This window comes from Rhineura floridana, chromosome 1, assembly GCF_030035675.1.
Source record: "Rhineura floridana isolate rRhiFlo1 chromosome 1, rRhiFlo1.hap2, whole genome shotgun sequence".
NCBI classification, from domain to species: domain Eukaryota; kingdom Metazoa; phylum Chordata; class Lepidosauria; order Squamata; family Rhineuridae; genus Rhineura; species Rhineura floridana.
In genome coordinates, this window is record NC_084480.1 from 301379276 (window position 1) to 301451364 (window position 72089).

The 72089-nt window shown below is 43.7% G+C and overlaps 1 long non-coding RNA gene across 1 annotated transcript; it reads left to right on the top strand.

Annotated features, from left to right (window-relative positions):
- Positions 1-23820: 23820 nt before the first annotated feature.
- On the top strand, positions 23821-50627 carry LOC133375897 (uncharacterized). The gene is made up of 3 exons (XR_009760334.1): positions 23821-23901; positions 25170-25235; positions 50506-50627. It is a non-coding gene; the product is annotated as an uncharacterized LOC133375897 (long non-coding RNA).
- The last annotated feature ends 21462 nt before the right edge of the window (positions 50628-72089 follow it).

Sequence of the window (72089 nt, forward strand, 5' to 3'; positions counted from 1 at the left end):
GCATTTGTATTTTTAGCTGCCATGGAAACCTTTGGTGAAAGCTGGGATAGAATTTTTTGAAGCTACCCACTCCCTAAGATATTCATCAGAGGCCACCTTCACAGATGGAGCAGGTGGTGACTGAAGTTAAGACCCAGAAACACTTGGCTAGTGCCTGCTTTGCTACCTTTTACTAGCAGATCAGGGGTAGCCAACCTGTTGCCATCCACATGTTGTTGGACTACAACTCCCATCAGCCCCAGTCAGCATGGCCAATGTTCAGGGATGATGGGAGTTGTAGTACAACAGTATTTTGAATGGCACCAGGCTGGCTATTCCAATGCATCACTGATTTTATTCCTGCTTGCTTTTTGCTTCTTCTTTTAACTGTTGTTTTATTTTGTGATTTTTAAAAATATTTTATTATATATTACATTTGTATGGCTAGCCTACTTGGAAACTTTTGCTAAAAGGTGGGATATAATATTTTAAATAAATACATACATATTTTTAAAATAACAGCAAGGTAGTTTGCTTAGATAAGCAAAATTAGAGATTAATTTTAAGGGCCACCTGGTATAAAGTCAACAGAAGCCAAATTGGGTAGTGATACCTAGTGGTTGGAAGATGTTGCTTTCCAAGTAAATATCCTCAGGGCTTCTCCCTTAGTTGTGGTCTTGCAGTTTGTGGTATAGTTCCAAAGCACCCCTTACTGTGGAGCACGATGCCTTTGCCTCCTATAGAACATCTGGTGTTCTTCAGTGCAATTAGATTTAAGAGTTTGGGCAGGCCCAGACCAACACAAACATTTTGACATTAGCAAAGATCCCACTGAGGTAATATAAAATAGCAAGAATTGTTTTGACTAGATTTCTCTAATGAGCAGAGGGAACCGAACACATTTTAAAATAAGAATGTTTGGGAAATGTCTACCCCGTTTCTATTCAATTCTAAACAGGAGGAACCCAACAATGGCCAATGTGGTTTAGGTACAGATGTAAAGAGTAAGAGAGGTTTAAGATAATGTAAACAATTCAGTAAGGAGGCACTTTGGGAAATCTATCAAAATAAGCCAAAAGGAAGCTAAAAGGATATTGTATTTAGAGAAGCACAGAGAAATAGTCGGCACTGATTTTTACTGGATATCTCCAGCAGCTGCAGTGGATTCGTTATATACATATACAGTATAATCTGTGCAGTGGTCCAGAGGGAACAAAGAGAAAATTGCTCCATTAAAGAAATAAAACAAAACAAAACAAAACAATGGCAGCAGGAAATCGAACCTCTGAGAAAAGGAGAGGAAATGAATTATCCATTTTGCTTCTTTCTGTTCAAGAGTGTGAAAGAAAAAAATAATTCAAACAACCATTCATATAAATTGGAATAATTAGCAGTCAGTGGTGCTGGAAGGGGAAAAAATGGAGTGTGTAGATTCTGAAGAGGACATATTAAACCAGAAGAGCTCACACTGAACCTTCCCAACCAGAAGCATCTTTATATTTCTCATCAACACACCAGTCCTAAGTATGTTGCATTTGAGAATGTTTAGGAGTATTGAGGCCCTAACTAAACTTTTAATGTGCTGGGGAGGGTTTGGTTTCCTTTGGATTAAGAGATCCCTCGAGGCTTATGGTGTTTTTGCCATATTTGCATTTATTTACAAACATACCTGTTGAGCATAGTCGGAGATAAGTAGCTTAAACATCTCTACCAGCATCTCCCAACCCATGTCAGGTCCCCCAGAGACGCATCCCAAAAGATGCTTTTAGCTTACCAGAGTTCAAAAATTCATTTTCACACACATACCACACAGGCTGCAATCCAATGGCCTTTGGCAGGGGATCCCTGCATCCATAGAATTAGAGCCAGGTCTCACTCTCTGAGGTGGGGGAAGATGGAGATTCAATATTAGCTTTCCCTCCCCATCAGCGTCCACAGCCCTGGCTTTACTGATGTCAGAGCTCCAACAGTGGTAGGGCCAGAAGGATGTGTGTCGGACAAGGTGTAGAGGCATGTTGGGGAAGGACCGTGGTAAGGTGCTGGATTTGATCCACGTCTGTGCTAGCACGGGGCTGATGGGAGTTGCAAGTCCAAAACATCTGCAGGGCACCAGATTGGCAAAAGCTGAAATACACACACAACATCATATATTTTCACCTGTAAGGTTAAATTGTCCTGTAAGGGACACATCCATATCTTGGTTCTTCTGCATTTGTACCTTTGAATTTCCTGGGAGAGTTAAGGGCTCTCAAACGTCCTACCTCAGAAAGTCACAGCTAGAATAGGGGAAGAAGACAGACCCTGGAATCTTAGCTTGGAATATTGTTGCCTTGGCAGAAGGTGAAACTTTCTCTCTCCACCTCTGTTGCCTCAAACACATCCACACTTTTTCCTCTGCTCAGGCAGAATGTATCAAACTGCTCAGGGAGGAAGTGGTTTGGCTCCTTTGCTGATTCATCGAGTCCATTCTGCCTGAGCACTGCCTGGAGGAAGCCATCTTGAGTCGCCTGGCTGGAACTGAGGCAGAACAATCTGGAAAGAAGGCGATTCTTCCACAGTCCTGAGTTCAAGCTAGCAGCCAATATAAGCAGTGTGTCTGGGAATTTCAGTCTGCCGTTAACCTCTGCCAGCTGGGGGGCAGTAGTGGTGATGGGAAAATTGGCAGTACACTTTTTTGGGTGGGCTTTTGGTTATTCCTTGCCTTCTGCTGCCCCAGTGGCCTATGTTAGTACTCTGTTAAATGTAGAAATGAATTTAGATAACCTTTTAGTCAAATGTGAGGGTCAGTGTGGTGTAGTGGTTAAGGTGTTACACTACGACCTGGGAGACCAGGGTTTGAATCCCCACATAGCCATGAAGCTCACTGGGTGACCTTGGGCCAGTCACTGCCTCTCAGCCTCATGAAAACCCCGTTCATAGGGTCGCCATAAGTCGGAATCGACTTGAAGGCAGTATATTTACATTTTTAGTCAAATGTTCAGAATTTTCTCATTTTATTTTAAAATTTGTTTGCTTTCTTGAAACGATGTATGACATATTGATTTTTTATTTTAAAAGATTTCCTAAATCTCAGACAAGTGCCACCTCTGTTGTCTTTTTGGTGCCTGTTGAAGACCTTCTTTTTTCAACATGCCTTTTAAGTGGCAATTCTTATCCCATCACACAATCCCAACCCAAGATCCACTTGGATGAGAATAGGTGGATCTTGGCTGTTCCAGCTGAGCTAGAGTCCAGAGCTCAGCCAGGGCTATGCTGATGTGACTCCCCCAGCCAGGGATTTGCTAGCACAGGTCTCTCAGCCTGGATGAGCTGGGCTATGCCGGCTCAGCCCAGGCTCAGCCAGCAGAACTTAAGCTGGCGGAACCTACACTGAGGTAAATCTAAAAAAGGCGGCGTTCCCGGGACAGGGTGGAGCAAAGAGAGACTTAAGCCACATTCACACTATATACTTAAAGCACTATTAGTCCACTTTAAATAGTGATGGCTTCCCTCAAAGTTCCCTGGGAAATGGGATTGTTAAATCCCTCTGAGAACTGTAGCTCTGTGAGGAGAATAGGTGTCGCCTAACAACTCTCAGCACCCTTAACAAACTACACTTCCCAACATTCTTTGGGGGAAGCCATGACTGTTTAAAGTTGAATAAATGCATGATGTGAATGTTGCCCCTGAGTGGTTTTTCCAGTCAATCCCTCTTCTCAAGGAACTCTGAGAACTTTTAGCTTTACAAGGGGAATAGGGTTCTCCTAACAGCTCTCAGCATCCTTTACACTTCCCAGCACTCTTTGGGGGAAGCCATGACAGTTTAAAATGGAATAATAGTGCTTTAAATGTATGCTGTGATTGTGACCTTACATCTGTTTTCAAAACCTCTTTCAGCTCAGTGACCTGACCTGGCAACATACACTTGCAAAAACGGTGTTGTAAGTCAAACTCTATTTTTCAAAGGCTTGGTTTTCATCCGCCAGACTTGGGCCAGTTCAGCCAGGAATAGCCCTGCTCTGAACAGAGTCTGGAAGAGGGACAACCTAAACTGATGTAAGTTCCACCAGCTTCTTATACTTAGGATTGTTCTGCCAGTATGTACCTGTATTTATTAGATGTGAAATGGTTTTTATATATGTTTTTGTTTATGATGGTTTTATAGAATCATAGAATAGTAGAGTTGGAACAGGCCTATAAGGCCATCAAGTCCAACCCCCTGCTCAATGCAGGAATCCTTATCAAAGCATTCCCGACAGATGGTTGTCCAGTTGCCCCTTGAATGCCTCCAGTGTCGGAGAGCCCACTACCTCTCTGAGTTGAAATCTGGCTTCCTGCAACTCAAGCCCATTATTCCGTGTCCTGCACTCTGGGACGATCGAGAAGAGATCCTGGCCCTCCTCTGTGTGGCAACCTTTCATGTACTTGAAGAGTGCTATCATATTTCCCCTCAGTCTTCTCTTCTTCAGGCTAAACATGCCCAGTTCTTTCAGTCTCTCCTCATAGGGCTTTGTTTCCAATCCCCTGATCATCTTTGTTGCCCTCCTCTGAACCTGTTCCAGTTTGTCTGCATCCTCCTTGAAGTGCGGAGACCAGAACTGGATGCAGTATTCAAGATGAGGCCTAACCAGTGCTGAATAGAGGGGAACTAGTACTTCACGTGATTTGGAAATGATACTTCTGTTAATACAGCCTAATATAGCATTTGCCTTTTTTGCAGCCACATCACACTGTTGGCTCATATTCAGCTTGTGATCAACAACAATTCCAAGATCCTTCTCACATGTCGTATTGCTGAGTCAAATATCCCCCATCTTATAACTGTGCATTTGGTTTCTTTTTCCTAAGTGTAGAACTTTGCATTTATCCCTGTTGAATTGCATTCTGTTGTTTTCAGCCCAATGCTCCAGCCTATCAAGGTCCCTTTGAATTTTGTTTCTGTCTTCCACGGTATTAGCTATGCCCCCCAACTTTGTATCATCTGCAAATTTGATAAGCATGCCAAGTCGTTATTGTCCATCACTTTGGGATGTTTCATGGGAAGTGATTTATAAATGAAACAAATAAACAAATGATTTGTAAAGCACATTATAAAATATCAGAGTGGTGTACAGCCCCCACTCCACCCCCCAAAATAATTATAAAATATGCACCAGAAATAATACAGTTAAAATAACAGTACCATACCAGAAGATGATCCACTGATAATTAAAACATTCAGTCAGGGGAAGTTTAGGTAATTGTTTCTTAAAAAGTCTTCAGCACGCAACTGAAAGCGTAGATTGTTGGAACAGGCCCTATTTCAGATGGCGTTGAATTCCACATTAAAGGGGCCAGAACACTGAAAGCCCTGGTGGATGCAAGGCAAATAAAAGGAACTCTGTACCACCAGGAGGTCCTCTGGAACCCAGTGGTGTAAGGGAAGAGGTAGTCTGTGAAGCAGCCTGGTCCAAATTGTTTACTGCTTTGTAAGCAAGTAACAACACTTTGAACCTGGCCCGATTGCATATAGACAGCTGAGCGCAACTGCTTCAGCAAAAGAGTAATATGCTGATGATGGTTAGCTTTAGAGCACAACCTTGCAGCAACATTTTCTGCTAACAGCAGGTTCTGGACCATCCTCAAGGGCAGTCCCATGTAGAATGCATGGCAGTAATCAAGACTTGAGGTTACCAATGTGTGGACCAGATTATCCCTTTATTAACTCCTGCGTGTTAATAAAGAGACTGTGCAAAGATATCCAGGTATTAACAGCTGGGAAGACATACAGGCCTTATTTGAGTTGCATTAGTTTTAGGGAGGCAGAACCCCTCTTCAGGAGTTCATTTCTCCATGCAATGAGCATTGTGTGGAGGAGGAAACAGGGATGAGCACTCATCCCTCCGCCCCCTATTAGCCATCCACAGTTCAGAGGGTGACTGCAACAAAAAGCCTGGTAAACTCCTGTAGGTGCCCTGCAAATTTTGGAACCCTGATTTTTCAGGGTTCTAAAATGCACATGGAGCTTGCTTCTGCAGCAGACTGTCAGGCAGTCACCCTACCACTCCCAGAGAGTGATGGAGGGGGTGAGCATGTGGAGAAAGGAATGCCTGAAGAAGGCTTCAGCTTACTAGATATATCTGAAAATGGAAAATAGTATTACCCTTCTGTCAATAACAACAGAAGCTCCTCTCATTCAAAATTCTGAACTGCAGGGAGTGCTTCAGCAGCAGAGAGCAAGCCAAGCCACATGGAATGGTAATAGGTTTGCCAGGTTCAGGGCCTGAGAATGATCCTGTACCTTAGGAGAAGAGAACGTCAGCCAAGTGCATGTGTTCTTGCAACTCTGTAATGGGAAAAACCACAAGGTGGAATTCTCCCTTCCCCCTGCACAACTTTTAAAGATACAGAAGACCTCTTGGTTGCCAGGCCCAGAGTTGCAAAGCTACAGGATCAGTTTCAGGCCCGGAACCTGGCAACCCTGTCAGGCCCAGGATGTGACTCAGGAACCAGACCAGCGGTTGTAGTTAATTCGTGTTTTATTAGGGTAATGTCCAAACAAAGACTGCGTTTTCTCATGAAGCAATACAGGGATACAGGTCCTGCGGCATTGGGAGAAAGTTGACAGAGCAAGGGACTTCTTCCCGCCTGTTCTTTAAGAAGGGGCCAAACGGGCGCGCAATCTTTCGCTCCTCCTTAACTGCCCCTCAGGTACTGCCCGCCTTCCCCCCTTCTCTCCTGTCTTTTCAGCTGTCTGCGTGTGCGCGGTGAGGGGGGAAGCATCACCCCCTCCTCTTCTGAAGTTTCCGATTCCAGGATGGGGATAGGGGAGGGGCTGATGGTAAACTGCCTCCCCGCTTTTCGGCTGTGAGCAGCCCTCCCTCTTCCCCCTCTTGCTCTGAGCCTGAAAGAGGGGGAGGCGTGAGAATGTCCAGGGAGGGCTCAGGCTCCCCGTTGCTAAGCGACCTTATCACTGGCAGTTCCTCTGTTTCGTCTTCGCTCCAAAGGGGGGAAGTTCCTCCCCCTTCCCTCTGCCATCCATCCAAATACTCTTCTCCCAACTCTCCAGGATCCAGCTCCCCGGGATTGGGACCCCAGCTCTGCCTTCTGACACCATCCCCCCTCCCAGGCTGTGCCCCCCTCCCCTTGTCTGGCTTGGGACGGTGGGGAAAACGTTGATGGAAAAGTTTTACCAATTCTGGAGCATGCACATCAGCTGCATCTTCCCATGATCTGTCAGCCACCCCATAGCCTTTCCAGTGAATCAAGTACTGCAGCTTGTGGCGTCTGATCCTGGAATCTAAGATCTCCTCAACTTCAAACTCAAGCTGCTCATTTACCAGGAGTGGAGCTCCGGGAGGTTCCTCCGGCCGTAACTCACTGGGAGGGGCGGCTTTCGTTAAGAGGGATCGATGGAACACAGGATGTATTTTAAACGTGTCAGGCAGCTTCAGTCGGTACGCCACGGGATTGATTTGAGTTTCTATTTCGAAAGGACCCACCCTCTTGTCTTGTAATTTTCTACATTTGCCCAGCATCTGGAGGAAGCGGGTGGACAGCCATACCTGGTCTCCCGGTTGAAGGGGGGCCCTCCTTCCTGTGCAGGTCAGCAACTCGCTTGTACTCCGTTTTGGCTTCGTTTAACTGCTGTTTCAGTGTCTGTTGCGCCGCTTGCAATTCCTTAAGGAAGTTCTCAGCTGCCGGTACCAGCATTCCTTCTGAGCTGCTTGGAAAGACTTTAGGATGGAATCCATAATTAGCGAAGAACGGGGTTTGTTGAGTGCTGGAGTGCAGAGAATTGTTGTAGGCGAACTCTGCAAAATGCAAATATGATACCCAGTCAGTCTGTTGATAGGACACATAACTTCGTAAATATCTTTCCAAAACGGCGTTCAAGCGTTCCGTCTGCCCAACTGTCTGGGGGTGATGGGCGGAGGAGAGTTTTAATTCCGTCTGCAACTGTTTCCACATTGCTCTCCAAAATTTGGCTGTGAACTGAGTTCCTCGGTCTGAGACTACGCTGTTTGGCAATCCATGCAGCCGGTAGACTTCTTTTATGAATAACTTGGCCGTTTCTTTAGCCTCTAAGGCCCCTGCACAAGGAAGAAAGTGTGCCATTTTGGTAAGTAGATCCACCATTACTAAGATGGCTGTCATTCCTTGGGACTTGGGTAGATCAGTTATAAAATCCATGGAGAGGTCCTTCCAGGGTTCGTGTGGGACAGGCAACGGTTGTAACAGTCCTGCTGGTGTCCCTGTTTGTGTTTTTGTCCGCAGACAGACAGAGCAGGACTTTACATAACTCTCAATATCCCGACGCATTTTAGGCCACCAGAAGTCCTTGGCCACTTTCTGAATGGTCTTGTAAATCCCAAAGTGTCCCGCTGTGATGGAATCATGACACTGGCGTAGGATTCTGAGCCTTAATTCCGCTTCTGGCACATATCTGGCAGTTTTGAACCATAACAGTCCATTTCTCCAGTGAAAGGTTACTTCTGAGTCTTGACCTTGTCCCGTCTCCGGCTGATATTTTAGCATGTCTGCATCTTCTTGTTGTGCCTTTTTGAGTTCCTCTTCCCATGAAGGCTGGCATACTCCCAACGTTAATTTCTCTGGCGGGATTACGTACTGAGGCTGGTCCTCGGATTCACTTTCTTTGTATTGTGGCTGTCTGGATAAGGCATCCGCTCTCTGGTTTTTGGCTTGGGCATGGTAAGTAATCTGGAAGTTAAACCTAGTGAAGAACTGGGACCATCTTATCTGTCTCTGGTTCAGCTTTCTGGCTGTTTGGAGGCTTTCAAGATTCTTGTGGTCGGAGCGCACTTCAATTTGATGAGAGGCCCCCTCTAGGTATTGTCTCCAGTTTTCAAAAGAGTCCTTGATGGCCAGCAGCTCCTTCTCCCAAACTGTGTAGTTCTTCTCTGCAGGCTTTAACTTCCGAGAGAAGTACGCACAGGGGTGCAGCTCCTTCCCTTCTTGGTCTAATTGTAGCAGGACCCCCCCGATGGCAAAATCTGAAGCATCTGCTTCCACTACGAAAGGGCGGTTCGGATCAGCAAAGCGCAGAATGGGCTCAGTAGCAAACCTTCTCTTCAGCTCCTCAAAGGCCTCAGTGGCGTTCTCTGTCCATTGAAACTTCTTCTTCCCCCTTAAACAGTCAGTTAGAGGAGCTGTTAATTTGGAAAACCCTGGAATGAACTTTCTGTAATAATTGGCAAACCCCAAAAACCGTTGTACATCCTTTTTGGTGACAGGTTGGCCCCAGTCCAATATGCAGCTTACTTTCCCTGGGTCCATCTCCACGCCTTCCACTGAGATTCGATATCCAAGGAAGTCTAGAGACTTGAGGTCAAATCCACATTTCTCTAATTTAGCATACAGGTGATTTTCTCTCAGTCTCTTCAACACCGTCTTCACATGCTGGTCGTGGTCTTCCTGGTTCTTTGAGAACACCAGGATATCATCTAAGTAACAGATTACATACGTGTCCAACAAGTCTCTAAACACGTCGTTCATGAATTTTTGAAAAATTCCTGGCCTTCCACAAAGCCCGAACGGCATGACCAGGTATTCATACTGTCCGTAAGCGGTCAAGAATCCTGTTTTCCATTCATCTCCCTCCTTCATTCTGATCAGATTGTACGCTCCTCTCAAATCCAACTTCGTGAAGATTTTTGCAGAGCGCAGTTGGTCCAGCAACTCTGAGATCAGGGGCAGCGGGTAGCTGTTGGAGATGGTGATCTGGTTCAATGCGCGATAGTCGTTACAGGGTCTGAGTCCCCCCCCTTCTTTTTCACAAACAATAGTGGCGCTCCAGCAGGGGATTGTGAGGGGCGTATGAATCCTCACCTCAGGTTTTTATCCAGGAATTCCTTCAGGGCCTCCCTCTCATTCTCTGTGAGAGAGTAGATTCTCCCTGATGGGATGCTGGCTCCTGGCACTAGATCAATCGCACAGTCGTAAGGGCGGTGGGGGGGGTAAAGTCTCTGCCTCTTTTTCATCAAACACATCTTTGAATTCTTCATACTTTGGCGGCAGGGTCACTTGCTCGATTGCTTGCACTGCCCCCGCTAAGGTGTTCTTGATTCCTTCAGGTTGACAGTTCTCCTGGCAATACTGTGAGGTGAACCACACCACCGCCTCCTTCCAACTTATTTTGGGTTCATGCTTTGCTAGCCAGGGCATTCCCAGAATCACCTCAAAGTTTGAGAGATCTGACACGTATAGCGAAATGAACTCTTCGTGCCCAGGGATTTGAAGTTTCACTTCCTCCGTGGCTTGTGTCACCCCTCCTGACTTCAGGGGTCTCCTATCGATAGTCTCCACAGCTAGGGGAGCGTCCAGTTTCCACCAGGAAATTCCATGACGCTTGACTAACTTTGCATCAATAAAATTTGTGGAGGCTCCACTGTCAATTAAGGCCGTGGAATTAAACACCACTCCTCTGGAAGTTGTAATCCGAATAGGCAAGACCAACACCCCCTTTGAGGGAGGTTGGATCATTGGGGGGCCTTTATACAACGCTGCCCCCAGTCCACCGGCCTGCACGTGGACTGGGTGTTCTAGTTTCCCGACGGCTCAGCTTTCCCCCCTTTCAGTCCACAGTCTCTGGCCACGTGGCCCGGCTTTGAACAATAAAAGCATAAACGTTCCCGACGGCGTCTTTCCTTTTTTTCTTCCGACAGTCTTGGCCTAGCCCCTCCCTGTCCCTCAGTTGCATTACCTGCCATCCCTGCAGAGGGAAGGATCTTGCTGCGGGATGCCGAGTATCTCGGGACCTCCTGCTTCCTTTCCAGGCGCCTTCCTTCCATCCGGTGATCTATCTGTAGGCATAGCCGGATGAGCCCTGGTAGGTCAGCGGGGGGGGGGAGGTCCTGGCCAACTCATCCAGGATTTCAGCATTTAATCCACTCCGGTACATAAACATCAGGGCGGCGTCATTGTAACCAGTTTCCTGGGACAGAATTTTAAAAGCATTAGTGTACTCGGAAACAGTCTCTTTAGCTTGCTTCAGAGCGCCTAGTTGCCGCGCTACTGTTTCAGCTCTTTGCGGGTCTTGGAACATCTCGGTCATCTCCTGTATAAATCCTCTGTACCTTCTTAAGACAGTATCCTTTCTCACGAGATACGGAGTCACCCATTTTGCAGCTTCTCCCTCCAGGAGGCTAATCACGAAGGCCACTTTAGCCCCATCATCTGGAAATTCCGTGTGCCTGACATCCAGATATAACTCACATTGAGCCACGAAAGTTGCCAACTGATCACTTTGTCCCGCATATTTTGGGAGCAATCCAATGGGAACTTTTACTACGGCAGCTGGAGGGGCTGTTCGCATCTGGTCTATCGTGGCCTTCAAGGTTTGATTATCCGTCTTCAGCACCTTGACTGCTGCTAGCAGGGCTTGAACATCCGTCTGCAAATCAGCTACCTTAGTCCTCAAGAGTTTCACTTCTTCCGTCTCAGAAGTGGGGTTCATCCCCCCCGCTGCTCCCTTTGACATCTTGTCCCAGTCAAGTGAAGAGAGCGTTGAGGGTGATTTAGGTGGCTCTGTCAAGCTGTCAGGCCCAGGATGTGACTCAGGAACCAGACCAGCGGTTGTAGTTAATTCGTGTTTTATTAGGGTAATGTCCAAACAAAGACTGCGTTTTCTCATGAAGCAATACAGGGATACAGGTCCTGCGGCATTGGGAGAAAGTTGACAGAGCAAGGGACTTCTTCCCGCCTGTTCTTTAAGAAGGGGCCAAACGGGCGCGCAATCTTTCGCTCCTCCTTAACTGCCCCTCAGGTACTGCCCGCCTTCCCCCCCTTCTCTCCTGTCTTTTCAGCTGTCTGCGTGTGCGCGGTGAGGGGGGAAGCATCACCCCCTCCTCTTCTGAAGTTTCCGATTCCAGGATGGGGGATAAGGGAGGGGCTGATGGTAAACTGCCTCCCCGCTTTTCGGCTGTGAGCAGCCCTCCCTCTTCCCCCTCTTGCTCTGAGCCTGAAAGAGGGGGAGGCGTGAGAATGTCCAGGGAGGGCTCAGGCTCCCCGTTGCTAAGCGACCTTATCACTGGCAGTTCCTCTGTTTCGTCTTCGCTTCAAAGGGGGGAAGTTCCTCCCCCTTCCCTCTGCCATCCATCCGAATACTCTTCTCCCAACTCTCCGGGATCCAGCTCCCCGGGATTGGGACCCCAGCTCTGCCTTCCGACACAACCCTAAATGGTGATGTGTTGAAGGTTCCCCTCATACACAATGGGTTGTGTTCAGTGTAGCACCAAGTAACCATCCAGTCAGCACAAAGATTTACTCTTGTGCAACAGGACTTTCCCCCCACTCCTCCCTCTAATTCTGTTCTGGGGGTTACTCCAATCCTCCGAGCCAATGTAACAACCTTCAGTTAGAAGGGATTCCCAGGGGCTGTCAACAATTATCTATAGCTTTACAGCAGGGATGGGGAACCAGTTGCCCTTCATATGTCGTTGGGCTACAGTTTCTACCATCCCTGACCATTAGCCATGCTCCCTGGGGCAGATGGGAGTCGGAGTCCAACAACATCTGCAGGGCCACAGACGCCCCATCCCTGCTTTACAGAATGCAATCTGCATTTACGCTCCCCACCAATACATCTTATCAGCATTTAGAGTGCCTGTGTTATTTTATGTTTTGGGGTGTGTGTGTGGGCAGGCCATGCAAAATGATAGCAAAAAGAAACAAGAGGGTGAAATACCAGACATCTAATCATATTTTAATGCATCATTCATGATGGCAAACTTAAAAATAAATAAATCTGTATGTAAAATTTTGGATTTTAAAAAAGGCGAGCTCAGACATTGTGTAGTTGGGCCAAAGATAATCACTGACCATTTTTAATAAACATTGGGACAGAATAAAAGATTAGATTTCTTACAGCTGAGAAAACTACATAAGCCTGTTAAACCTTTCAAGAAATGTAACATTTCCAGTTAGCTTACAAGTGTCTCTCATCTCTTTTTTTGATTGGGTCACTAGCTTAGTAGATGGTGGAAATGCTGTAGATGTCATCTATCTAGATTTCAGCAAGGCGTTTGACAAAGTTCCCCACGACCTTTTGATTAGCAAACTAGTCAAATGCGGACTACATGGAAATACTGTCAGGTGGATTCACAACTGGTTGGAAAACCGTACTCAAAGAGTGGTCGTCGGTGGCTCTGCTTCGGACTGGAAGGAGGTCTCGAGTGGAGTGCCACAGGGTTCTGTCCTGGGGCCGATACTCTTCAACATTTTTATCAATGACTTAGATGATGGGGTGGAGGGAAGCCTTATGAAGTTTGCAGATGATACGAAACTGGGAGGGATAGCTAACACAATGGAAGACAGGAATAAAATCCAAAGGGACCTGGATAGACTAGAAAATTGGGCTGAAATTAATAAAATGACATTCAATAAAGACAAATGCAGGATTCTGCATTTAGGCCACAAAAACAAAATGCACGGGTACAGGATGGGAAATACCCGGCTTAGCAGTAGTGCGTGTGAGAAGGACCTTGGAATTGTAGTGGATCGTAAGTTGAACATGACCCAGCAGTGTGATGCTGCGGCAAAAAAGGCGAACACGGTTTTGGGCTGCATAAACAGAGCTATAGTTTCCAGGTCGAGGGAAGTAATAGTCCCACTATATTCTGCATTAGTCAGGCCTCATCTGGAATACTGCGTTCAGTTCTGGGCGCCTCATTTAAAGAAAGATATAGACAAGTTGGAGCGGGTTCAGAAGAGGGCGACGAGGATGATAGCCGGTATGGAGAACAAGTCTTATGAGGAAAGGTTGAAGGAACTTGGCATGTTCAGTCTGGTGAAGAGAAGGCTGAGGGGTGACACGATTGCACTCTTTAAGTACCTGAAGGGCTGTCACATAGAGGAGGGTACAGATTTGTTCTCTGCTGCCCCAGAGGGTAGGACTAGGTCTAATGGTTTTAAGTTGCAGGAGCGTAGATTCAGATTGGACATTAGAAGGAACTTCTTGACAGTAAGGGCAGTTCGGCAATGGAACCGACTGCCTAGGGAGGTGGTGGGATCCCCTTCGCTGGATGTCTTCAAGCAGAGGCTGGACAGCTATCTGCGGGAGATGCTCTAGCTGTGGATTTCCTGCTGTGAGCAGGGGGTTGGACTTGATGGCCTACAAGGCCCCTTCCAACTCTATGATTCTATTATTCTATTCTATGATTCTACAAGCATGTCTAGGCCAACAGCTGCACTAGCAGAATATATCCAATAATGTAAAGATGTCTGTTGCCATTGTTGAATGTTAATATTTTGCATTTCTGACTTTTATTCTTTCTGTGGCAGGAAGACAAACGCATTTGCTATTTTGCCTGTGTTCCATATAGTAACATTTATATACACAGTATATAGTGCAGTATTTTAACACAGAAAATCTAATCATTGCTCATGAGCTGGTCTTCATTGTCCACTGGCCTCTAGGTCAGGCTTGTCAATAGCCACCTGCCTAATAGCTTGTGGCAAGTAAGAACTACACAATTATTAATGGATTTCAAGTCCTCCTTTGCCTTTAATCACTCTTTCTCTAACCTTCTCCTTCTCTTCAGAAAGAAAGCCAAACAAAAAGAAAAGTAAAGAAAATAAAATAAAAAATAGTGGTCTAACAGACCTTAGATTGGATGTAAACTACTTGTGGGTTGCAAGTTACTCACCAGTTGATGCTCAGTGCATGAAACCAGGTTTAGTGCTTGGTCTATTGGAGCCAAGTGTTACTCAGAGGAGACCCATAAAAATTAATGAACCTAAGTTAGTCATGTCCATCAGCTTCAATGGGTCTACTCTGAGTAGGATTAGCACTGAATACCAGCCAATGGCTACAGCCTGAACTGTTTGCTGGTAGGAATGATTGAACAGGTAGTTTGCTAGTAAGGAGTGATTAAAGTAGGATGGGATTGGGATATAATCTCATTTCTTTTCAGGCATATTTGTAATCATCCTGCTCCCTTCCCCCTCCCCCCCCAAACAGGTCCCAGTCACATCACACATTTAAAGCACATCCCCCCACCCCTGAAAAGGTATTCTGGAAACTTTACTTTTTTAAAAACTGTGCTGGGAATTGTAGCTCTGGGAAAAGTAAAGAAGGATGCTTGGGGGGAAGCCTTGTGCTTAAAATGATGGTGCGGATGTGACCTCAGATAAGGTGCTCCTCCAGACCACCTGCTTATTCAGCATTCATCCTGATCTGTTTTCACAAAGGTTGTGAGTAGACTATATCCAGTCTGTATTGAGCATGTGTTTTGATTTGTTTGCAGGAAGGATATATGACAATGAGCATTCATTCTACATTCATCCTGATTTGGTTCTGGGGTGTTTACACATCTTCCTGTTAATAATTCATTCATTTCACATTTTTCAGTGCATTTCCCTGTTGCTTTCCAAACCACAAAAGGTTGGGTTTTTTTAAAAAAAAACAACAAACCATAAAACTGATTTTGTTGTGCTAGGGAGACAGAGCACTTTAACTGCACAAACCTGAAGTACTGGTATGTGCTTGAATCTGTTCCATAAAACACTGACAGTCTGGAGACATCCAAGATTAAACCAAAGCAAGTTCAGGACCATAGCTGTGGTGGAGCATCTTTCTTGTATGAAGAAGGTCCCACGTTCAATCTCCAGAATCTCCCGATAAGGCTGGAAGACTCCTGCCTGAAACCATGGACAACTGCTGGACAATACTGGGCTCAATGGACCAGTGGTCTGACTCAGCATAAGGCAGCTACCTATGTTCCCTTGATGATTCTCCTTGATTACAAATTTGGATGGAAAGTAAATGTAATTTCATATATATATTCAGAGCTTGGAAAAGTTACTTTTTTGAACTACAACGCCCATCAGCCCAATCCAGTGGCCATGCTGGCTGGGGCTGATGGGAGTTGTAGTTCAAAAAAGTAACTTTTCCAAGCTCTGTTATTCATATGAAAAATGGAACTGGACTGCCTTCAAGCTGATCCCGACTTATGGTGACCCTATGAATAGGGTTTTCATGGTAAGTGGTATTCAGAAGGGGTTTACCATTGCCTTCCTCTGAGGCTGAGAGGCAGTGACTGGCCCAAGGTCACCCAGTGAGCTTCATGGCTGTGTGGGGATTCATATTCTGGTTTCCCAGGTCGTAGTCCAGCACCTTAACCACTACATCACACTGGCTCTCACATATATTCATATACATACATTTAAATAATTATTTTTTTAAAAAGAGAGGTACTTTAATCAAAGTTGCAAAATAATATTGTTGCAAAAAAAATCATCTGTATATGTCGAGCTGAGGAATAAAATGAAAACCGCTGTGAATAAAATAAAATTAACTGTACCCAGCTTTTTCCTGATCACCACCTCAGTGATTCCCATTTTATAGATGAGAAACCAAGTCCAAGAAAAATTACCTGGCCAAGTACATTGTTACAATGATGGCTGCTGAATTCCTGGCATCTCCAGGTAGGGCTGGACAAGAATCCTGACTGAAACCCTGGAAAACCACTGCCAGTCAGTGTAGACAATATTGAGCTACATAGACCAATGGTTCAATTCAGTATAGGGTAGCTTCCCTATATGTAAGACAGTAATTTAACACACTGATTGTGAAGATATTCTTAGAAAAACAGCAACACTAATTTTCAAACAGTTTGAACAGTTAACCAGAAGGGCAAACTAAAGACACATAGGAAGACATTTTTAACTAAATCTAAGTCATATTTGGGGATTCACTGCACTTGAATGCAAGCAATCACACGAGGGGGAGTGCCCCCACCCCTTTTGACACATCATCTTTATTCCATGTGGAGCCCTCTACAATTTTAAGGGCAAAGGTCTGCATCCTGAAGGATCCCCATGCAGTCTAGAACCTTGATTGTTCAGGGTTTTAAATCTTCGGGAAGCTGAAGAATTTTCACGAGGATTCTTTTTTTTTAAAAAAAATTGCAAATTGCTGCAGCAATGCGGACAGCTGAACTTAAGATTAGAGACATGAGAAGCTAAGAGAGCCAAACTGACAGATCATTCCATCCCCGGTGACCGTCGATAGTCTTATCCTCCCTGAATTTGTCTAATCCTCTTTTAAAGCCATCTGAGTTGGTGGCCATTGCTGCCTCCTCTGGGAGTGAGTGCCAGAGTTGAACTGTGTGCTGCGTGAGGAAGGACTTTCTTTTGTCTGCCCGGAATCTTCCAACTTTCGGCTTCATTGGTTGTTTCTGACTTCTAGTATTATGGGAGAGAGAGAGAGAGTGAAAACATTACCTTTTTCCCCCTCCCCTCCTGGTTTCAACAGGTACTGGACATAAGAAATTATCGGTGGCCAAAATTTTCAGAGTGACCAGAACTGCAATATTTACAACAACTTGAACCCTTGCTCTTAATGCTGTGCAAAATCCTAGGAAGCAATCTTGTACCACTTCAGACCATTTGTCCGTCTATTTATTTATCTATTTATTTAAAAAAAACTATGCTGCCAATGTTAAGACAAACTATCATGGCGGTGAATAGCATAAGCTCAACAATAAAATTACATTTATAAAATGAATACATATCATTAGATTAGCTTACTACATCAAACATAGCTGAATCACCTCTCAGGGAAGCCCTGGTTGAATAGAAGGGTTTTAAACAGGCGCCTAAATGCCTGCTGGCTCCTGTCTGATGTTCTTTCGGAGTGCATTCCAAAGGGCAGAGGCCACCACACTTAAGGACCTAGTCTTAGTGGATGCAAGATGAGAGCACATGGCACAACTAAGAGTGCCTCTTCCAAGGACTGAACTGATCGGGCAGGGACATACAAGCAGAGCTTGGAAAAGTTACTTTTTTAAACTACAGCTCCCATCAGCCCCTGCCAGCATGGCCACTGGATTGGGCTGATGGGAGTTGTAGTTCAAAAAAGTAACTTTTCCAAGTTCTGCATACAAGGTAAGGCATCCTGAGTGGTAGCCTGATCCCAAGTTGTTGAGGGCTTTATATGCCAATCTCTGATTAGCAGCAGCACCCCACAGACTCAGTAAGAGGTCGTCTGCATTTCTTGTTACCTGGAGAAGCCAGGGATTGAACCTTATATTTGCAAGGCAGGAGCTTACCACTGACCTATGGTCCCAACGTGTGTAGGAAGAGACAGGCTCCTCTGGTAGCCTAAGCCCTCAGTGCACCATTGCAAGACAGAAGATTTCTATTACAATCAGAAAAGGCAGTTTTACTGATTTGACTGCATGGACATGTATTTTATGTGCAATTTTAATTGTAAGCTACTTTGAGCTTCAGTTGTAGGAGGGGGAAATAAGTTATAAATTTCATAAATAAATATTCTACCCAAATTCCAGTTTGAACGAAACTTGGCAGCCCATCTAGATAAAAGCAGAGTCTTCTCCCTTTGGCCAAAGCTTAGTAAGAGAATAGAGCATGTTATCGTTTTGCCAGAGTCAACTTTTCCCAGCCAGGGATTCAAGCTGAAAAAGTTACTAGGAAAGGATGATTCTGGCAAAGTGGCCAACTATGTAAACCTGTCAGTTTTTTCCAACATGGTCAAAACAGGAGCGTGCGCCAACCTTCCAGTTGCTCTAGCTCATCCCACCCCACCGCCCTCCTCCTATTTCAGAGACTGCTACTCAGTCTCCAGGAGACTATAACAGTCATCAGGAAATGTGCTCATTCTGATGTCTGAATAATTTCATTTTTGAGATATATGATGCTGGCATCACCTGTACGCAACGAGTTTTCTTTCTTTACTTAGGTGTAATAATAATAATAATAATAATTATTATTATTATTTATTACATTGATATACCACCCCAGAGCTGAAGCTCTCTGGGCAGTTTACAGCAGTTAAAACAATAAAAACAAATATACAAATTTTAAAACACAAAAAACAATTTAAAACACAATTTAAAAAATTAAAAACAATTTAAAAACACATGCTAAAATACCTGGGAGAAGAGGAAACTCTTGATCTGGCACCGAAAAGATAACAGTGTTGGTGCCAGACGCACCTCATCAGGGAGATCATTCCATAATTTGGGGGAGACCACTGAGAAGGCCCTCTCCCTTGGTGCCAGACTCCCAGCTTCCCTCAGAGGAGGCACCTGGAGGAGGGACTTAGATGCTGAGCGTAGCGTACGGGTGGTTTCATGTCGGGAGAGGTGGTCCATCAGGTATTGTGGTCCCAAGCCATGTAAGGCTTTATAGGTCAAAACCAGCACCTTGAATCGAGCTCGGAAACATACAGGCAGCCAATGCAAGTGGGCCAGAATTGGTTATATATGTTCAGACCGTCTGGTCCCTGTCACCAATCTGGCTGCTACATTTTGCACAAGCTGCAGTTTCCAAACCATCTTCAAAGGCAGCCCCACGTAGAGTGCATTGCAGTAATCTAGCTTGGAGGTTACCAGAGCATGGACAACTGAAGCCAGGTTATCCCTGTCCAGATAGGGGCATAGCTGGGCTACCAACCGAAGTTGGTAGAAGGCACTCCATGCCACCGAGGCTACCTGAGCCTCAAGTGACAGAGATGGTTCTAGGAGAACCCCCAAGCTACAAACCTGCTCCTTCAGGGGGAGTGCAACCCCATCCAGGACAGGTTGGACATCCACCATCCAGTCAGAAGAACCACCCACTAGCAGCATCTCAGTCTTGTCTGGATTGAGCCTCAGTTTATTAGCCCTCATCCAGTCCATTGTCGCAGCCAGTCACTGGTTCAGCACATTGATAGCCTCGCCTGAAGAAGATGAAAAGGAGAAATACAGCTGCGTGTCATCAGCATACTGATGGCAACGCACTCCAAAGCTCCGGATGACCGCACCCAACGGTTTCATGTAGATGTTGAACAGCATGGGGGACTGACCCCTGTGGAACCCCATACTGGAGAGTCCAGGGTGCCGAGCAATGTTCCCCAAGCACCACCTTCTGGAGCCGACCCGCCAAGTAGGAGAGGAACCACCGCCATGCAGTCCCTCCCACTCCCAACTCAGCCAGTCTCCCCAGAAGGATACCATGGTCGGTGGTATCGAAAGCCACTGAGAGATCAAGGAGAATCAACAGAGTCACACTCCCCCTGTCTCTCTCCCGACAGAGGTCATCATACAGGGCAACCAAGGCTGTTTCCATGCCAGAACAAGGCCTGAAACCCAACTGAAATGGATCCAGATAATCGGTCTCATCCAAGAGTGTCTGGAGCTGGCCCGCAACCACTCGTTCAAGCACTTTGCCCAGGAATGGAACATTTGCTACCGGCCTATAGTTATTAAGATTTTCTGGGTCCAGGGAGGGTCTCTTCAGGAGTGGTCTCACTACTGCCTCTTTCACGCAGCCAGGGACCACCCCCTCTCGCAGAGAGGCATTAATCACCTCCCTGGCCCAGCCGGCTGTTCCATCCCTGCTAGCTTTTATTAGCCAAGAAGGGCAAGGATCCAGCACAGAAGTGGTTGCACGAACCTGTTCAAGCACCTTGTCAACGTCCTCAGGCTGTACCAACTGAAACTCATCCAAGAAATTGGGACAAAGCTGTGCTCTGGATACCTCACTTGATTCACCTGCTATAACACTGGAGTCTGAGTCCTGGCAGATGCTAAAGATTTTATCCTGGAAGTGCCTAGCAAATTCATTATAACGGGCCTCAGATGGTTTTACCATGTCCTTGGAGCCCGCGTGTAATGGCTCCTGGACAATTCTGAAGAGCTCCGCCTGGCCTGGCAACCAAGAGGTCTTCTGTATCTTTAAAAGTTGTGCAGCAGGAAGGGAGAATTCCACCTTGTGGTTTTTCCCATTACAATGTTGCAAGAAAACCTGCACTTGGCTGAATTTTCTTTTCTCTTAAAGATACAGAATCATTCTCAGGCCCTAAGCCTGGCAACCCTAACTGCCTTATACTGAACCAAACCATTTGTCCATCTAACTCAGCATTGTCCACACTGACTTGCAGCAGTTGTCCAGGGTTCCTGGCAGGGTTCTTTCCCAGCCCTACTTGAAGATGCCAGGCTTGAGCCTAGGACCTTCTGTGTGCAAGGCAAATGCTCTACCACTGAGCTAGAAAACATACATCTTAGATACCACAAATCTAGTCATTTATAGGATATTCTACAAATCCGGCTTCCAAATATTATAATTTTCACAATTTCAGAACTGTGTATGCTAGCTATGATAAAGAAATGGTTTTTGCCTAGACCTGAGCTATTTATAGATTCAAAACTGGCCCCATGATTTTCATGCAAGCTGGCTGATGAATAGCTTTCCAGGAAACAGCCGTAGCCTAAGAACTGTCGCAAGGACAAATTAGTTCCATATCTGTGATCACGTGCATGGCTTTTATTCAGATTAGGAGCACAGAGTGACTGATCCAGACTGGGACCATAGTGTGGGGTAGGAATGGGTGAGAAATTTGGTCTAGTTCATATTTCAAGCTGAATCTATCAAATTTGCACTTTCTGACACAATATGAGAACTGAAACACAGCCATCCTTTGAAATGTGCACTTATTCAACATGGCCAATGGTCAGGGTGCATCCATTCTCTGGAATACCCTGCCATGCGCTGTTTGCAAGGCAGAAACAATGGCACGTTTTACTTACCTCCTGAAGACCCATCTATTTAAACAGGCTTTCCTTGGCTCCTATGATTAATCACACTGCTGTTTTATTATTTATTGATATCTAACAATGTTTTATTGATGGATTCTCTGACCTATTTCTTTGTATAATGTTATATGTATATTCTTGATGGATTCTCTGTTTTTACTGACATATTCCCCTTTATAATTTCGTGTGTATATTCATTTTTATGACAATGTGATATTTTATGTAAACCTCTGAGGGATATTGCATATTAAACGGTATGTAATTATTATTAATGATAATTATAACGATTATTCAAATTTTGCAATGTAGTTTGCCAACCAACCAATGTTTACAAAAATGCTTATGTTAGGGGAAAGTGTGCATAAAAATGAATATATATGTGAATATAACATACAACAATGCATTATACGATGAGGAATTGCTTGTAAAGATCTGTACATTTGTCAAAACTGGATACAAAAATGTGTTTTTAAGGAGAAATTGGCACTAAAATGCTGGAGAATTTTCATGAGGATTTTTTAAACTAAAATTTGCAAATTGCTGCAGAAATGTGGGGAACTGAATTTAAGACTGGAAAAATGAGAAACTGAGAATTGAAAATGACAGATCTTTCTATCCCTGGTGTGGATAGATGGAGGGAAAGGAGGCTGTACCCATTGCCAGCTGCTATCGACACAATTTGGATCGAGCCCTTTGGTGCCAACAATGGACATAGGGAGGAACACCTTCTACTCACTCTATGGAAACTTTAGTCCCTATGCAAATTACCAGAGTGGGGTACCCAGTCCAAATCCAGACTACTGTGAAGGGCAAAGGATTAAAGCCTCCCCATCTCCCCACACCAGGGTCCTGATCAGCATCCCATACTGGCATTTTGAGTACAAATGTCCTGCACTTGAGGCAGCATATCCAGAGCTAATTATACAGCCAGCTCAGAGGCACATGTTACAAAATTCTTCCCAGCTCCACAGGAAGTGGATTGGACTGTGAAAGATCAACCCAAATTGTCTTTGAATTTTGGCAAATTTGTAGGGCAGTCCAATATCTCAGAGAGGAGGTCAGATCTCCTGCTCCCCTGGTGCATTCACTATAGCTCCCCAATTTCCCTGCTTTTTAAAGTGTGACATAAATATCTGTGGACTATAGGTACATTCTTAAACCAAGGTTTTTTTGCCTATTGGTGAATATATAATCAAATTTAGCCCTCATAGTCACTCTCCCTTCAGTACTAACACACATCCTTACAGAGGGCTAAGTAGTACCAGTAGGTGGTGATCTTATGAACGAATAGTTTATTACGGTCGGTGACCAGAAAGATATATCATACAAGCATAGACAGTACAAAACAGGGTTAACAATGCAGTATCCCCTAAAAGTATGTATATACAAACTATTTAGACAGATGTTGCAAAGTGCAGCAGTCCCTGGGTTATAAGCACTTTACGTAAATCAATTGCTGCAGCAAAAAAGTTTGCAACCTTATATGTAATACGGGGGTCTGCGTCTGCAAAGAAGTAATGCATATAAAAAGTTACATCCCTGCCCGGCAAATTCTGGAGAAAAGGGGTGATAAACCGTCTGCGGAGATCATTATAAAATATACATTCTAATAGGACATGATTTGCGGTCTCAATAGCACCAATATCACATGGGCAATATCGTTCAGCAAAGGGAATTTTGCGGAACCTTCCCTCTAAAAGAGCAGATGGCAGAACACTATATTTGGCCAATGTGAATGCCTTTCTGAGCCTAGAAGTGTGGAGGGAGATTAAATACTGCGCCGGGGAGAAAGGCTTTGAAAGTGGATTAAAGGTGATGATCTTAAGGAACATTTCTGTCCTGAGTTTTGCTTTAAAAGCCCTTAATATCACTCATCGTGATTAGTCTTATGTTCAGTTTTCCACGTTTTCACTTCCGTGTTTTAAAATGCCCTCATGAAAATTCATTAGTGCACATTTCTGCTAACATACACATTTTTGTGTGCAATTTCCCCTAATATACAATTTCCCCTAATATACACACTTTTACAAAGCAATTTTCAGTAATATGATGCAATTTTGTATGTTGTTTTCACTAATATATACATTTTTATTCACACTTTGCCCCGGTATATGCATTTTTGCACATATTACTTGGCTGGAGAACTGCACTGCAAAATTTAGAGAAGGGTGAATTTCAAAGGATGGCTGTGTTTTGGGTTGTGTGATTCAGAAAGTACAAATCAGGTCTGTTCACCTTTAAAGGTGAACTCAATCGAATTTCTCCCCCATCCTTAAATCCTGATCCAGAGATTCTCAGCAGGATGTATTGGCGTGAAGCATGCTGTGGTATGTGATCCTTCAAACACGCATCCCCCAAACAGATGGTTGGTGCAGAGTTGGGTGAGGGACAGTCCTCAAAAGACCCAGTAAGTTTAGAAAGGAGTTTGGGGCAAGTTTGAAAAGTGAATGCTAAAGAGGCATTAACTACTGGAGATATAAGTACAGTCCTTATCTAATGAGGCTGACCTGTTTGAAAGCTGTACATTTTCCAAGGAGGAGTCAGCCACATCAAAGAAGAATGAAAGTGTCAGGCCGCCAGTCTCTTCTTCCCTCCTTACATGAAGCGACTGGTTTCTCTAAACTAAGCTGGTGGCTTTATGGTTCTTTCCATAATTCTTTTAATGTCATGACCTTTATGTCAAAGTGAGAGGCTCAATGTGGATTTTTCTTGTCCTTGAAAGCTATACTTTCTCCTGAGACAAAGAGCCCCTTTTACATCAGTGTTAGGGCCTGCCATGAGGTGGGAGCAGCAAACTGTGCAAGTTTGGGCAGTGTGTGTGCTGACATTTTTCATTCCTCATGTCCCACAAGTATTTCTCTTTTCAACGGGCCTTCTGTCTGAAACGGGTGGGGGGAGGAAGGAACTTTTTTGTTAGGTCTAGTACATTTGAAAATTCTGACTAGGTTCCCAATTTCTCTACTGCTTTGGTCATACACAGTGGTAGCTGGGGCCCATGTGGGACTGGCAGGGCGGAAGGCAGAGGGATCAACCGTAGGAAGCACTGGAGCCAATGAGACCTAGAGGCAACTAATTTTAGTTTTGCCCCCATCCACCTCCCTGTTGAGATCTACAAGGGCAACCCCTGGACTGGATATAAGGGAGAAGGCAGGCAATGGGGTTGGCTAAGGGCAGACAGGTTGGTGGGGCAGTGTCCCACTTGCACTAATGGGCCAACCTCCACTACAGAAATATTGTTCAAATATACTTCTTTTATTTCTTTCGTTTAAAAACAAAACACAAAGCAGTAGAAAATATGTATTGTTCTTCTCTGTCTACCAGCAAATAGGGCCATAAGAATGCATTTCCCCTTCCAGAGATGGCTGCCTAAGCTATTTTTTCCACAAGAGACCACTTATCGCTGTTCACCTCAGCAATGCTCAAGTGGGCAGATCTGGTCCCTGAAAACGAAGCATTTCACCACCACCCCTTTCTAACCACTAATGACCTATTCATAAAGAGAAGGGCAACAATTTTGCACAAAAGGAACATTCAGATGCAGAGCAGGCTGCCAAAGTCAGCAGGAGAAGCAACGTAAATCATTTTGAGAGGAAATCAAAAGACATTTTGAGGAAATAAGAACATTCTTAGCAACAATCTGGAGACTAATTTTGTTATTTATGGTTTTATAAAAAGGCATCCCTGGGAAGACTGCCTTGGGAAACCCCCACATCAGTTGCCTTGACATGACTGGAAGAAATGGTAAGTAGATAATACAAATGGCTTCCTTTCCAGAGCTCTCAAAGTAAAGAGGGTGTATGGGCTTTGCTGTGGAAGGACCAGACAAACACCCTGGGAGGGTCATAAGGTTATCAGATAGTGTCATTTGTTCCTTGTACCTTTAAGGAGGTTCTTTGGCTAAGGTCAGGAAGAGCAATGCTTCGAAAACACACACTTAACCCACCTCCCCATAGTGCTTCTGTTGAGGGATATGCTGAGTCATGATCTTGTGACTCCCTTCAACATCTGATTGGTCCAAGCTCTCATAAAATGGTAGTTTCTGTAAGACTACTTCTAGTCTCTGCAGGCTAGATGCTGACCTCATCTTTGTGTCAGTTCTGGCTGTAGCTCCTTGATGCTCCACTTGGTTATACAAGAGATAGCCACTTGTGTGGCTGTGTTAACTTATGTATCTGCTATATATTTTAGAAAGTTGTTTGCCTGTTTGCTGTGTGTTTGGACACCTCTTATGATATCATAACCAAATTTTCAAAGAATCATAGAATAGTAGATTTGGAAGGGGCCTATAAAACCATTGAATCCAACCCCCTGCTCAATGCAGGAATCCAAATTAAAGCACATCCAACAGGTGGCTGTCTAGCTGCCTCTTGAATGCCTCCAGTGTTTGAGAGCACTGAGTAACACTGAGTAATGCTGGGTACATGGCTACCAGTGTAGGATATAGAAAACAAGGTGGTTTTTCCCGTCTTAGTCAGTCAGTCAGTCAGTGCAACATGAGCAGTTGTGGAGACTACTTGCCCATCCATTTGTTCAGTGTTTGGACAGTGCTGAGAGCTTATATGCCAGGGGTCACTAATGTCTTTGGGCCAGCCGTGACATTTGAATTTTTGAGAAAGTGCCATGGGTTCCAGTCACAAAATGGCTTCTATTGGGGTGTGGCACAATACAAAATGGCTTCCAGGGGGCATGTAGGAGAGGCCAAGTCAATGCAAACAGGAGCTAAACAGAAAGAACAAGCAGTCTGTTATGAGTGGTAGATTTTTGAATGGATATTTCCAGAGACCTTTTGCAGGCACATAGATGGACCTCATAGGCCAGCCTCTCATTTTTCATTGACTTTTGAAGCCCATTGGATACGGGGTACTATATGTCCATCTGTTGCTGATCCAGGGCTGCATTAAGGGACATGGTGACAGCATCCTGTTTCACGTGTTACCAAAACCTGTCTGGATGATACCAGGAGGACTAGCTTTGGCCTAGCTGAGTATTAGGTATGGAATTGAGCTTCCTAGGAAAGTTGGAGCAGGGAGGCAATTGTGTGTTTATTATTTATTTATTTATTGTACTTATATACCGCCCCATAGCCAAAGCTCTCTGGGCGGTTTACAGTAACTAAAAACATTAAAACAAATATACAAATTTAAAAACACATCTTTTAAAAACAATTTAAAACACAATGTAAAAATTTAAAACAATTTAAAATGCATGCTAAAATGCCTGGGAGAAGAGGAAAGTCTTGACCTGATGCTGAAAAGATAACAGTGTTGGTGCCAGGCGCACCTCATCAGCAACATCATTCCATAATTTTGGGGCCACCACTGAGAAGGCCCTCTCCCTTGTTGCCAGACTCCCAGCTTCCCTCAGAGTAGGCACCCGGAGGGGGGCCTTTGATCTTGAATGTAGTGTATGGGTGGGTTCGTATCGGGAGAGGCGTTCCATCAGGTATTGTGGTCCCAAGCCATGTAAGGCTTTATAGGTCAAAACCAGCACCTTGAATCGAGCTCGGAAACATACAGGCAGCCAATGCAAGTGGGCCAGAATTGGTTATATATGTTCAGACTGTCTGGTCCCTGTCACCAATCTGGCCGCTACATTTTGCACAAGCTGCAGTTTCCGAACCATCTTCAGAGGCAGCCCCACGTAGAGTGCATTGCAGTAATCTAATTTGGAGGTTACCAGAGCATGGACAACTGAAGCCAGGTTATCCCTGTCCAGATAGGGGCATAGCTGGGCCACCAACCGAAGTTGGTAGAAGGCACTCCATGCCACTGAGGCTACCTGAGCCTCAAGTGACAGAGATGGTTCTAGGAGAACCCCCAAGCTATGAACCTGCTCCTTCAGGGGGAGTGCAACCCCATCCAGGACAGGTTGGACATCCACCATCCAGTCAGAAGAACCACCCACTAGCAGCATCTCAGTCTTGTCTGGATTGAGCCTCAGTTTATTAGCCCTCATCCAGTCCATTGTCGCAGCCAGGCACCGGTTCAGCACATTGACAGCCTCACCTGAAGAAGATGAAAAGGAGAAATAGAGCTGCATGTCATCAGCATACTCATGGCAGCACACTCCAAAGCTCCGGATGACCGCACCCAACGGTTTCATGTAGATGTTGAACAGCATGGGGTACAGAACTGACCCCTGCGGAACCCCATACTGGAGAGTCCAGGGTGCCGAGCAATGTTCCCCAAGCACCACCTTCTGGAGCCGACCCGCCAAGTAGGAGCGGAACCACTGGCATGCAGTCCCTCCCACTCCCAACTCAGCCAGTCTCCCCAGAAGGATACCATGGTCGGTGGTATCGAAAGCCACTGAGAGATCAAGGAGAATCAACAGAGTCACACTCCCCCTGTCTCTCTCCCGACAGAGGTCATCATACAGGGCGACCAAGGCTGTTTCCATGCCAGAACAAGGCCTGAAACCCAACTGAAATGGATCCAGATAATCAGTCTCATCCAAGAGTGTCTGGAGCTGGCCCACAACCACTCGTTCTAGCACTTTGCCCAGGAATGGAACATTTGCTACCGGCCTATAGTTATTAAGATTTTCTGGGTCCAGGGAGGGTCTCTTCAGGAGTGGTCTCACTACCGCCTCTTTCAGGCAGCCAGGGACCACCCCCTCTCGCAGAGAGACATTAATCACTTCCCTGGCCCAGCCGGCTGTTCCATCTCTGCTAGCTTTTATTAGCCAAGAAGGGCAAGGATCCAGCACAGAAGTGGTTGCACGAACCTGTCCAAGCACCTTGTCAACGTCCTCAAGCTGCACCAACTGAAACTCATCCAAGAAATTGGGACAAGGCTGTGCTCTGGATACCTCACTTGATTCACCTGCTATAACACTGGAGTCTGAGTCCTGGCAGATGCTAAAGATTTTATCCTGGAAGTGCCTAGCAAATTCATTCTCCTTGACCAGGTTTCCATTGGAAAGATGTTTTGTGTCTTTTAGGTTTGAGATGAGGGTTATGCCTGAGATTCTTAAGCATGTTTAACTGTGTGTTGGATAATGGCCAAAGCATTTTATACATTGAATTCACTCACAGATGGAGACAGATGGTTTCTCAAATACCATCATGCACCTGAACACTTATATCCCAGCTCGATCATTCAGATCATATGCCAGAACATCATGTTGGGTTTGATGAGGTAAAACAGTTATAGTTCTATTTCTAGCACAGTATTATTAATTGATTGATTGATTGATTGATATCCCGCCCTTCCCCTCAGCAGGAGCCCAGGGCAGCATAACTGGCAAAACAGAATTGAGAATTAACCAGCCCACCACCTCCCCTCACACAAACTAGCTTAAACAAAAGAAACAGAGTCTTCTTAGTAAAATATATAATAAGCAGTTTTACTCAACAACCTTTTCCATGGCTACAGTAAAAGACAGGCTTGGCTTGAACCAACACATCATTGGTCATCCCCTGAGTTGCCGAGGCCTATCTGACAGCAACAAGAACATGAGCATTTAGTGTCATTGGCTCAGCCGTGTGGAATGCTGTGCAGGCACCTTCTATTCTGATTTTTAAAGACCTGCTGAAAAGTTCTGTACACCACGAAGGCAATTGAGACAATATCTTTCTACAATAGTTAGATTTCTGATTTTAAATTTTTATATGGCTTTGTTCTGTTCTTATGTATATATATTGTAAACTGCTGTGTGGTTTTTAAAAAAGGAACAGTGATATGTAAATAATTTTACAAATAAAAACATGTAAACTGATTTGTGAGGTCCACCTTGAAAGTGGTATATCAATGTCATAATTCAATAAATGTTGTGTTGAAATCAATGTTAAAGTATCTTCTGGGCAAAGCTGGATGGCAGACCATGCACATCCCAAATACAGAAGGTCCCAGGCTCAATGCCCAGTACCTCAACCGTGTCCAAGGCAACAGGACATGGAAGAACCCACCCCTTGCGCAGTATACAATTCCCATTTATAAGCACAATCCTTGTAAAATTGGACAAGGCTGCATGTCTGGATATGATGATTCAGCCCCAGATAATTTCTTTTTGGCTTTGCAGTTCTTGAAATGTCAAGGCCTATAAGGACTGTTGCATGGAAGAGAAACTGCAGAACAGGAGTTAAATATTATCTAAGATGACATGAGACAAGATATTCTTTAGTTCCTGTTTCCTGTCACACCCCGAGCCCTGACAAGTACTTGAATCTTCTCGACTGGGACAGTAACATTTTCTGTGCAATAAAATGAGAAATGATGTTTAGATTTGTGCTTTTTGATCAGGGAATTTATCTGTCTATATTATATTGCACTAAGGCTTTTTGGAGTGGTAGTGGTGATGAAGCTTCACCAATGATTGGCTGAGGTGTTCATATGTCACAGAAGGGCAGTTCAGGCAGTAACTCGCTGCCATTGGCTGAACTACTTTGATCCCAGAGCTTGGAAAAGATACTTTTTGAACTACAACTCCCATCAGCCCCAGCCAGCATGGCCACTGGATTGGGCTGATGGGAGTTGTAGTTCAAAAAAGTAACTTTTCCAAGCTCTGTTTGATCCTTTATAGGGCTGGGGTAAACATAATGACATAGAAAATGAGGGGTGGAAGAAGCAGTGGCCTATGAAAAGAGGAATGAGAGAAAAATAGAGAGAGAGAGAGATGAAGAAATGAGAAGGCCAAATGGAGGAGTCTGGAAATGAAACTGATGAGGGAATGGGCAGTGTCTGTGGAGATTATCCGCACCTACCTACAGAGATAACGAAAGCTGAAGTTTATTTTGCTTAATTTGAAATAAGCAGTGAGTCACATTTTTGTGTGTAGGCCTCTACTTTGATTTTAAGAACAAAACAGCAGAGCCACTGACTAAAATACAGGATATACTTTTTGGCTTGCAAGACAAACATATCCTGAAATTTATTCTCTATTATTAGATTGATGAGGGGTCTGGAGATCAAGACTGATGGAGAAAGGTTGAAGGAGGTTGAAGGTTGGGTAAGAGACAATTAAGAGGTGACATGATAGCCATCTTCAAATATTTGAAGGGCTGTCCCATAGATGATGGACCAAAATTTATCTAGTGGGTTCAAATAACAAGAAAAATGTCTTAAACTTAATGTTATAGAGAACTTCCTGAGAGCTATTTTGACAGTGCAACAGAAGGCAGTGGTCTCTCTTTCATGAGAGGTTTTCAAGGAGAGCCTGGATGGTCACCTGTCACAGGTGATATAGTAGTGGGCTTCTTGGATTGGCAAGGGATTGGACTAGATGACCTTTGGTTGAAAAGCTTCAATAGGCTACATTAAGGAGAGCCCTGCTAGATCTGACCAAAAGCCTATCTAGTTGGGCTTTCTGTTTTAGTGGGGGCCAATCAGATTATCATTATTTCATAATTTATATCTTAAATACCTTCTACAGAAAAAGCCTCAAGGTAACTTACAGTACCAAAAAAATACACTGCAACACATGCAGTGCACAAAAAGATTAACTGCTTAAGTAGTCTTAAGACTTAATAACCCATGATGTAGTGTAACTGTGAGTGAAACTGCATTCATGAAAACATTTGGCTCTTTGAAGTGACACGAGGAACCACTGAAAAAATGTCAGCACAACCAGAATCAGTTAACATGCAGAGAGGCAGACGGATTTTCCATGGAGACCCACAGTGTGTGGTGGTAAAAATATAGCTGAAATATAAAATTCCATTTGCATGTTTTTACACAGTATTATTTAGGTTGAAGGAATTACTGGAATTGCAGGAAAATGCTGGAGCACTAGAAGTGTTTGTAGTTTGTAAGATCTAGCTTTTAGAAGGACAAAATCCTGGCAGACATCTTTGGGTATTTGGCTGGAAAGGTCAAATTTGTTTACCACTTAGTGTGAAATCCCAGTTCATTTAAAACCAATGGCAGGCCTCCCATGGCCTCCTATGGCAGGCCTCCCATGGACTCCTATGAGATTACATTTGGCCCTTGATAAGCAAAAAATACTGCTTTAAGCAAGGGGTGGACACACTTTCAAAGTCCAGAGAGGCTGATTTATGTGCCATAGATCAGGCTCCACCCTTAAACATCAGCTCTGGCTGTAATATTTACAAGGCTCCGACGTGGGAGAGCACAGGCGGATATCACTGGCAAGACATGTGCAATGGTAGAGTACATTTTAATTGGACTGTGCTGTATCCTCAAAGTAAACATTCTGTTGATAAAAGGAGTAATTAATTAGCCTTCCCTTCTCCCTTTTTTAAAAATGAGAACTGATGTGGCCATGTGGGAAGTATCTGTACAGCTACTTTAACAGCATAATTCTGACAGCCATTGCTGATCTCCCACAATTGCACCCTTATCTGAGCTGTGGTCATTTGCACCATAGGAAGTTGCCTTATGCTGTGTCAGACCATTGGTCAAGCTAGCTTGCTCAGAATTGTCTACACAGTGACTGACAGCAACTGTCTAGGATTTCAGACTCAAGGCAACTTGAACCCTTTGTATGCAAGCATGTGCTCCTCCACTAAGCCAGCAGTGGAGAACCTCTGGCCCACAGGTCTAATTAGACCCTCCAGAGTTCCTCATTTAGCCCACCAGTTTGTTTTGGCCAAGCCATATCCACCTGCCCTGCACCTGATGTCATATATGAGGTCAGGTGTCTGGCAGATAAAGACATGCAACTGGGCCAAAGACGTTTTGCAGACAGAGCCAGTCAGCTGATCAGTGGCACTCACAAAGCATGTCACAGTGCTTTGCAAACACTGACGATCAGTTGATTGTCAGTGCTTGCGAAAGTGCCATGTGTGGCTTGCAGAGCAACTAAGCTATAATGCTTCCTAACGAAGGAATTGTGAACTAACAGCTGTCACAAATACCATCTCTGCATGAGTGCTGCTCAGCTTGTGAGTCCACCGCTACATTCTCCTAAGGTGCTCTCATGCAGGTGTTTTTTTCTTGCTTCATCCCTTACTTAGCAAGTGGCAGCAAGACAAGGGTGGTGGTAGGTAGGGAAAGCAAGACAATCTGTAGTTTCATCCTACTTCATGGCCTAGGGACACATTGGACCAGTCTCCCCTGAGCTGGTGCCCTTCAGATGTTGTTGGGCTATGACTCCCAACATCCCTAACCACTGGCTCTGCTGGCTGTGGCTGTAGACCAAAACATCTGGATGGACAAGGTTGAGGAAGGCTGCACTAAATGATAGCCTAGCTCAAAAAAGTAAAAAGTATCCCTCACTAAACTATTGTGACCTGTAGTTTAGGTTAGTAACTTTTATTCTGTTGGTGTTTAGTATATATCGCAACAGAATGCAGAAATAACTAGTCTGATAAGACTGGCGGTTGAAAGGATAAAGAAACTTAAGGTTTATGACTACTGGGAAATAAAGTAGCATTTAACTACAGAGATACATGTAGATTCTAAGCTCTGCATTGCAGTTCACAACACCAGTGTTGGGTCACAAAATTTCACATATTCTACATTTAAACAACACCTTCCAAGCCAACATATCTGCAAGGGACCCCCTGACTGCTCTGCTGTGGGATGCCAGTGCATTAGAAAGGATTCTGGGATATATAGTAGGGTGCACATTCTCGTTCATGGAGGGCACTGGCTAGGGATGTTGGACGTCTCTCTGTTGCAGCAGCCCTGACAGCAGATACACCATTCGTCCCCTGTGTTAATACTTCACTGGAGATGATCAGCAAGCTATGGGAGGAAGCTGTCTTTCTTGGACATTTCTCTGCCATTGCTAGTCTTCTTGTTAAGCCACCCCTGGCAAGCTTCCAAGGAACGCCAGGGTTTCCCAAGAACACAGTTTGCAAACCACTGGTTCAGGGAACTTGATGTCATCGCCTTGAATAGAGAAGTGAGCAAGGCTCAAAATTCCGAGACTGTGCACAGAATTTGTCCAGGTGCAACATGGAAGTGCATTCATTTAAGCCGGTATCAATAGCCTCGTTTGCTCAGCAGTTTTCAATATCCCACAGACATTTTTTGAGTCAAAACAACAGTTTGTATACAGCTGCGCTAATAGCTGCCACTTGCAGTCAGAGGAAGTTGGCTTGAGATTCCAACCATCTGGACACATTGCAGCCTACAGCAAAAACAAAACAAAAAACTTTCCCACTTCTCAAAGAGGGAGAAAAATTGCATGTCTTTGCAGTAACTGTGGTATTGTGTGAGTTTGTGGGGAGGGAGGGGGAGAGACAGCTGTCCTTGTAAAAAGGATCAGGAATATTATAATGAAATGACCTTCAGCATTTTGTTAAAGAAGGTTTATCCTACCCTCTGGCTGCAGTTTCTAGTTTCTCTGATCCAGAGGGTTCAATATTTTAAAACATAGGATAAACACACAGTGATGGGCAACTCTTCCTGTGTTTCTCCCCAGATTGGCTCAGAATAAGCCAAGCCATTTTCCCCAAACATCAGGAAACAGCTTCATTTATTCTGGTCTGAGTTAAATCAGATCTTATCCTGCTCTCAGGTGTGGGTGTGCTGTGGTCTAATCCCTCCATGTACTCCAGGGATAGGGAACCTGTGGCCCTCCAGATGTTGCAGGGCTACAACTCCCATTATCCCTGACTATTGGCCATGCTGACTGGGGCTGATGGGAGTTGTAGTCTAACAGCATGTGGAGGGCCACAGGTTCCCCGCCTCTCTTCTGCCCCCGTAGGTCTCTAAGCTCTCTCCCACTCAAGGGCATGTTTTGCATCCACCAGCCTGTAACTCCCCCCTCCCTCGCCCACTTCCTAATGGTTGCACTGGTCCTGATTTGCACCCTCCATGAGTATTTTTGTCTGGCTAGAATGTGCCCTTGAATTCTGATCATGCCTTTCGCTCGCCTGGATGGAGGACAGAGTTGCGTGTAGATTGAAACTAGCCTACTGTCCAAAGGTCAGATTTACATTTGTTGCTTTCCCCACATTTCCCTCTGTCTCAACCCACCACTGGCATGTGGCCCCTGGAAGGTTGCCCATAAGGGAATGTGGCCTGCAGGCTAAAAAATGTTCCCCACCCCTGCTGTAGCAGCACCAACACTAGGGACCAGGGATAAGGTGTGAGTGGGAGACAGTTGCCTTCCCGAGCTGGAGCAGCATGAGCAGTAGCAGTAAAGTGAAGGAGCAGATAGGCAGGGGATGAAAATCCAAGCCAGAGAAGAACCTGGGTGTTTGCAATGCTTTTATTTTGAACCCTCTGCTCTTGTTTCAGTTCAAGCACCTGCATTTGCAAACAAGTTAGGTCCATGTGGCTAAGTTAGGAAGGAAAAGAGCACTATCGCTCTGGAGGATACTATGTGGATAGATTTGCACCCCAAGAAATGTCCCTTTGGGACAATTTGGTGCATGAGTTTTGCTTTGCATTCATAGTCTAATTAGCATACTCATGGTCCAAAAGGAATAAGCTTTCCATTTGTGATGGGAAGAGCTCCCAAAACCTGAATAACCCATACAGATTCTTAAAGTTGCGTTGTTGCCTGGTACCAAAGCTTGCTTCCTTTGCCTTTCTCAAATATAACATGCAGGCGGTATTTAAATTATTGTAATTAGGGGTTGGCTTTTCCTTTTCACAAGTGTGTGGAAGGACAATCATCCCATCCCATGAAAGCGTCCAAATTCATTGTTTTGGGATCTCTTCATTTTTCATTGCTAAAACTTTCCATATTTGCAGCTAGCCAAGAAACCTGTGCTTTGGGATCACTTCTGCATCTCTTGCTCTCCAGACCAGGGTAATTTGTTCGATCAGGGCATTTATTTATGAAAAACATCTTATACTGTGCAGATCTACAGTCACAAACACAAAATGATAAGATGGAATTTGTATTTGCACATTTTCTCCATTAAAGTCTCTCCACACACACAAATGTACGCACACAGGTAAGGATTTCTCTTTGCAGAAAACATGTTCTTTGTAGGCATTAGTTGAGATGACTGGGTCAAGTTTAGGACTGCCACCTCTTATACCAACTGCACACTTTTAAATCAACTGATGCAGCAAGAGACAAGAAAGCTGTAACTCCTCCCACCCAAGATCTCTGGTCTTGTCATTTGTCTCTCTTCATCACATACAGCATACCTAGAGACTCGTGTGCAACAACAGCTAAGGGAGAAGGTGGACAAAGGGACCAGGGAGAACAAAGAGATAGGAGAAACAACATGCCCCCCCCCAAGAAACAGGAAATGATCAGTGAAGGGGCAATTAAGAGGCTATTCCTCAATAATAATGCTACCATGCTGAACAGAAAGCAATGGAAGTGGCAGAAGCTACTAATTTAAGGCACAGTAGTTCTGAAAAAGCTTCAGTTACATTTTTCCAATACAGACTGGACCAATTTGCACTGTGACTGCATTTTAAATAAATAAATAAAAAGGCATGAAACCAGAGCTTGGAAAAGTTACTTTTTTGAACTACAACTCCCATCAGCCCAATCCAGTGGCCATGCTGGCTGGGGCTGATGGGAATTGTAGTTTAAAAAAAGTAACTTTTCCAAGCTCTGCATGAAACAAAGTGAGAGAACAACATCGAAAACATGAAAATAAAATGGGTTGGCAATGTTGTCTTGGTTATCCATAAAAAGTGAGTGAACAAAAAATTGTGATTTCAGACTAAACTTGTTAGTGTGAAAACAATCATAATTCAACGGGTTTTTATGTTAGTAAGGGGACCATCTGCAACTATTTGGTTTGATTTCCATTTCTTTGTCAATACAAGATAAAAGCATAGTTCCTGTACTTGCTCACAGAAAATTCTTTTAAAAATATATATTAAATACATAAATAATTAAGTCAAACCCTGTCCTGGGCATAGAGGGTTGACCATAATTGGGTGCAATCCTATGCATGTATACTCGGGGTTGTCCCATGGAAATCGATGGGGCTTGCTTTTGAATTGATTTGCATAGGACTGGGCTATGCAGGAGCAGAATGATGTGGCAATGTCCTAGTGTAATGTTGAAATGATGATGGTACAGACTTGATCAAAGGAATCCCTGTGTGAGCCTTCCCATGTTTTCAAAAGAGAAGTAGGATTTAATACATCATATCAATAAATAAAAAATACAGCAGTACATCCTGTGAGCCATAAGCAGTAAAATGGGAAAGGTGGCCTTCTTTCCTGTTATGGAACACTAGACATCTATCATGACATTTGAGGTTATTTTTGGCCAATTTCAAGCCTCCCTTCTAAAGCTGACAGCGTGTCTAAGTATGGTCTCCAGTATAATTTTCACTTGTGAATTCATGTTAACCTCATTGGTACATTCTAATTAGCACTTTGGTTTAGTCTGTGAGAAATCAGCTGCACTGAAATGAACGGCATGCATCTCAAGTTGTTTTCTCATGCACATCAACTGTCTCCTATTTATCAGGGACAATACTTGATTTTTTTGTTATGGGTCCCTCATACAACATTGCACCCTATTTTGGTCTTGATGCTTCATGAAAATGATGTTAATGTGAACTTTAGCACCCTGTCCTAGTTCACTACCCAAATTTGCAGGTGGTGATTGTGGGGGCATTTAACTTATTTTTCAGAGGTGTGTATGGAAGTCTGAAAGCTGTTTCTGGTGGTGGGATATATATCACCAGCAGCTTCTCTCCACCCCTCCACTTTTTTTTAATTTAAAATCTGATTCGGATGGCATTGGCTGGGAGTATGTTGCTAAAGGGCTGAGATAAGGGCAGCAGTGTGAGATGACCCCTTTATGCAAAAACAAGACTAGGAGCAGACTGTGGTACAGATCATGACCTGGTCGTATCAAAAATCAGAGTAAAGCTAAAGAAGAAGAACAACACAATCATAAAGCCAAAATACAGTTTAAATAACATCCCAGAAGAATATAAAGATCAAATAAGGAACAGATTTAAGGCTTTAAACTTAATTGACAGAGAACCAGAAGAACTATGGAGTGAAGTCAGAGACATTATCAGGGAACAATGCAAAAGACAATACCTTTAGTTAAAAAGAGAGAAAGACCACAATGGTTGACTGATGAAACCCTTAACACGGTTAAAGAGAGAAGGAAAGCAAAAGCAGTGAATCAGTGACCTCCAAGAGCATCTGTCATGAACCACCCTGTTCAGATCTTGTACATTCAGGTCTGTGGCTTCCCTTACGGAATCAATCCATCTCTTGTTTGGCCTTCCTCTTTTTCTACTCCCTTCTGTTTTTCCCAGCATTATGGTTTTTTTCTAGTGAATCATGTCTTCTCATTATGTGTCCAAAATATAATAACCTCAGTTTCATCATTTTAGCTTCTAGTGACAGTTCTGGTTTAATGTGTTCTAACACTCAATTATTTGTCTTTTTCACAGTCCATTGTATGCGCAAAGCTTTCCTCCAATATCACATTTCAAATGAGTTGATTTTTCTCTTATCCGCTTTTTTCACTGTCCAGCTTTCACATCCATACATAGAGATTGGGAATACCATGGTCTGAATGATCCTGACTTTAGTGTTCAGTGAAACATCTTTGCATTTGAGGAGCTTTTCTAGTTCTCTCATAGCTGCCCTTGCCAGTCCTAGCCTTCTTCTGATTTCTTGACTATTGTCGCCATATTGGTTAATGATTGTGCCGAGGTATTGATAATCCTTGACAAGTTCAATGTCCTCATTGTCAACTTTAAAGTTACAAAAATCGTCTGTTGTCATTACTTTAGTCTTTGTGATGTTCAGCAGTAGTCCTGCTTTTGTGCTTTCCTCTTTAACTTTCACACCTCCTTCATCTTGGTCCAAACCCTCTTTCCGTATGATATGTTCTGCATATAGATTAAACAAATAGATTAAACACACCCTTTCCTATTGGGAACCAATCGGTTTCTCCGTATTCTGTCCTTGCAGTAGACTCTTGTCCAGAGTATAGGTTGCGCATCAGGACAATCAGATGCTGTGGCACCCCCATTTCTTTTAAAGCATTCCATAGTTTTTCATGATCTACACAGTCAAAGGCTTTGCTGTAATCTATAAAGCACAGGGTGATTTTCTTCTGAAATTCCTTGGTCTGTTCCATTATCCAACGTATGTTTGCGATATGATCTCTGGTGCCTTTTCCCTTTCTAAATCCAGCTTGGACATCTGGCATTTCTCGCTCCATATATGGTAAGAGCCTTTGTTGTAGAATCTTGAGCATTACTTTACTTGTATGGGATATTAAGGCAATAGTTCGATAGTTACTGCATTCCCTGGGATCCCCTTTCTTTGGAATTGGAATGTATATGGAATGCTTCCAGTCTGTGGGCCATTGTTTAGTTTTCCATATTTCTTGACAACTTTTCTTGACAACTTTTTGATTCAGTCTCAGTAGCTTGCAGCAACTCTATTGGTATGCCATCTGTTCCTGGTGATTTGTTTCTTCCAAGTATTGTAAGAGCAGCTTTGACCTAACATTCTAAAATTTCTGGTTCTTCATCATATGTTTCCTCCATGAATGAATCTGTCATCCTTGCATCTCTTTTATAGAGTTCTTCAGTGTATTGCTTCCATCTTCCTTTTATTTCATCTTGGTCGGTCAACGTGTTCCCCTGTTGATTATGCAACATCCCTACTCTTGGTTTAAATTTCCCTTTCATTTCTCTAATCTTTTGGAACAGGGCTCTTGTTCTTCCCTTTTTGTTGTCCTCTTCAATTTCTATACAATAACTATTGTAATAGTTCTCTTTGTCCCTACATATTAGTCGCTGTATTGTTGCATTTAGGGTTCTGATCGTGTTTCTATCTCCTTTTGCTTTTGCTTTCCTTCTCTCTTTAACCATTTTAAGAGTTTTGTCAGTCAACCATTGAGGTCTTTCTCTCTTTTTAACTAAAGGTATTGTCTTTTTGCATTGTTTCCTGATAATGTCTCTGACCTCACTCCATAGTTCTTCTGGTTCTCTGTCAACTAAGTTTAAAGCCTCAAATCTGTTCCTTATTTGATCTTTATATTCTTCTGGGATGTTATTTAAACTGTATTTTGGCTGTATGATTGTGTTGTTCTTCTTCTTTAGCTTTACTCTGATTTTTGATACGACCAGGTCATGATCTGTACCACAGTCTGCTTCTGGTCTTGTTTTCGCAGAAAGTATAGAACTTCTCCATCTTCTGTTACCAGTTATATAATCAGATTCCTATATTGACCATTTGGTGATGTCCACATGTACAGTCATCTTTTCGGTTGCTCAAAAAAAGTGTTCGCAAGAAACAAATTATTGGCATCACAGAATTCAATAAGTCTTTCTCCTGCTTCGTTTCTGTCTCCTAAGCCCATTTCCCCACCATTCCTAGTTCTTCTCTGTTCCCTACTTTTGCATTCCAGTCCCCCATGATTATCATCATATCTTGTTTTGGTGTGTGATCAATTTCCTCCTGTACTTCTGAGTAAAATCTCTCCAATTCTTCTTCTTCTGTGTGTGCCGTTGCAGCATAGACTTGGATGATGGTTATGTTAATAGGTTTACCGTTTAATCTCATTGATATCACTCTCTCAGACCTTGCGTTGTAGATCCTAATTGCTTTTGCTACATCACTTCTCACTATTAAAGCAATCCCGTTTCTTCTTGATTTCTCATTTCCTGCATAAAATATTTTGTAGTTACCTGATTGAAAATGTCCCATTCCCGCCCATTTTAATTCACTCATGCCAAGTATTGTAATGTTGATACGTTCCATTTCTTTCATGACAATTTCTGACTTTCCCTGTAACATGCTTCCCACATTCCATGTTCCTATTGTGTGCGTTGTACAACTCCAGACTCTCCTTTCACATCTGTGCACATAAGCCTCTGGGCTTCCTTTTGGCTTTGTCCCAGCTGCATCTTGAGTCACAGCACTACTCGTACTTGTCCTTTGTTCTTCCCCAGTAGCTTGGTGAGTGTCTTCTGACCTGGGGGTCTCACCTTCCAGCACTATCACGTGTTAATTTTAGATACTCTGTTCATAGGGTTTTCATGGTAAGAGGTACTCAGAGGTGGTTTACCATTGCCTTCCTCTGAGTTTGGATGCATCTTAGTCTGGTGTCTCAGCTTTGACCATTCCGCCTTGGGTGCCCCTGCTAGGAGTCTAGCCTCTTGGTCTGGACTCCTGACGGCAGTACCAGGAGGTACAACCAAAGAAAAAGTAAAAAAATAGCAGAACAGAGCCCAGGAAGATCTTGCTGAGATCACGTAAGGTTCAACTGGAACCGGCAGCTCTCCTATGGTCTTTCCTGTCGAAGAGGATCCATTGGGTGACCTGGGTAAGAGGAATCTGTCCAGGACCTCAAGCTACTTCACTGAGAAGGCTACCACTTGCAGTTCAAATGTTCAACCGCATGGGGGGGCACATGAGAGGGGAGCTGCACACAAATCCAACAGTTTCTGAGCCAGGTATGCTGGCTGGGTCTCTTCTTCCTCTATGCTCCCACCCACTGGTTCAAGTTAAAGCCTATGCAGCCAAAGCAAGACCTCTGGCCATGGCCATGTTTCTTCAGTCACCCCATGCACATCCCTGGAATGGCTTGACTTTGAACTAAAAACCACATCCGAAATAGGCAAAATAGGAAGGCAGAGGGGCTGAAACTGCGACCCCCCCCAATTCACATGCCATTTTGGGTGGTTAATTTGGGGTGGTGGTGGCAATTTAGGTTCCATTTTAGGGGCGGGTGCTTACAGTTGTTGGAGGAGGGGGTCTTACCTCTCTTTTCCTTGCCTCCTTTTTTCTTCCTCTTCTGAAAGTTATAACAGAGTTAGCCACCATGAAATTTTGAGGTGCAGAGTACATTCACATTATTGCACTTACATTTGTTTCTGCATTTTGCTTTACAAAACCTGGGTTAGGTTTATTACTACTGTTGAGATTTTAATGTTTTAATGTATTTGTATGTTTTTATTCTGTACGTTGCCCAGAGTGGCTGGACAACCAGCCAGATGGGCGACTAATAAATCTAATAAATAAATAAATAAAATACAGTGGCATCGCTGAATTTCCTGGCGACCAGACCATGACTGTAGCTTTACTGTTTCTCGCAACCTCTTTCAACAGGAGCAACTTCTTCAACTGCTAAAATATTTTAAAGACAGACTGAAAACTGGTTCCAAGTGAAAGTTTGAGCTGCTGACACCTGAAGCCCCTCCTCTGTCTCTGCAGTGCCCTCTCCTCTCCTGATTGAAAAACCAGTCGCCACCTGCCTGCCTTCTTTCTTACAGCCAGTCCAGGGGGTGATTCTGCCCATCAGCTTCCTCCTTCTTATTCTCAGCACCGCTACCCCTTCTGAAAAGCAGAGCTTGGAAAAGTTACTTTTTAAAACTACAACCCCCATCAACCCCAGCCAGCATGGCCACTAGATTGGGCTGATGGGAGTTGTAGTTCCAAAAAGTAACTTTTCCAAGCTCTGCTAAAAAGTAGCAGGGAGGAGGAGAGGACAAAACTAGACATAGTTGGCTCTGCCTTCCATTGGCTCTCTGTCGAATTACTGTCTGGGCAACCTGTCTTCTGAAAACTGCAGGGTTCAGCTGAATGGCAGCAACAGTAGCAGTTGGCCCATTCTTCCATCACAGAGTGCCTCTGGACATGGAAGCTGCTTCTCTGAGAGCCTCTGGACAGTGGAGACTGCTGCCCCATTGGTACTATTGGGTGGAAGGCAGGTTGCCCGGACCAGTCATTATGCACATTAACCTCTCAACCGACATTCCCCTTAACATATCTACTGGGGCAAGTGTGCCTAAAAATGAATATATTTGTGAAAATAACATAAAATGTGTTCTATTAGGAGAAATCACCTTCAAAAATGGGTACAATAGTCAAAACTACATACAAATGAATTTATTAGAAGAAAGTCATACTAAAATGCTGAAGAATTTTCTTGAAGTTTTTTTTAAAAAAATAGCAGAAATGTGGAAAACTGAATTTAAGATTGGAAAAATGAAATTGAGAGAATTAAGAAATTGAAATTAACAGATCCTTCCATTCCTACTTTAAGGATATGCTTTTTCCAGGTCAGATTTGCAGGATGATTTTGACTCTGTTATTAGAATCCACCTCTTTGCTGAGACTATTAAAACTCTCTAGCCACTGCAAATCTATTCAGAGAAAGCCTCCTGTCAGTGTGCAAGTCAAACATCTTCATAAATATTCAGAGTGCGTGAAGTAATGCCAAGACTAATTGAAGAAGGCTACAGCACATAAACAGGAAAGCTTTTAATAAATCCTTCTCTTCACGCTTACGTATCCATCAAGCAACATGAAATCTGCTTGGGTGTTCATTGGGTTGCTCTGCACTGAAACTAGAATGTCACGTAGCATCATTTAATAAAAGTCAGTCACAGCATAGAAATGTGAATGTGAGGAGGGCTCCAGTTCTGTACCAATTTGCAGGTCAATTTAAAACTAAGCCAGGGAGAAACAGTAATTCCTCCAGCAAAGGGAAGCTCACCATCTCCTGAGGTGGTTTTTCCACTGTCAGACCACACCGCTAGAACATTTCTCCTAATCTTTAGCTGAAATCTGCATCCCTACAGTTTCCACCCATTCCTTCTAGTCCCACCCTCTGGAGGAAGAGAGGATAAGTCTGCTCCATCTGCTGTTTGACAGCTCTTCAGATATTTGAAAGACAGCAATCATCTCCAAATATCTGACAGGCTGTCACACAGATGGTAAATTTAAACATATATGGCCTTTAAAGGGAGGTTGCCAATAAGCTGGTCACCTTAGTATCCATCCATGCTGTGGTCTAAAATCTAAGAGCTCCTCACCACATATATTTTTCAGTCATACAGCCTTCTGCAGAAAGCAGATGCACAGATTTAATTCAGGAGTTTTATTATTATTTGTCTGTAATAAGAATACATATACAACCCTTTGATAGAAATCCCCAGGAGCACATTATTAGTATGCGTACGTGGACGCACTAATAAGCTAAAGTACAGGAAACTAACTTTATTTAATAAGAAAAGAAGAAAAGATAGGAATCTAGAAAGCTGCCTTCTATTGAGTCAGACCATTGGTCCATCCAGCTCAGTACTGCACACTGACTGGCAGCAGGTCTCCAGGGTTTCAGGCAGGCGGCATTCCCAGCCCTACTGGAGATGCCAGGGATTGAATCTAGGATCACGTGCAAAACAATTGCTCTGCCACTCAGCTATAACCCTTACAAGATTGCTCTGCTGGTTCTAGTCCTGGGACAAATTGTTTATTGCAGCAAGAAAAACAGCAGCTTCTCATTCCTCAGAAGTCTCTCTGAGGCCCAAAGCATACCTCATGGCAGTAGAGTTGTGCACAAATGGCATCTCAGAATTGCCCACCCTGTTAGTGAGCAGAGAAATTGGGGAGGGGCCTGGGGGGACCCGTTCATCCAATTTCTCCAGAAGAAGGAGAAATTCAACAGTTTCTCACAGGTGGGGCTCACCGTTACCAGTGGCAGTAGGGTCTCTGTTTTTTTGCCTGGAAACTCTGGATTTTTAGGGACCTCTCCAAATCTCCGGATGAGTCACCCCAATCTCTGGACTCTCAGCTTTCATTTTTTTAAAAATGAGAGTTTCTAGGTGGTCTGTTTCAACAGATATACACTGAAATGTCAGCCCCCCTAACCTCTGCTAAATGAGTTCGTAGATGGCGACTCTAACCCCATCCTTTCAGGTTGTAGCCAATAAGTGAAGTCAGGGTTGTGATTGACAAGGGATTTGTTGTTTTCCAGGCAATAACTAGAACCCTTTGCAAGGCCAGACAACTGTTGTCTTTTCCTGGTTTGTAGCTTTCAGGAGCAGCAAAAGTCCCTTTCTCTCTTGTGCAGGTCAGGAGACGTAGAACAAAAAAATATCACAGCAGGATCTTGGTAGGCAATTATTTACTGTAAACAATTTCGGTTACGATTATAATAAAAGTGTACATGCAGGTTTTTTAAAATTACTTGCAAAAATAGCATTTAATACATTTTATCTTTGAAATAATTTTTGAACAGAAATGTAAAAGAAGTGTACATGCAAATTTATTTGTCTAATTCATAGCCTGGTTTGAAAACCTTATTGATATGAAGCTTTAATCCTATACTCGCTTTTCAGGGAATAAAGTTGCAGTGCTAAACCCACACACCAGCAGTAAACCCCAATGAATTCAACAGGACTTACTTTTGAGTAGACATGGTTAGGATTGTGCTGTAAATCAATGGGACTTTTAAGTGAACATAGCAAAGGATTGTGCTTGTGTTGTAAATCTTTATCTCTCCTGCCAATCCTATTTTTAAAGCAATTAGGCAGGGCTTACCTAGGTGTCACTGCTTTTATTTTGTAGGAAACTAATACTGATTTTATTTTTTTTTAAGATAAATGTTCTGCAATGACCAACTGGTTTTGACATTTTAAGGGTCAACTATTATATGGGTTGTATGTATTTTTATATTTCTAGTGTGTGTATATATGGAATCTTTCCTACAACGCTGTGAGGTAGAGTTGGAAACCAAGGCAGCTCACAAAAAGAAATAAATCAATTTAAAATCCAATAATCATAAAACAAGTATGAAACAGTTGCAAAACAGCTTAAAGTGACATGATTCTGAATTTTGAATTGGGTTAGTGAAGTTCCTTATCACTTGAGGTTGCAGTCCTATGTACACTTCCCTGTTTGCATAAGCCCCATTGAATACATTGGGACTTGTTTCTGAGTAAACATGCACAGGATTGCACTATAAATATATTTACAGGTTGTGTAAATATAAACACTTCTGACAGTCATGCTTTTATAAATATTTCTTCATACTATGTCCCGATAAGTATCTGATTTCACACTATGGTGGTACATTATTATTTCCTCTACATTTTAAATGTGCCCTTCCTCCTTGAGGTGGTCATGGTCTCCCTCTCTTATTTTCATTCTGAGGGGCAGATTAGGCTGAGTAGCCCATGGTCACCCAGTAAACTATTATTATTATTATTATTATTATTATTATTATTATTATTATTATTATTCCACCCTTTGTCCCAGTAGGAACCCAGGGCTGATTTCCATTTTAAAAAATTAATTAAAATGATTTACATGCAGGCAAAGTAAATCCACAAGCATATCCAACTCGCATTTAAAGCATATGACTCCCCCAAAGAATCCTAGGAAGTGTAGTTTCCCCCTCACAGTTATAGTTCCTACCACCCTTAACAAACTACAGCTCCCATGATTCTGTGGTGGGATTCATGTGCTTTAAATGTGTGTTGACTGTGCTTTAAATGAATGGTGTAGATCTGCTCTAGTATGTGCTGTTCAAAACCTACTGGACAAAGTAAACTTTACATTTTTTGCTCCACCCACTTTTCTTCCTGGCCCTGCCCACCACCGGCACGTGGCCCTTGAAAGGTTGTCCGCAAAGGAATGCAGCTGAAAAAAGACTCCTCACCCCAGCTGTATATTACAGCTTCACCAGCAGGTCCTATGTTCTGAAAATAGCAAAACCAAAACCAGGTCCTGCCCCCAATATCTGATGCTCAAAATAGCATCCACCCTCTCAGGACAACATTACAAAGTTGTTGCGAGAGTTGTTGCGCATTGTTTCTCTGCCTCAGTTCAGTCCGCTCCCTCCCTCCCCAAACAGCAGTGTGGGGATAACAGCACAGATTAATTGTAACAATATTTTGTTCATTTAAGCCACAAAATTTACTTCACAATAAATCTGTTGGTTCCTTTTCTACCTCATTATTTCCCCCCCTCTTTCATACAGTCCACTCCTTTTTCTGTTCAATCACTGCCCGAGGGCGCTTCCACATGGCAGTTTATCATGGGCTGATGCATGCAGGTTTTTCACGGTGTCTGCACAATGTTGATCTTATCAAACTGCCATCCCAAGCCCCCCCTTCCAGCTGCATTTAATCTGGATTTTGCGTTTCAGAGTTTTGGGGTGTTTTTTTAAAGACTCCAGTAGGGATGGAAGAATTTGTCGATTTTGGGTCTCAGCTTTTCATTTTTCTATTTTTAAATTCAGTTCTCCACATCCTCATGAAAATTCTTCAGCATTTTAATGGCAATTTCTACTAATAAACACATTTTTGCCTGAAAATGGACAGCTCCTTGAAAGTTCAGACTAAAATCCGGGGCAGATTCACTGCCCTGCTGACATTGGAGCCACCAGTCTCCACTGCAAGGGACTGAACTGGTGACTTTCAGCATGCAAAGCATGTGCTCTAGGGATGGGCGAATTTGTCCATTTTGATTTCTTTTGGTTTCTCATTTTTTCCAGTCTTAAGTTCATTTCTCAACATTTCCACATCAGTTTGCCATTTTTTTAAAAAAGTCCTCAAGAGAATTTGACTTTTATCACAAATTTCTTCTAATATACACATTTTTCTATGCACATTTACTTAATATGCAGTTTTTGCAAATCAGTTTCCCTAATCTGCATTTTATGTTATTTTCACTAATGCATGCTTTTTTATCCACACTTTTCTTCAATATGTACTCTTATGTACGTACTACTCAGTTGGAGAACTGCCTTGCAAAATTCAGTGAAGTGCAAATTTCAGAGAATGTTTCAGTTCCTGTTTTGGAAAGCGTGAATTAGGTTCGCTTGCCTTTAAACATGAACTGAATTAAATTTCATCCCCCATTCATATCAACCACTGAGCTGTGGCTCTTGACTACTCTCTCCCCTTTGCTCTTGATTGCTTGAGAACAACCTCTCCCAGTGATGGAAGCCTAGCTCTGGGTGGATCCTTCTGGGATTGGGGAGGTGTGGGTGAACACCTGATGGTTGCGCTTGCCAGCAGCTTGGATGGCCCCTTGCCCTTCCTTCCTCTGAGAAGATCCAGTAATGGAACCAGCACCAACACAATGTAAACACTCCTTCATTTAAGGGATAGCTGTAAACACTCCTTTAGTTTAAGTAATGGCTGGAGCCCTAAATATCCAATGTGATATACTCTCCCCTGCTGAAAACAGGGTTTGAGTTTGAAGGTCCTCAATTACAGCAGCTGAAGAGCAAAACAGTTTATAGAATGATGCGAGGTAGCAAGGGGAGCAGCCCTGTTGTTTTGCCAATGGAGGGTGAGCTCATACTCTGACTTTCATCCCAAGGATATTTTGTGCTGTAAACAGGTATTTTGCTAAGTTCTTGCTGCTGGCAGTCAAGAGTATCACTGGGCAGAAGCAGGTTGATATCAGCATGAAAACTGTGAAAAACTCTCTCCAGGTCAAATAAAATAAAATAAAAATGGAAAGATGTTGAATGTCCTTTGGCAAAAACAATTAAGCGTGGGTGTGCTATTATGCTTGGGTATGAAGATCAAGAAAAGCAAAATGTCCTCTCTGTCTCCCCTGTGAAATGGGTTATTTGCAATTGCTCATGTGTTTAGATTATAGGTGCTAATGAGATGGATTTGACACGAGGAATTGCAAACGATGACGTAACTTGATACGTTACTGGAGAAACTGGCCAAGACCTTCGTCATGTTTCCTTTGTTTGCTATGGAAATAAAATTCCATTTTCCTCCCTGGGCTCCTGCTGGGAGGAAGGGTGGGATATAAATCTAATAATAATAATAATAATAATAATAATAATAATAATAATAATAATAATAATAATAATAATAATAAAATGTGCCAGTAGGATAGAGTTACACAGGCAAATGACAAATGTTGGAGGTGAGGTGGAGCACTGGGTGTTAGTACCCAACTCCAGATCACAAGTGTGTTTTCCCAGGGTCCCTGAATCAGTTGCTAAAGCTGAAACCTGGAGAGCACAGCAGGCTGAAGATACTGCTTTGTTAACTGGAGAAGAGCAGAAAATCAGGCTGCCAGTATTTATATTAGTCCTGCCTCCTGATCAATCCAGTCTCCTACATGACTCCTCTTTAGGGTTCCCAATTGCCAGGAGGCTTGTAAGTGCATTCAGGCAAATGCGCTTACAAGCCCCCTTTGGGGTTTGTTGTGCTAAACACATGAAGGTTGTGAACATAGGAAGCTGCCTTTTACCGAGTCACACCATTGATCCATCTAGCTCAGTACTGTCTACCCTCTCTGATAGTGGCTCTCCAGGGTTTCAGACAGGGATCTCTCCCATTCCTACCTGGAAATACCACTGGGATTGAATCTGGGACCTCCTGCATGCAAAGCATGTGTGTGATGTCCTTATATGTTAAAACCTGTAAATATGGTAAGTGCGGGTTTATTAAGGGATATATGGTAAGTGAATTGAATGTGAGGGGGACAGCATGGGTTGGAAGGTGGAGAATGCTGGATGATGATTGGCTGAGTGTTTGAATGGCTGAAGGTATAAATGGGAGGACGACAGTTGGGAGGGGGTCGGTTGGTGAGAGTTGTTGGAGAGTCGTTAGTGGAGAGTTATTTGGATGGGTTGGTTGGCAGAGTTCTGAGGGAGGGTTGGATTATATTTGGCTGATATTTAGACAGTATATATATGACCAGAAACATAAAGAGTGACACTATATGGAACCATACACTTGTTAAATATTCCTAAAGTAATCTTGTTATTTCCTGGTGTTATAATACTTTTATTGGTTTACCAAAAGCCTGATCCTTGGCTGGGAATACACAGACCAGAAGGGAGGGCAGGGTAATTACCAAGGCTGAAGGAAAAATGTATCATATGGTGGCAGCAGTGAAGGGAGATATTGTAACAACGTCAAGTATCCAGAGCAACCCAGGATTGTATGCTTTATAGACAAAGATACAAGGGGATTGTGGACAGCAAGGGCACCCAGACACAAAGTAACAAGCTATAGAGAGACTGAGGCAAAGTCTCTAGCAGTATTGTTTACAGGGAGTGACTGGTGGTGCTGCCTAGCAGTGGGATCTTGTGAGATCTGTGCTAGAGCAGAGTGAGAAAAAATAAAAATGATGAACCTGACTGGTGGTGTCCTGAGGTGGTGCCTAGTGAAAGGCGGTAGCCACAAGCAGGTGGGAACCTGGCAGGGGGAGCCAAAGGAGGGAACGTCACAATGTGCTCTACCACTGGGCCATGGCCCAGTGGAAGGGACATCCCCCACAATGTTAGGAATAGGGTTGAGGTGCATGTCCCCCTTCTTTTACACAGTTTTGCCCTTGTGGTGTCCAGTCTGAATGCATGAAGAGGGCTATAATGCCTGCCAGTTAGGGCTGGCAGGTCTCACACTCAGTCTAGAGACTCAGGTATCATTGGGAAGAAGTTACAAGTGGCAGAACCAACCCAGGTTAGGAAACCTATAAGCAGAAACAGCTTTCTAGGGAAAATGGGATCTCTCACTTTAAGTGGGCAATGTGGAAAATCAAAAGCTAAGGCAGCCATGTTTTCCTGCTAATACAGAGGCCAATCCTCAGGTAGAAAGGCTGTCAGAGAAGAATCCTCTGTTTCAGCCTTTTCCAACCTTGAGGTCCCAGATGTTGCTAGACTACAACTCCCATCAGCCCCAGCCAGCATGGCCAATGGTCAGAAATGATGGGAATTGTAGCCCAGGAACATCTGGGAACCCAAAGACTGTTCATAATATTGAAAAGTTATGTTGAAAGGTTGTTATATTCATAATAAAAATTTGTTTTTGCTTGCTCTTATGCTATGGTTTTATTATTTTTTCTTATTAGGAAATTGTTTTTGCAATTGTTTTTGAGATGTATTTCTGTTTACCTGTTGTAAGCCACCTTCAGCACATTTTTGTGTGGAAAGGCGGCATACAAATAAGATGATGATGATGATGATGATGATGATGATGACTATAGCTCCCTTCATATCTGATCATTGGCCTTGCTGGCTGGGAGCTGTAGTCCAAAGCACTGGGAAGATGTTGGCTGTCCCTGCTGTAAATTCATCAGTTTTGTTTTATCAATCCCCATGTGAGGTCTGATTTCAATAATCAATGTTCACAGACAACACTCCAGCTACAAGAGGCACTAACAGAATGGGACTGGTCATTAATCTCACACAATAAAGCCATCTTCTCAGTCTGAAGACCATGATTCCTCTCTCCAGCTTTTATTCCAAGTCCAGAATGGGTCATCAATATCTTATTGATGCATAAGGGGTCATCTTTTATTCTCCATTGAGGTAACTCTGTCCAAGCCACACGAGTTAGGAAGATAATGATCAGTGTGGATGCAGCATTCCAAAAGTAGCCTATCAAGTGACGCATACATGATGTGCTTCTTCCACTTGGCAGGAACAGAGGTGTCGATGGGCTTCCTTGTTTGTGGTATTCATGGAAAACAACATTGCTTCACTTGTCTGCTGGAGCAGGACTGCACAGAGTAGCTCTCAGCATGACATGGAAGGAGATAAATCAGTCACAATATTTGGAAATAACAAGAAGAGACCTTTATAATATTTCACACAATGAACATTTCCCAGCCTGGGCCAACACAGAGCTGTACAATGGACTTTTTGTTGTGTTTCTAAAATATGATTTGGAATCTCTGAATAAATTACTTTCTGCTAGGCAATAAACAAAAAGAAAGATGCACATGGAATTGATTATATCCCCTCTCTTCTGCCAATGCTTGCAGATTCTTGACTTGGCCTCTGCCTGGCAACCTTTGTAGCAACTGTGCCAGCAAGGACCCAGCTGGCTTGGCAATAGCCACCATGTTGGGCCTGGGCTGGCATATGAACAATGGACTTCCTTGCAGAATTTGGGCTGGTTCTTTTTGTTAGTGGGAAGCCAGAGGTGGGAAGCAATGACAACCCTTTACAAAAAAAAATTGCAAGGGATAAGGGCCGGAGCTGGGGCAGGAGGCTATGTGTACGACACAAAAGGCAACAGGTCTACAAAAGATATGGAGAGATTAAGGCATGAGTGACGAGGAGCCAAACTAATTCCGAAAGCAGAAGCAGAAGTGTTGACAGGGAGCTTACAGGGTTCATGCCGCGGAAGCATAAATAGACACCTGGCCCCTGTTCTTCTGCTCCCCGGTGTCCTTATCTCACCACATATCCCAGTGGCAGCCATATTAGGCATTGCCATTGTGCCTCCCCTCCCAAAATCCCACTTTAACTGAGAATTTTAACAGAGTGCTCATTCCCATTCCTCACTCTGACTCCTTTCTGTGGCAGTTTTCCAGGATATAATATACATGGCTCACAGCCAGGTCCAGGTCTGAGGACAAGGAAAGAGCTTGGTAAAATGCCTTCTGGAGCTTCCCCCCCCCTACTTCGGTGGGCCCTTCTGGTGGTTACCTGGCAATAGCAGTGAACAGCAGCAGTGCTCTGATGAGCTGGCTGGGTCTAGGAGCTATTATTTGCATTTCCCACAATGGCCCGGAATTATGCTATATATCGGAGGTAGGGTTGCCAGGTTCAGGGCCTGAGACTGATCCTGTATCTTTAGGAGAAGAGAAAGTCAGCCAATTGCAGGCGTTCTTGCAAACATGTAATGGGAAAAGCCACAAGGTAGAATTCCCCCTGCGCAACTTTTAAAGATACAGAAGACCTCTTGGAGGCTGGGCCTGGCAACCAAGGGGTCTTTTGTATCATTAAAAGTTGCACAGGGGGAAGGGAGAATTCCACCTTGTGGTTTTTCCCATTACATGTTTGCAAGAACACCTGCACTTGGCTGACTTTCTCTTCTCCTAAAGATACAGGATCAGTCTCAGGCCCTGAACCTGGCAACCCTATTCGGAGGCTGTGTCAGAAATCAAAATGGCAACCCTCAGACCCAGCCACTCAACATTGTAATCGGAGAGGAATAGAATTGTTTATAGGAGGCTCAGGGCAAACATCAGTGGGTGGGTGCTCCCAGGGTGCTGGAACATAGGCAGCTATCTGAGGCAGCTATGAGCTGATGTTGGGCCTGAAATGTCTCCCCTTGTTATGTCACTTCCTGGGGGAAAGACCAGCTGGTCTTCCACACAGCAGCCAGTCAGCCAATGTGATCCGTTTGCGGCCAGGTGAAGGCCTTTATGGCATATGGCCTTAGCTCAGTGGTAGAGGATCTGCTTTGCATGCAGAAGGTCCCAGGTTCAGTCCCCAGAATCTCTAGATGAGGCTGGGAATGTCCCCTGTCTGAAAGCCTAGAGAGTTGCTGCCAGACAATGAAGACAAGCTAGATGGACCAATGATTCAGTATAAGCAGCTTCCTGTGTTCCTATTGTCATTCGTAAAATCTTTCAGTGGTTTTTAGATATTTTGCATATTCTTGGGTTTTTTCAGATCCATGCCGTTTTGATGCTGCCCTGAGCTTTGGTACACAGATTTTATTTTCTGTTGCTGGGTTGTTGTTTTTTTGCTATTTTTGTTTTATTGTTGTTGTTGTTGTTGTTGTTAATAATAATAATAATAATCAGCAAAATAATAATAATAGTACTACTACTACTACTACTACTACTACTAATATTTTAAAAGCCCACTTCATAGTATGACGCCATCAAATTTATGCTATAGTATTTTTAATGGTTATAAGACCTTGTTTTGAATTTATTTTAATTTTTATTGGAAGCTCTCCAAAGAACTTACATTATTGGATGGCATATAGATATTGTAAATTAACTAACTAAATAAGTAACTAACTAAATAACTAAATAAATAACTATTTATTCTGCAGCAGCCTTGTAAATATGTCCACAAAATATACTAACCTGCAATTCTTTTTCTAGCTTGCTCAGTTATGGGCAAACATAATTGCAGATGGTTTACATAGAAGTATGCCCAACTTTATTCACTAGGACTAATTTTATGCATGGTAAGCCTCACTTTATTTCAAGTAAGGGGAACTTGTGGCATGTGGCAAATCTATCAGTTTTGGTTTCTCTCCATTTTTCCTTTTTCCAGTCTTAAGTTTGATTTTCCACATTTCCACATCAGTTTGTGATTTTTCTTTGCAAAAGCCCTCATTAAAATTCATCAACATTTCAGTGTGCATTGTCCTAATATATACATTTTATGCAATTTTGCTTAATATACATATGTTTGCAAAGCAAGTATCCCTAATATAATGCATTTTAACGTTATTTTCACTAATATAAGCATTTATATGCACACTTTACCCTAGTATATGCATTTTTGTACATATTACTTGGCTAGAGACCCACAGTGCAAAAACCAGAGGGGTGAAAATTTTGAAGGATGGCTGTGTTTCAGCTTGCAGAATGTTTAAATAGTGCTAATTCAGTAAGATTGCCTTTCAATGTGGGCTGAATTTAATTTAATTTCTACTTCATTCTTACTTGTGGTCCTCCAGATGTTGCTACATTACAACTCTGATCATCCATGCTGGCTGTGGCTGATGGGAGATGGTGCCAAACATCATCTAGAGGGCCAAAGGTACTGCATCCCTGTCTGTTTAGACTAATTCCCATGTAGCGGGGAATTATCAGCCCCTCATCACCATGGCCAGGCACTAGAGCAGATGCGGGGAACCTTTGGCCATTGGCTGTGCTTACTAAGGCTGATTGGAGTTGTAGTTGTAGTTCAGGAACATCCAGAGGGCCAAAGGTGCCTCACTCCTGAGAGAAGGGAAGGAGGGGGAGCCTGGTTGCCAATCCAGATTCTAGCATCTTGCACAAAGCAAAATCCTCACCTGGACAGAATTCCTTGTCAATTATGGCTACTAAGTGAGTGTAAGGTGGACATGTGTTTTACTTTACAGAGAACAGAAGTGAGAGCAGGGAAGGGCTTGAAGTTGCCCATCAGTGGTTGCAAGCTGAGTATCAAACTGAGCAGACACATAGGTTACCTGGTCCCTGCTATGGTGAGATGTATTGCATTTCTGTCTCAGTTATAATAATTCCTTGTGAATGTGCATTTATGCATGTAAACTATGGGGGATAAGGCTATCAATGGCTACTAGCCATGATGGCTATGCTTTGTCTCCATAGGTGGAGGCAGAATGCTTCTATATACCAGTTGCTCTTGCACTCAGGTCCTGCTTGTGGGTTGCCCATGGGCAATTGGTTGGCCACTGTAAGAACAGGATGCTGGACTTGATGGGTCATTGGCCTGATCCAGCAGGGTCTTCTTATGTTCTTATATTCTTATACAAATCTCTTCTTTTTTGATGGTGCATAACTACAAAGTGAATGCTTAAATACAAGGCTGCTTTGAATCCATATGTTTCATCAGGAACACTGTTTTAGTAGGACAAGACGGGGCCTGTGCCTTCAGGACCTCACAAATATTAAAGTTTCCTCCATCAAGGAAAAAGCCAAATATTAAGTTGCTCAAGTGTGCTTAGAAAATAATATTATAGCCTGTTTGGAAAAGTGGGATCATGTTCTGGAGGAAACAAAAGCTGTGGAAAGCAAGCCCCAGACCACTGTGTGTGTCCCCCCCCGGGCTGGAAGAACTACAAAACAAAATTTATTTGCCCATGAATAACAAGAATGTGATGGTCAAACTCTCTCCATCACAAAGAATCTAGTGGAATAATCTTCTCCTTGGACCTGCTAGCTATCATATCCAGCTAGCTGGCCATAGCTAGTAATAACCAACAGACATCAAAGGTCATTGACTGTGAAATCTTATAAACAACTACTTAGAAATAAATCATATAGATTTCATTGGCATTTCAGGTAAGGGTGTATCCTGTTTTGCAGCTTAGAGAGAGAGAGACAGAAAGAGAGACAGAGACAGAGAGAGTCTCTTGATAATAATAATAATAATAATTTAATTTGTGGGTCGCCTATCTGGCCAATGGCCACTCTAGGCGACGTACAATTTAACAACAATACATTACATCATAATAAAATACATCATAAAATACAATATAACAATAAAACAATAAAACAGTTCCAGTACAGAGTAGTAGGCTATTGGTCGTAAAAATTTAACCCTCCCTGTAAGTCCCAAAGGCCTGTCTGAAGAGCCAGGTCTTCAAAGCTTGGCGGAATACATTCAGGGAAGGGGCATGTCGAAGGTCATACGGGAGGGAGTTCCAGAGAGTGGGGGCCGCCACTGAAAATGCCCTCTCTCTTGTCCCCGCCAACCTAGCTGTTTTAGTTGGCGGGATTGAGAGAAGGTCCTGTGTGGCAGATCTTGTTGGGCGGCATGGTTGGTGGCGCTGGAGGTGCTCCATCAGATAAACTGGGCCGAGACCGTATAGGGATTTAAAGGTTAATACCAACACCTTGAATTGGGCCCGGAAAATAACTGGGAGCCAGTGTAGGTCGAACAACACTGGGGTGATGTGTTCCCGGCGGCGACAGTTTGTAAGTAGTCGAGCCGCAGCATTTTGTATAAGTTGTAATTTCCGGACCGTTTTCAAGGGTAACCCCACGTACAGCGCATTACAGTAATCCAACCGAGAGGTGACCAGGGCATGTACCACCAGTGGGAACTGATGAGCAGAAAGGTAGGGCTGCAGTCTACAAATGAGCTGAAATCTGAGCCTCCATGGACAGCTTGGAATCAAGAACAACCCCAAGGCTGCGGACCTGGTCATTCAGGGGCAATTTCACCCCGTCGAACACCAGGTCAACATCTCCCAGCCTTCCCTTGTCTCCCACGAGTAGCACCTCAGTCTTATCAGGATTCAACTTCAGCCTGTTCCTTCCCATCCATCACTCACTTGATGACATAAACCTTCTCATAGGATGTGGGCATAAGCTATTAACTGTGGTCTTTCTTCCATATTTTCTATCTGATCATTTGTAACTAGGAAGTTAAACAAAAGCACAGCTTCTCATTCCCATATTGGCTCAAAATTTAGATCGCATTACTCTAACTGTCAACATGCATATCATCTGAAAAAGAACATCACCATTATTATGGAATATGCCTATCAGTATTTGGCAAGACCATCAAGAAAAATATTCAGGGTTGCCAACTTTCATAATTTCAGCATATTATCATTATTATTTTGCCTTCAAAGTTTCTGCAGCTGACATGGTGGAAATTTCAGCTTTGGCAAGAAAAATGGATGGTACTATCTCTGAATATATGAAAATTCTTGCTCATTACTTCCTCGTGAAATTCAAATTTGTGACCATGATGGCTAATCCAGGGATAGTCAATTTGGTGCCCTGCAGATGTTGTGGAATACAACTCCCATCAGCCTTAGAAAGTATGGCCAATATCAACAACTATTACTAACTTAGCTTGGATCCAACCCAAAGCAAAGCAATATTGATAAAATAACCAGATATCTCTCCTGAGTAGCGATGGATGAGAAATTTGATTCAGTTTGCATTTTAAGCTGAATCTATCAAATTCGTACTTTCCAAAACAATATGAGAACTGAAACACAGCCATCTTTCAAAATTCACACTTATTTGAATTTTGCAATGCAAAATTCTAAGCCACAACAGCCTACTGGCAATCAGGTGCCTGGATATTGCTGCACACGGGGCTTTGCTAGCCCTGTGCTCAGTGCTTCTGAAAGCACCAAACACAGGGCTAGTAAAGTGGTCCTTTCTTCCTCCTCATGGGGGGTGGAGACAAAGAAGCTGGTACAGTATTTTACAGGTATTGCTGTGTGCAAGAGAGGTCCCTCACACAGCTAATTTGCAAAAAAAAAACCCATTTCTTCCCCCTGCTGTTTGCATATTAGCAGAGAGGATTTTGTTTCCTTGCACAAGATGCCTGCAAAATACAAGGGGCATTGCTTGACAAGAAATTCTTTCTCCTTGCACAGACTCACTGCAACCATCACAGAGGGTGCACGGGGAGAGAGGGAAAGAGAAAAGGGCTAAAAAGAGTGAAGGGAGAGTGAGATGAGGTGGCATTTCTTCACAAAGAAGGGGGCAAATGAAGGAAGCCTGAGGAAAGGAAGAAGGAAGGCTGCCTGTAAAATACAAGGGGAATTGCTTGTAAAGTGGTTCTTCTCCCCTCAGTTGTGCTTTTTGCAGATTGTCTGTGAGAAAGTTGTGGGGAGAGAGAGAGCCTCACAAAGGGTGGGGGAAGACAGAAAGAGCAAAGGGCTAAGAAGTGGGCAAAGAGCGAGGCTGCCTGCATTTTACAAGGGGAAGAAATTTGCTTTTTGTAGATCAACTATGAGAAAGAGTTCTCTCACATGCAGTGATGTCTGTAAAATACCTCCACTCTTCTTAGCCCTTTGCCTCCCCCCCACATCTGCTTTTTCACAGACAATATGCAAAAAGCACCAATGAGGGAGAAATGCTTTACAAGCAATGCACCTTGTGTTTTACAAGCTGCCTTCCTTCTTTCAGCCTTCCTTCCTTTGTGCCCCTTCTCTGAGAAAAAACGCTGCTTTGTCTCACTCTTAGCCCTATGCTCCTCCCCTCATTGTGCCTCTCTTCACCCACCCTCCACTTTGGCTGCTATTAGTCTTCATGGGACTGTTTGAAAGCCATTCATTTTAATAAGATTCTGATGCAAACCCCCTCAAATGGGCTAGACTGTCCCTCCTTGTCTCTCTAAACTCCCCTGTCTAAACTCCAGCTGGCTCTCTCCCTCCTGTTTCTCTCCTCCCCACAACAACAAGGAGATTCATACTGACTGCTAATTGGCAGTAATGGCTGTTGACCTTGCTGGATTCTCCCTGTCTCTCCTAAGGCAAGAGGAAAGGGTGTAGCTTTTAAAAGCAAGCACGTGGTGGCTTGACTGGTTGTAGAGACAAACAGAGGGATGCCTGGAGGGGACTGGGAGGCGACTGCCTGCAAAAATGTAACGGGTCTTTGTCCCGGACTATCCCCCCTCCAATACGCACCTGATTATATGATGAGAAATTGCTTGCAGAAATGTGTACATTAGTCAAAACTGCTAATAAACAAACATGTGTTTATTAGAAGAAATTCACACTAAGAGACGCTGGAGAGTTTTCATGAGGAAAATTGCTGCATAATTGTGGAGAACTGAATTTAAGATTGGAAAAATGAGAAACTCAGAGAACGGAAACTGACAGACCTTTCCATCCCTGCTCCTGAGAGAAAGCGAACAACCCAAAAGAGAGGGGGGATGTTTTAGTGACCTCATTGAAACATCATTATCAGTATGAATAAACTTTTTTTATTAAATTTCTATCTCACCCTTCTCCACAAAGGAGATCAGGGTAGCAAACATCAAAATGTCTAAACACAATGCGATTGAGATTTAGATTTAGAGAGAGATTTAGATTTAGAGAGAGACTTAGAGAGAGAGAGAGACTGACAGAGAGAGAGAGAGAGAGAGAGAGAGAGAGAGAGAAGACAGTTTTGAAAGCAACAAACAGAACTTCACTCAAGCTTGCTCTGGATCCCTATAAGGATTCCGTTAATCACCTAATATATATATATATGAACGTAATTGTGATTAACCAAACACAGGTTTTTATTATATTAACAAAACGTTTCAGCTTCCACCTTCATCAGCTGCTAACATACAAATGCTGTTACCAAGGTGGCAGTTATAGAGCTTTGAGGATGGAATGCTCAGAGGGGTTTCATTTGCAGAAGCTAAGTAGTGGTGGTACTGTCCTCCAGGTTCAGGCCATGTGGTGCCAATGTGTCCAGAGAGTAAATCCAAAAGTTCTCCCTTTTGGTCAATGCTGCTGGATCTGCTGGCATCTCTATCGCTGTAACGGAAAGTCCAACAGGCTGTGACCCTTGATGTTAAAATGCTTTGCAACTGGTTGCTCCACTTTTTTTGTCAAGAATACTGACTTGTGGTTCCTGAAGCGCGTGCATAGGTCAGCTGTGGTCTTTCCTATGTATTGGATATGACATCCTGGTCTTTTGCACTTGATGATGTAAACTATATTGTAGGACCTGCAGGTGATGTTCTGTTTGATGTAATATGTCCTGCCTGTCCTAGTGCTTGTAAAAGTGGCTGTCTCCCTGAGGTACACACAGGTGATACAAGGTTTGGAGTGACAAGGATGAGACCCTGGATTGGTGATAGGTGGCTTAAGCACAGCTCTCACCAACAGTCTGTGCAAATTAGGAGGTTGGCAAAATGCTATAACAGGAGGCCTGCTGATGGCTCTGGTAAGATGTTCAGAGTTTGCCAGCAATGGATAGCTCTCCTTGATTGCTCAGTGATAGTTAGGAGATGCTGGATGGAAATCTACCACAAATGGAATCCGTTGCTCTCTGCTCTTTGACACCTCAGTATGATGGAGAAGGTTTTCTCTGGACAGAATGGAAGCTCGGTGGATGTTGCAATTCATAATATGTGGAGAATATCCTCTTCGAAGAAGGTGTTCTTTAAGTTCACTGATCCTTCTCTGGTATTTATCTTCAGTGTTGCAAATAAGTTTGATTCTCAGAGCTAAGCTATACACAATGTTCTTCTTTATATGCCTAGGATGGCAGGATTTCCAGTTTAAATAGGTGTGGGCATCAGTGGGTTTGCTGTAGAGATCAGTGGCTATTTTGTTGTTTTCAATGGTAAGAAGGACATCCAGAAAAGGGATGTGCAGATTGTCATTTGTACTATTAAATGTAAACTTAATAGAGAGATGGATAGAGTTGATGTAATTTTTAAATTGTTCCAAACTCTCTTTACCATTTGTCCAGACCATAAAGATGTCATCAGTGTATCACCACCATATAAGTGGTTTGTTGATGGCCTTTTTGAGGATCTTCTGTTCAAGTTTACCCATAAAGAGATTTGCATATGATGGACCCATGCGAGTCCCCATAGCTGTGCCTTGTAGTTGCAGGTAGTGTTCTCCATTGAATGTAAAGTTGTTACAAGTCAGGACTAGTGTAGCTAAAGTTGTGAGAACCTCTGTTGGAGGATTGTTCATATCTCTGGTGTTAAGGAACTCATTTAAAGCCTGAATCCCATCATTATGTGGTATATTGGTGTAAAGAGATGTGACATCTAAAGCAGCTAGTATAGTATTGTTGTGGAATTGATACTGCTTGTTTAAAGACTCAATTTCAAGCAAGAAGTCCTTGGTGTCTTTGATATACGATGGGAGGTTTTGCACCATGTTTTGTAAATTTAAGTCAATGTACAGAGAAACCCTTTCAGTAGCTGTGTTGTTACCTGAGACAATTGGGTGACCAGGATTGTTGGCTTTGTGGATTTTAGGCAACATGTAAAACCTTCCAGGGGTGGGATTTGGATTAACAAGGAGATCAGCAGTTTCCTCTTTAAGAAATTTCCTACTTGTAAGGTTTTGTATAGATGTAATGATATGAGTATTGAGATCTGTGGTGATGTCTTTGTCAAGAAATCTATATGTTGTTTCAACCTTTAGTTGTCTTTGACCTTCTGCTATATAGTCTGTAGTGATAAGTACCACAACAGCACCACCCTTATCTGCAGGCTTGATGACAATATCCCTTCTCATCTGAAGGTTCCTTAGGGCTATTCTTTCTTCTTTTGAAAGGTTGTCGTGAGTAGGAGTTGGTGTGTGGTTGTTGATGACTCTGTTTATTGATAAGAGAAAGGTTTCTAGGACTGGATTCCTGTTAATGTTCTTTGAGTAATAAATAACAGGCCAATTAATATAATGATATATATATATATATATATATATATATATGAACGTAATTGTGTTTAACCAAACAGAGGTTTTTATTGTATTAACAAAACGTTTCAGCTTCCGCCTTCATCAGCTGCTAACATACAAATGCTGTTACCAAGGTGGCAGTTATAGAGCTTTGAGGATGGAATGCTCAGAGGGGCTTCATTTGCAGAAGCTAAGTAGTGGTGGTACTGTCCTCCAGGTTCAGGCCACGTGGTGCCAATGTGTCCAGAGAGTAAATCCAAAAGTTCTCCCTTTTAGTGAATACTGCTGGATCTGCTGGCATCTCTATCACTGTAATGGAAATGTGTGTGTATATATATATATATATATAAACTATTAAAAACCATCTATAAATACCTAAAAACATTTGGAACATCTAAAAACATTTAAAAGCAATCACATACCCTCACAGATGCTAATTGCAAGGTTGCCATGACCAGTATTGAACAGCCCTCAAATATCTGGGTAAACAGAAATGTCTTTCAATTTCTCCTGAAAGTCAATAAAAAAGGGGACAGATGCACCTCACTAAGGAGGGCATTCTACAAATGGAAAATCCCTGTTATAGGTCAATGCCAACCAGGCATCAGCTAAAGGTGGTATCACCAACAGGACCTCCCCTGTCAATTGCAGTGTCCTGGCTACCTCTCGCACAATCAGATTTGGGACCATCGCCTTGGTTATTGCTTAAAGCTTTAATCCAGAACTTAGCACATGACTGGTACATAGATCAGACTACAGATCTCACAGGTCTGTAGGTCTTTACAAGGCACCACTAAGCATGGCTACTCAAGCAAAGATGTTGTCACAACATTTGAAATGCCCCCAAAGATCCCCCTTATGTAGGGTTGTGGTGGGCACATTACTTGTGCGAAAACTATATTCCAGCCTGGGAGGCATTCCTACAGGTAGGCTTGTGAACAGTTTGCTTGCACCTGTGTAGAAGATGGTGTGTTCTTGGCGATAGAGATGGAGACACCTTGGCCAGTTCACTCTCGTGCTTCCTTGCCTTCAACTGATCCTCTTGCTCTGAGTGGGTGTCAACTACAGGAGGCAGATCAGGGGTCTGAAGACCCTCCAGAAGCGGAGTAAGGGGATGGACTACTATTGACTTTCCCACATCTGTGGCAGCTGGCACATCAGGGAGGGGCTGTCAGCCAGCAGATCACTCAGCTTCTCCCCAACTTTGCTGGCTGCCCAGTTCAACCCACTGGGCCCCTCCCCTGTATCCCAGTCCTCCCCTTCTTCAGACCAGTTCTGCTAAGAGTTCTCCATGGGGCTCATGACACGCAAGGTCCAAGTTGGTTGATAAGACAGTGAGAACAGAATGGACCATCTATTTCGGTAAATAAAGAACCAAGATGAAATAGTGATGATAAAGGGGTGGAGAAATGTATGGCAGGGCATGTAGAAGTAGTGGCTTCATGCCATAGCAACAGAACTGGCCTGTAACTAGGGGTGGAGTAATAGAAATCACAGAACAGTTCACAACCAGCCATGGTCATAGGAAGCTGCCTAATACTGAGTCATCCATCTCACTTAGTATTGTCTACCCTAACTAGCAGTGGCTTTCCAGGGTTCAGACAGGGGGGCTCTCCCATCCCTACCTGGAGATCTTGGGGGTTGAACCTTGGATCTCCCTACATTTCCCACATGGTAAGCTAGTAATTTGCATTCGCCCAAAGTAGGTGGTAGGGCTGGGTCTGATATGAGCCAGGAGCCATGCAGCAAACCAATAGTTGGGACCAAAGGTCAAACCAGGAGGCAGGATCAAAGTATAATTCAGGATACAGCAACACACCAGTGCTCAGGAAGACCGTGATGCTGAAGCAAGCCTCAGTTGCAACAGGAAGCCCTTTTATACCCTTTCCTGCTTAGGAGGATCTAACATCCTACCTGGATGAACAGATCAGTCCACGGCCTGGTGGTACTTCACTGAGAAGGCTGCCACCTGCCATTCACTGGGCAGCTGCACGCAGATCAGTGGTGGCTGGTGCCCATTCAGACTGGTAGAGCAGAAGATAGAGAAGACAACAGTAGGTGGAGGCACCGCCAATGATAGGAGGAGCCAACTAATTCTAGTTTTGTCCCCATTCTCTTCCTCCCTGCTGAATTCTACAAGGGGCAACACTGAGACTAAGGGGGAGGAAGCTGACAGTCAGTGCCATCCCCTGGACTGGATGTAAGCAAGGCAGGCAGGCGATTGAGGGCTGCTGACACTGCTGGGGTGGTGCCCATTAATCCTAATGGACAAGCCTCCAGTGACATGGATCTTAATAGCAGGCATCAATTGACTATCCTTGGGCTGTTCCATAACTGAGGTGCCACCATCAAAAAGGCCCTATTGCTAGCTGCCTGATTACAGAGAAGGACTGGGGCACCCCTGAGAAGAGCCTTGAAAAAGTTGTTAAAAGAGTGGACAACTTCATATGGGAGCATCTGGATACCCTAGTTATCCCAAGACATAAAAGTCAAAACCAGCAGCTTGAATTATTCCTGGAAACAAATAGGAAGCCAGTGAAGATTTGTTTTCGCACAACAGTTTCCTGCCTTGTGCACATCAGGCGCCTGAGGTTTCATTGACGCAGCAGATTCATTGACCTCATTGTTTGGCCTGCCCCTCAGTTGCGGATTTGTGCTCTGCCAACATTCAGCCCTGCTGGTTTTGAGAACTGGGTGGTTACTCCAACGAATGAAATAAAAACCACCCCTCAAGGGGGCAATCCGTATAATCCACTGGGTCCCCACGCCATTAATGTGAAGGTTTGTCGGAATAAAATGGAATTGGCCAACTCTCTTGAAAGAGCATTTAAGGGCTGGATTAGAGACATCAGTCCTGGGAAAAGTTTTGCTCAGGCTTTTTGGTTAAGTGTGAACATATTGTTGGCTAATTAATGGAACCAGATGTTTTTTCAGGTCAAGGAAACCCATTGTCTGGCTGATTCTTGTCTCTGGGAATTGACAATCTCATCCTTGCCAGAGAAAGGGAACTCTGTGAAATCAGAAGGCGGAGAGCGCTATTACCCAAATCTAATAGATTCACTTCCAAAAGGGTTTGTTACCCAAATAGTTAAAAATCTGTCTTATAAGCAAAGCAAACAATTTTCCTGACAACAAATTCAGTGCAGAAACCCTGACGGAAATAAAATGTTATCTCTATGGTACACATGTTCTCCCCGTGCTGAAGCACATAATGAAATTGTGTAACTTTCTAAGTAAAACTGTTACAAACAACACCTTCAACGTTCCCCACCTACCTCCTTTGATTTTTTAAAAAATATACTTTTCATCACACCACTTGGGCAGGCCATATATCTTTGATCATGCTTGGTTCTGCATTAGGGCCCTGAGGCATTACACAGCCAGCCCAGAGCCAGACAGGTGAAACTGCTAGACCTCTCAAAGGGTCTCTAGGTGAGGCTTCTTTGATCACCTGAACCACAAGAAAGCCCGACCTACCCCATCCAGAAATTCACAACCACCAGATCCAAGGTTTCATGAGTCTCCAGGGTTTACCCAGGCTTTGGTATCTTTAGAATGTGATTGCAAGACAACGACTGGTGTTTTGTGATATAGAATTTATTTACACATATATACTGGTTGAGCGTAGATGGAGATTCACAGCATTCAACACCACGACAGGATTGCTAGAGTTTGCTGCTCCTCATCAGATTTCCTGCAGAGAGCAACTCAGCTCTCTGTGTCCTTCTCTCAGTCTGGTTCCAAAACTTCAGGCTTAAGCTCACCCCCTCCCTCTGGCCAGGCAAAGAACAAAGGATGAGTCATCTTCCCGCCTTCTGGTCCATTCAGATATTTGCTGGCTACTGATACAGGCAACCATCAGCAAATCTCCATAGCATCAGGCAGGGATGGGGGTAGTCTGGGATAGAGCAACCTGAACCTTGCTTTTCATCATATATAATGTTTCTAGACTTATATGATTTTGAGGTGCTGAATTTGAATCCGAAGATTGCCACTCTCTAAATCTTGGGGATGAGGCAATGTGAATAACTGAAACAGCAGGTCAGAACTGGACTACCTTCACAACTGACTCAGGTGTGTAGTTGTCCAGGGATTCGGGGGTCTTAGACCCCTTACATTTTGGGAGCTGGGTCTCAGCAGGGTCCCCACGTCTCCAGCATCCTATGAGCCAATCAGCATGAAAGTAGAGTGTGTTAGCCACTGAGAAGAGTCTTCTAACATACTTCCTTGTTCTGTCTTGCCAATTAGAGTGAATCAGAGTGAAAGGAGGTGAGTCAGCCACTGAGAAGACTCTTCTCAGTAGCTAATACTCTGCCCTTTCATGCTTATTGGCTCCTAGGGATGTCTTTGCTGTGGGAGAAAGCATTAACAAGGATTTCATCCTCAATCCAGCAGGAAAAAAAAAGAGGATGGGAGGGGGTGTGGCTATCATGAAGGGACCCCGCACTTCTGAATTTGCCACTACACTACTGCATCTGATCAACAACCCTATAAAGTGGCTGTCAATTTGACTTGGGTAGAGTGGCCATTGCTTAATAATGTCTTACTGAGGCTAGGAGGCCTGCACATGTGTATGCCCTTTGTCAGATGTATTGGTACACTAATGAGTGGTAGTGAACTACAAGACATTCTAAAGCAGTGCTTCCCAACCTTTATGAGTACAGGACCCCCGTTGTAAGCTCAAAAGAATTTGTGACACACACACCCCATGGTAATTATAATTTTAGTCTCTGTTAATTGAAAAAAATGGTGCATGGCAAAATCACATCTGCAAATATCCCTTTCCATTAAAAGTTCCCTGCAGACAGAAAGGTGTTGCTTGCTTTTCTTAATGTAAAGGTCCAATCAAATTGGGATCCCCTTCCACCCCCTGACAGTCTGAAGATGTATAGTCCTGTCTCCCAACACCAGTGGGTGACAGTGTTGGACTAAGATCCAGGTTCAGATCCCCAGCCAGCCACGAAGCCCACTGGGTGACCTTGGGCCAGACATAGCCTCTCAGCCTGACCTATCTCACAGGGTTGGTGTAAGAATAAAATGGAAAGGTGGGGGAACCATATGCACCATCTTGGGCAACTTGGAGGAAAGGTGGAATATAAATAATAAAGAAATAAATAAACACATTTCAGCTCCTGTATGTGGACCCCAGCCTCAGCCAACCTGCTGAGCTTTTTAATAATCATAATCAATCATAATCATAATCATAATCATAAGAAGAAGAAGAAGAAGAAGAAGAAGAAGAAGAAGAAATGCTAAATTGTGAAGACAAAAGGGTGGATAGATTGAGGAGGGGAGTTAGTGCTTTTGGGCCTTGGGATGATCATCAGAACTGATGACTTGGTTAGCGTGCACTTGGGGAACAAAAGTAGAGCAGAAGACAGATCAGGACATGCACACACATGAACACACCTGTCCCTCCTGCAAGCATCTGCAGGTGTGCATGCATTCAGGCACATAGGACGGGGAAAGCCCTCAACTGCCACAGCATCTTGGAGAGAGACATTGGGCGGGCGGAGGATAGGTGGAAAAAAGGGGGGATGCTGGCACATACATTTAGCCTCAGAGATGGGGGGTGAGCTTCCTCACTGCTCCTTGGCTCCGTCTGGGCCAAATGGGAGATCTGGATGGCTTTGCAAATAAGAATAATTTTTAAAAGGAGGTGGCAGCAAAACAGGAGCCAAGAAAGGCAGGTGGGCTGGCTGCCAGAAAGGAAGGGGGAAAGCAGCCTTTCCTTGCAGCCTTGCTTCTTTTTGCTTCACGAAAAGCCCTCTACTCTTCTCTCATTCTGAGCAAGGACGTCAGCAGCAGCGAGGAGACGGGAGTGTGAGGAAAGAAGAGTCTGTGATAGTAATTCCCTATTCTTCCTGGTAGCTCCACCCTCAGCCTCCTTTGGCGTCTGTTTTATAGGCAGACACCTGCCCTTGGCATGCCTGAAAGATGCTCTGGCGCTTCAGCAAAGTCCTCCCCTCTCGTTTGGAACAAGGGGGAGATGTCATATGTAGTGGCAGTGGGGAGCAGGTAGCATCCAGGGAGTGAAGACTTTATTATTATTATTATTAATTATACAGCCACGAGAATGGCTGTATACTATAGTCAGTAGGGATTTTTTGCGTTCTACCATGTTAAATGAAAATACCCCACCCCACCCCTTTCTGGTGCTTTGTATAGTCCCAATTCAAAACAAAAACTTACAAGTCTTATACTGTTGGATTCAGAATCGCTTGCTCTACAACTCTGGAAGTTTTCTTGGTGATACACAACCCCCCCACAGAGAATCCACAGGTTAAAGTGGAAAACGGGGGAGAGAGAAACAAGAAGCCGTTTGGACTTTTTTCTTGAGAAATTGTCATAATCTGTTGTCGTTGATTACAACTCAGAGATGACTGTAAGGTATCCCTAATCAAATCCCTGAGCTTGCCCCAAATACAGTACTTCATCTGTAGTAGGTTTAAATTAAAAAACAGCATGATTTATTTTTAATTAATTTATTAAAAAATGCTTTACCGTGGGTGATAACGTACCGCATGCGCAGTAGAAAGAGTTCTTTGTTTCACTCCCCCTCCCCCTCCCCTTCCCCTTCCAGTTACTTGGAGGAAGCAGGGGAAGTCTGCTCCTGTGATTGGTGGGCAACAGACATGTGACTCACACTGGCCTTCTGCTGAGCTTGCTCTTCCCTCATGCTCTGTGTGAGGAAGCACGTGAGAGAGAGAGAAAATGGCCGATGGAGGAAGAAAGTAGCAGCAGAATGGAGGTGAGTGACGGTGATGTGTGTGTGTGTGTGTGTGTGTGTGTGTGTTCCCACCCCCACTGTCTCCTGCAGCCTGCCCTTTCCATTGGCTCAATCGCCCTGCCCCCACCCGTGCTCTCTCCCACTGCCTGCCTTCCCCACTCGCTCAATCAAGCTTGAGGGAAGGAAAGAGTCAAAAAAAGGGGGGGGAGCTTTGAAGGACTCTGCAATTTTTTAAAAGTCTACTCAGAAGTAAGTCCCATTGAGTGCAGTGGGGCTTACTCCCAGGTGAGTGGAGCGGTGCTTCTGTGTGCTAGCAGTGAGCTTGAGGGAAGGAAGGCGGTAAAATGTCTACTCAAAAGTAAATCTCACTGAGTTCAGTGGGGCTTACTCCCAGGTAAGTGGAGTGGAGCATGTGTGTGCTAGCAATGAGCTTCAGGGAAGGAAGGAGGAAAATTGTCTACTCAGAAGTAAATCCCATTGAGTTCAGTGGGGCTTACTCCCCGGTAAGTGGAGCAGAGCTTCTGTATGCTTGCAATGATTTTGAAGGGAAGGAGGAAAATGTCTACTGAGAAGTAAATCACACTGAGTTCAGTGGGGCTTACTCCCAGGTAAGTGGAGTGATATTTTGAGAGAAGGGCAGAAGAGAGAGAAGGGGGAAAGATTCTGAGGGCTCGCACTGTAATTCTAAAAATGTCTACTCAGAAGTAAATCTCACTTATTCAATGGGGCTTGTTGTTGTTGTTATGTGCCTTCAAGTCAGCGACCTCCAACAGCATCTGTCATGAACCACCCTGTTCAGATCTTGTAAGTTCAGGTCTGTGGCTTCCTTTATGGAATCAATCTATCTCTTGTTTGGCCTTCCTCTTTTTCTACTCCCTTCTGTTTTTCCCAGCATTATTGTCTTTTTTAGTGAAACATGTCTTCTTATTATGTGTCCAGTTTCATTATTTTAGCTTCTAGTGACAGTTCTAGTTTAATTTGTTCTAACACCCAATTAATTTTTACAAAATTAAATTTGATTACATTCATAGTACAATCCTAACCCCAAACCTAGTCTAAAGTAAATCTGATTCAGTTCAGTGGGACTTAGTCCCAGGTAAGAAGGATTAGGATTCCAGCCCCTTAGAAGAAACAGTTGGGGGGGCAGAGAAAAGGAGGGGAGTTTGCCTATGTGTCTGCTCATGTTGTTGTGTTAGACTGCCTTCAAGTTGATCCCGATTTATGGCAACCCTATGAATAGGGTTTTCATGGTAAGCAGTATTCAGAGGGGGTTTACCATTGCCTTCCTCTGAGGCTGAGAGGCAGTGACTGGCCCAAGGTCACCCAGTGAGCTTCATGGCTGTGTGGGGATTCGAACCCTGGTGTCCCAGGGTCAGAAGTGAGTCCCACTGAGCTCAGTGGAACTTACTCCCAGGTAAGTGGGGTTGGGATAGGATTGCAGCATCATTTTGAGGGGAATGTAGGAAGAGGTGAAAGAAAAACAGAGAGGTAATGAAGAGAGAAAAGGCTTGCAGGGTGGGGGGATCCTAAGATTGAAGCAGAACTTGTGTGGCCCCTGTGGGCTGAGAGAAGTGAAAATTGCTATCTTGAGAGAAGGTGGGAGAATGTACCAGTAATCTAGTAAAGGACATGGGGAGAAAGGAATCTGAAGTTACAGTGCAGTCCTAACCATGTTTAATCAGAAATAAGTTCCACTGAGTTTATTGCGGCTTACTCCTGAAGTGAAAGTGAACATAGAATTACAGCCTTTAACTTCTAAATTCAGTCCATTCCTTTAAATACTAGGTGATTTATCAATAAATATTATAAAATTTATGTCTGTTAAATGTTCAGTGTGTCATCATGTCACTCTTATTGTTGCTTGTTAAACACCTGCTCTTCAGGATAGTGCCACAAATAGATTCCAAAAAGTCTGCTTTAAACTTGCTCCAAACCCCCTGTGGCATGTAATGAATGTAATGAATGTTCCACTTTGTCTGCATCCTTCTTGAAGTGTGGAGACCAGAACTGGATGCAGTATTCAAGATGAGGCCTAACCAGTGCTGAATAGAGGGGAACTAATACTTCACACGATTTGGAAACTATACTTCTGTTAATGCAGCCTAAAATTGCATTTGTGTTTTTTGCAGCCACATCACATTATTGGCTCATATTCAGCTTGTGATCAATGACAATTCCAAGATTCTTCTTGCAAGTATCCCCATCTTATAACTGTGCATTTGATTTCTTTTCCCCAAGTGTAGAACTTTGCATTTATCCTGGTTGAATTTCATTCTGTCGTTTTCAGCCCAATGCTCCAACCTATCAAGGTCCCTTTGAATTTTGTTTGTCTTCCATGGTATTCACAAGGTTTTCCCAAGGTTTTCCATTTGGAAAGGAAAGGAGCTTCCCCTCTGCCCAGTGCCCACCCACCTAATATCCTCCCCTCCCCCTCCTCTTCCCCTCCTTGCCCCTCCCCTGGGTCAGTGTTGGACTATGACCTGGGAGACCGGGGTTTGAATCCCCACACAGCCATGAAGCTGACTGGGTGACCTTGGGCCAGTCACTGCCTCTCAGTGTCAGAGGAAGGCAATGGTAAAACCACCTCTGAATAACATTTACCATGAAAACCCTATTCATAGGGTCACCATAAGTCTGGTTGACTTGAAGGCAGTCCATTTTCATTTTCAAATATGATTGCATAGAAATAAATCCCACTGAACTCAAGAAGTATGCAAATGATCAAACCCAACCTCTCTTCTCCCTCCTATCGTCTCCCACTTGCCCCTTTGCTCCCCCTTCCTTTGCCCCTCCCTCCCCATTCCCATCCCCTTCCAATCCCCTCCTCCCCCTCCCCTTCCTCCTCCCCATGGTCAGTTTTACCTATCTTAAGCATGATTGCATGGAAGTAAATACCATTGAACTCTATAAGCATGTGAATGATCAAACCTGCCCTTCTCTCCCCGTTCCTTTGCCCCCCTCCAATATACTCCTCCCCCCCCTTTTTCCCCATGGTCAGTTTTTCCTATCATAACCATGATTGCATAGGAGTAAATCCCCCAATCAGTGTAGTAACAGGTCGAGGGAGATATGGTGTTGTGAGGAGGACTTGCTAGTTAAGGGGAACGCAGCCCAGGCAGTTAATAGAATCATAGAGTTGGAAGGGGCCTTGTAGGCCATCGAGTCCAACCCCCTGCTCACAGCAGGAAATCTACAGCTAGAGCATCTTCCGCAGATAGCTGTCCAGCCTCTGCTTGAAGACATCCAGCGAAGGGGATCCCACCACCTCCCTAGGCAGTTGGTTCCATTGCTGAACTGCCCTTACTGTCAAGAAGTTCCTTCTAATGTCCAATCTGAATCTACGCTCCTGCAACTTAAAACCATTAGACCTAGTCCTACCCTCTGGGGCAGCAGAGAACAAATCTGTACCCTCCTCTATGTGACAGCCCTTCAGATACTTAAAGAGTGCAATCATGTCACCCCTCAGCCTTCTCTTCACCAGACTGAACATGCCAAGTTCCTTCAACCTTTCCTCATAAGACTTGTTCTCCATACCAGCTATCATCCTCGTCGCCCTCTTCTGAACCCGCTCCAACTTGTCTATATCTTTCTTTAAATGAGGCGCCCAGAACTGAACGCAGTATTCCAGATGAGGCCTGACTAATGCAGAATATAGTGGGACTATTACTTCCCTCGACCTGGAAACTATAGCTCTGTTTATGCAGCCCCAAACCGCGTTTGCCTTTTTTGCCGCAGCATCACACTGCTGGGTCATGTTCAACTTGCGATCCACTACAATTCCAAGGTCCTTCTCACACGCACTACTGCTAAGCCGGGTATTTCCCATCCTGTACCCGTGCATTTTGTTTTTGTGGCTTAAATGCAGAATCTTGCATTTGTCTTTATTGAATTTCATTTTATTAATTTTAGTCCAATTTTCTAGTCTATCCAGGTCCCTTTGGATTTTATTCCTGTCTTCCATTGTGTTAGCTATCCCTCCCAGTTTTGTATCATCCGCAAACTTCATAAGGCTTTGTGGTGCCCTTCCCTGGCTCTCCCTGTCAGGTTCCTACCTGTGCGTGGTTACTGCCTGTCTCTAGGCACCACCAGGGACTCCACCAGTCCGGACTGTCCTTTTTTATGGTTTCCCTCTCCGCTCTAGCATAGATCTCAACAGATCCCCCTGCTAGGCAGCACCACCAGTCACGTCCTATAACCAGTAGTCCCAGAGACTCTGCCTGAGTCTCTCTATCTGGTTACCTCTGTGACTGAGTGCTAAAGCTGTCCCAATCCCTTTGATTTACTCAGACTGCTTGTGGTGTTATTCTCTTCACCGCTGCTACCATTTGTTTCCCTTCAGCCTTGGTATTTACCTTACCCTCCCTTCTGGTCTGTGAAACCCCAGCCAAGGATCAGGCCTTTGGTAAACCAAATAAGTATTTTATTATATAACAGAGATAACAAGATTTCTTTAAAAGGCACTTAAGCATATGGTTACATCTATTCCTGAGGTACTGGTCTTAGTATTAATCCGAACTCCACCCTCTCCTCTCAAAACCCACCAAAACAACCCTCTCAAGTCCACCAACGTCCACACATGTCCACACCACATCCACCTAGATTTACCTGACATTCTTCCTTTTATACTGTCAGCCATTTTAAACATTCAGCCAATCATCCAGCATTCTACTGCCCATTCACTCCC